The following is a 72,089-nucleotide window of genomic DNA, read 5'->3' as shown; positions in this document are numbered from 1 at the left end:
GGCTCTGCCACGTTCTGGTAGTGAGGGAACCACCTGTGAAGTTAGTGCCCCGACAGGGCTAGGATTTATGTTTATGTTTTCTTTATGTTATTTCTGACATTTGTACAATAAAGACTGGCGCCGACCAGCTTGTACCCGCATCCAGACTGGTGTGCTGCTTCCCTGCTGCTGTGTGTGTGTGTAAGGAAGGAGTCCCCTACCCAGGAGAGGGACCTCCTAATCTGACTGTGTCACTATATATATATATATATATATATTTATATATATTCAGTCATTGCTGTTGTGCACATAAACCGAATATGTTATTTCCATCTTAATCTAAATTCAAGACAATATGAAAGAAAAAGCAAACTTTAAGGTTATTTGGAAACTATCTCTTTTTTTTAAGCGGCATTGCTCAGGTGTCTGGTTGCATTAAAATAGTGGATTACAAGGAAAGAGATGAGTCCTCTATGTTTTATTTATGAGATGTTCTTCAGATAAATAGGGGGGCTTCAATTTCCATCACTGTCATCCTGACATGTTAGCAAGAGCAAAACTCACTGCAAAATAATTATAAGAAATAACTTCAAGAAACATTTAGCTTCCTTGAAGTTTGAAATTTCTGCCAGCGACATTTGAAGCAGAATTTTATTTTAAATGGATGCATTTTATAGCCCTATACGGAATATAAAAAAAAGCAAAAAAAAAAAAAACATTTCTACCGCGTGCTTTAAGACCTGCATGGACATTCGTGGTTTTTTTTCAGATAGCAATCCTTTATGTCACTGTTAACCCCACTGCAAGCAACTTTAAATTTCTCCCTGTAAGAAAAATACATGAATCTATTTAATACATGGCAAACATTATGGGTAATTAAATGTAAATTTGGTGCCTGGGTATGGCGACTGCATCTGTTGCCTTGAGCTTTTTAGGACACTGACAGATAGTTTTATAGTATGGTAACATTTCTCAATGTCTTTTGCCTTTGATTTTCTTTGATATTGTCTTTCTTTTACTTAAATTTGTTTATTATTTTATGATTTTGTTATGAAACTGTTAATTACAATGTTGCATCTAAAGATTTTTAAATCCTGTGCAATAGGGTTCTATCAAGTAAGCAGTGTATGAAATAATGTAATAATAAATAAAACATGTGGTATTGTATGTAGTATTTAGCATAGTTTATAGAGTTTTAGAGTTGCCTGCAACCCTATGCTCTAGTACTGTATATATTTAAATATAACCCGTCATAGTGCTTCAAAAACATAGTGTAAGACTAGAGTATTTCCATAATATATATGAATGAATTTGCTTTTCTTAGTATTTATCTCCTCAACAAATAGTGTCATCATTTTTGTAACATCCCTTTTAAACTAGGGATGTGCGCCGACCCCCATGTTTTGGTTTTGGATCTGTATCTCCTTCAAGGTTTTGGATCTGGATTTGGTTTTGCAAACCACCCTCAAGTGTTTTGGTTTTGGTTTTGGATCTGGATTTTTTAAATAAAAAATAGATAAAAAGTTTTAATAACAGCTAAAATCATCTAATTTATGCAATCCATGACCCGAAATTCAGATTTAAAATGAGAATTCCGAACCACAAAACATCAGAACCGAGACCCGGATTTACCCGGATCTCCTCAGGAGATTAGAACCGCGATTTACCCGGATTCATGAAATTCGTGTGGTTTCGGATTTCTGGAGAACCCGAACCGAACATCTCTATTTTAAACAAACCATGTGTCACATTGTTGAATCTAAATTTGGAGTGCAAGTTAATATGGGTTTATTTCCACAGGAAATTGAAATGTCGATCTAAGAACCCTAGTACAAACATTATACATTGTACAAAGTAATGATTAGGAAAGTAGAAAACTGCTAACAGTTAACTAAACAAAATAAAATCAACTACTCACATATGTAGAACAGAGCTGTCATTCACATGCTACTGTATAGAGCTTATTATCATTACCACATAGCGTAGCAATGTAAGTGTTCATCTTTTGTAGTGGTCTCTTTATTCTAACTGCTCCACTGATTGAACTGACTTAGGTTTAAACAATCCTTTGAAGTTGTGAAAGCGTTTAACACTGGAGTTCCTCTGTTATGGTCATCTATTTGATCTATTGTAAAGGCTCTTCCAGTTATGAACAGTTACATTGAAGTGAAAGACACCTTTGGAGGGAGTGTCTTTACCAGAACTGAAGCTGCTACTGTTAATAGACAGTGGTGTGAATACTGCTCATGTTGCTGTGAGATCTGTCAGTTATGAGAGGGTGGATACCAATTAAACACAGAAATGTCATTGAGGATTTCTAATATATTTTAATGGGAATTGGAATGTAATGCCAGCTGTCGGGATGCCTCCTGTCACAATACCGACAGCGACATCCCGATGGTTGCTATACCGACAGGGGTCGGGTAAGTATACTTAACCTCCCTCCTTCCCCCCTAACCCTAACCCCCGAACCCTAACTCTCCCTTCTTGTAGCCTTACCCTAACCCTCCCCACCACACACCCTAACCCTCCCCGCTAGTGCCTAAACCTAAGTCTACCTCCTTTGTGCCTAAACCTAACTCTCCCCCCTTAGTGCCTAACCTTAATCCCCCAGTGGTGCCCTAACCCTAACCTTCCCCACAAAATCTAACACTAACCCGCTATGTAACTTAAACCTAACCCTCCCCACCCTCTGCTAACACTAAGGATGCCCCGGACTTATCTTGTTCGGGCAGCCATTCTTCTGTGTTCTAGCGCCGGGATTAGGATATGCGTTGGCATTTCAACACCTATCTTAAGTCCCTTATCGGGATTTAGACCAGCGGCCTCACGTCTGCCGGTCTGCTAACTACATCTCAATTTGGTGCTATAGTAATAATGAGGCTATATTAGACAATTCAATCTGCAGAGTTGCCAAAATACAAAGTTTTGGAAATAGTCAATACGTAGCATGATCGAAAGAAAGTTGAATGCGACTAGTTTGCAGAGCATATCTTTAATGTTTGGCCACTGTGCATGCTCTGTAGTCAAGCGTACACAAGCACTGGTGATGCAGTAGTACACAACTCAGTCACCTTTACACTTGCAGCTTAAATAAAGGGTGTTACTGATTGGTAATGGGTGTTCGCATATAGGAAAGAGTTCAGACAGGGGTTGTTAATGGAACTACTCTCATATATATATGTATCAGACGAGGTAAGAAGCACTCACCAACCATGACTGGTGCCCTCTGGAATAATGGACAGCTTGAATGGACTACCAAAAATCCAGTACAGCATCCGGTGGCACTGAGGCCCTGCTTCATATGCTTCTTCACACATCACATACTACTGTCAATTTTTCTGTCAGTAAGAATGTTATAATATAATATAAATACATTTTAATAAACAATAATAAAGGATTAAATGCTCCATATGCAGTTTGGAAATCTACCAATCATCAAATTGCTTATACAGTAGATGGAATATGTTTTTTCTAAAGATATAGTGAGTCCCTGTCACTGGCATGTCAATCTCACCATATGCACACTTATGGCCAGTAGTAAAGATGGAGTACAAAATAGGAACTGTGCTGCTAATTGTAAGCAGCTTAATAATACTGATGAGTGCTGTGTAAAAAAGATGTAGTGTAATAAAACCATATGGCATCATATTATGATTAACTTAATACGATTCAGTTAAGATCAATCAAAAACACTTTAAAGAAAACGTCTGTTCTAACACTTATAGTATTGTTGATGCTCTTTTTGTGCACTTGGTAGTATAGTGTTAGCCTGTTTGATACAGATACCAGGTAATTGTGGGACCAGACAATCTGGGATGAAGAGCCGTTCTAACCCAAATCTTACCCTACAGTGTGCCTCTAGTGTTCGGCGGGGTCTTGCTGCTTCTCACTCTGTGGCTCCCTCTTATTGCTGACAGCTTCGGCTTCTGGGTTATATCACACATCGGCTTTGACCGGCCAGCCAAAAAACGTCCAAAGTTGACCGTTTTTGACTGCAATCAGTGCCTTACACATGCAACGGCTTTTTTAATGTTGAGGTTTGTTTTTTATGTAGTAGGCATGCGCAGCAGCAGATGGAGTTGTGGACGGGTACAAGCTCAGAAAAGCCGGTGTGTGTGAAAGTAAACATTGCAGTGACTTGCAGTGACGGCACGAACACGCGTCCTTGTCAGTTGATATTCTGGGCTGTAAGACGGCGACCGTGCCATGTCCTTGCCGTCTGAAAAGACCCATCTGTTTACATACTTTATTAACATTACTACACCCAGCTGGTGAAAACCAGCATGTGTGAAATAGCCCTCTGTGTTCCATGCTGAACAGGGAACCAGAAGTATCTGAGTGCTGCAGGGGCTTGTGGAATGAGGTGTCCGCAATAGTAGGTCAGGCCCCAATGTGATTCGTACACTTTGTCAGGATACTTTACTGCATTTGGGGCGGTCCTTTTATATTTTTTTATAAATTTTTATTGCTTTTTTTGGAATGGGAATGGGAGAACCATGTGGTTTAATAACTGTGTAGTGTTTTTCCTTTGAAGCTGATGAACTTGTGAAAGGATTGAGATCTGGGGAATTTGAGCTCTTTGGCATACTCCTCAAACCATTTCTGAACAATTTTTGCAGTGTTGCAGGTCACATTATGCTGCTGTAAGAGGCCACTGCCATCAGGGAATATCATTGTCATAAAGGGGTGCACTTGGTCTGCAATAATGTTTAGGCAGGTGGGATGTGTCAAAGTACTGTAGCATCCACATTAACCCTAGGACCCAAGGTTTCCCAGCAGAAAATATTGCCCAGAGCATTACACTGTCTCCACCATCTTGCCTTCTTCCCATAGTTTATACTAGTGCTATCTCTCCCCAAGGTAAACAACGTATATGCACCTGGCAATCCACATGATGTAAAAGAAAATGTTATTCATCAGACCAGGCCACCTTCTTCCATTGCGCCATGGTCCAGTCCTTACTCTGTTGTGCCCATTGCTGGACTTCAGAGAGGTAAATTTTAGATAATATGGGTTCAGGGTGTGCGGTGCGGGCCCCTCCTGAACCCGGGGGCCTGTGTGCACCCATTATAGATACGCCCCTGTTTCTATCATAGCTAACATCAATTTGTGCTGCAGTATCTTTCTTTGAGATAGGACCAGACAGCTCTCCTTCGCTCCTCATGTGCATCAATGACCCTTGGGCCACTTTTTTGTAGGTACTAACCCCTGCACACTGGGAACACCCCACATGACCTGTCGTTTTATAGATGCTCTGATCTAGTTGCTTAACCATCGTTATTTTGCTCTTGTAAAAGTAATTGTTCCTATTTCTAACATATCAATGGGTGTTCACATGCTGCCTAATATATTTCACCCCTCAACAGGGGCCGCTGTAGCAGGCAATCAATGTTATTCACATCATCTGTCAGTGGTTTTATTGTTATGGCTGATCTGTGTATATATACAGTAGTACGCTCACAACTATTTTCACAGAAGAATGGATTCTTGTGTGAAAATACCCATGAGTTCCACCTTTTCTTCACTACTGTATGTAGGTTAGAAACATCAGTAGGGCACCAGGTCAGGATATTATCTTGAAGAAGTGGAGTGCAGGTATTCTATCTCTCTCTCTCTCTCTCTCTCTCTCTCTCTCTCTCTCTTCCTCTCTCTCTCTAAAATCAAAGCATTTTACTGACCTAAAGAATAAAGCTTTTCATATCATAACAAGCAACATTGACATATTATGCATATATCTAACAAATGTATGGCATTGTTATTGATAGTAATTTATATTTTTAGGATATACAAGACTCCTTATTCTGATTTCCGTACCTGTTAATTTGTTTAATTAACCAAGTTGTATGCATACATAGTAGGGGTGTGCACCGGCCACTTTTCGTGTTTTGGTTTTGGATTTGGATCTTTCTTTGTGTTTTGGATCTGGATTGGTTTTGCCAAAACCACCCTTCCGTGTTTTGGGTTCTGGGTTTTGGATCTGTATTTTTTTTAAAAAAAAGCATAAAAACAGCTAAAATCACAGAATTTGTGGGTTTTTCTGCTCCTATGCTATTATTAACCTCAATAACCTTAATTTCCACTCATTTCCAGTCTATTCTGAACACCTCACAATAGTGTTTTTATGTCCAAAAGGTTGCCCCGAGGTAGCTGGATGACTATGCTAAGCGACACGAGTAGGCGACACAAACACGTGGCCCATCTAGGAGTGAAACTGCAGTGGCAGACAGGATGGCAGTTTGAAAAACTAGGCCCCAAACAGTACATAATGCAAAGAAATAAAAGAGGTGCAAGATGGAATTGTCCTTGGGCCCTCCCACCCACCCTTATGTTGTATAAACAGGACATGCACACTTTAACAAACCAATCATTTCAGCGCCAGGGTCTGCCACATGACTGTTGCTGTAATGATTGGTTCGTTTTGGCCCCCACAAAACAAGCTTGCAATTAATCTGTCCCTGCACAAACTGACTCTACGGAGGCAAGATGTTGTCCTCATCCTCCTCATCCACCGATTCCTCACCCTCTTCAGTGTTGTGTACATCCTCATTGTCACAGAGCATTAATTCGTCCCCGCTGGAATCCACCACCACAGGTCCCTCTGTACGTTCTGGAGGCTGGTCTCCCTGGAAGAGTTGATAATTCATTTTTATGAACATCATCTTCTCCACATTTTGTGGAAGCAACCTCCTACGCCTTTCGCTGACAAGGTTCCCGGCTGCACTAAACACTCTTTCGGAGTACACACTGTAGGGGGGGCAACCCATCTGTTTACATACTTTATTAACATTACTACACCCAGCTGGTGAAAAACAGCATGTGTGAAATAGCCCTCTGTGTTCCATGCTGAACAGGGAACCAGAAGTATCTGAGTGCTGCAGGGGCTTGTGGAATGAGGTGTCCGCAATAGTAGGTCAGTCCCCAATGTGATTCGTACACTTTGTCAGGATACTTTACTGCATTTGGGGCGGTCCTTTTATATTTTTTTATAAATTTTTATTGCTTTTTTTGGAATGGGAATGGGAGAACCATGTGGTTTAATAACTGTGTAGTGTTTTTCCTTTGAAGCTGATGAACTTGTGAAAGGATTGAGATCTGGGGAATTTGAGCTCTTTGGAATGTTCCTCAAACCATTTCTGAACATTTTTTGCAGTGTTGCAGGTCACATTATGCTGCTGTAAGAGGCCACTGCCATCAGGGAATATCATTGTCATAAAGGGGTGCACTTGGTCTGCAATAATGTTTAGGCAGGTGGGATGTGTCAAAGTACTGTAGCATCCACATTAACCCTAGGACCCAAGGTTTCCCAGCAGAAAATATTGCCCAGAGCATTACACTGTCTCCACCATCTTGCCTTCTTCCCATAGTTTATACTAGTGCTATCGGTAAACAATGTACATGCACCTGGCCATCCACATGAAGTAAAAGAAAATGTTATTCATCAGACCAGGCCACCTTCTTCCATTGCGCCATGGTCCAGTCCTTACTCTGTTGTGCCCATTGTAGGCACTTTTGGGTGTTGGACAGGGTGCTTTTCATGGACACTCTGACTAGTCTCCGGCTATGCAGCCCCATACACAGCAAACTGTGATGAACTGTGTTCTGACACCTTTCTATCCAGGGGCCTCTTTAGAGAGGAGGGGGCCTGTGTACATCCCCCATTACAGGCCCCCTCCTCTCACCCCTGTGATCGGCCACCGCATAATCAGTAGACTCTGGGCACTAGAATGTGCCCAGAGTCTACTGCGCATGCGCGGCCACCATTTTACTGACAATTTCCTCACAGTGCATGCGCAAAACGCCGGTAAAATGGCCACGGCGGCCATTTTCCAGCATTTTGAGAAGCTCTGAGAGACCTGACATTGGACTTCAGAGAAGTAAATTTTAGATAATATGGGTTCAGGGTGTGCGGTGCGGGCCCCTCCTGAACCCGGGGGCCTGTGTGCACCCATTATAGATACGCAATTCACTTTGGGGGTTACAGCACCTTTTAACGGAAAAGCCATTCGGCCCTTTACTTATGACACAGGCGCACACTTGGAGCTGCTCCTTTGTTGATGCACGTGCACACAATTCACAAACACAGAAAATAATTCCTCCACCATTCTATCAGTTGTAACAGTATCATATGCAGTGACAGTAGACATGTCAGAAATTGACATTGTTGGCACGTCCTTCAGTCCGGACCAGAAGTCCAAACCGGCCCTTGACTTTTTATACAGGCGCACGCTTGGCGCTGCTGCTGTGTTGATGCACGTGTGGCTACTGTGCATACATTTAGCACACAAACACAGAAAAAAAGAATTGTTTACTTTTTGTGGAGTGCCCTTTGGGGGTTACACCACCCTTTAACAGACTTGTGGGACACAGGCGCACGCTTGGCGCTGCTCCTTTGTTGATGCACGTGCAGCCACAGTGCACACAATTCACAAACACAGAACATATTTTTTTATTTTGTTTGGGGTGCACTTTGGGGGTTACACCACCCTTTAACAGATGAGCCAGCCGGCCCTTTTTTTATGACACAGGCGCACGCTTGGTGCTACTTTGTTGATGCACGTGCAGCCACAGTGTACACAATTCACAAACACAGAAAATAATTCCTCCACCATTCTGTCAGTGGTGACAGTATCATATGCAGTGACAGTAGACATGTCAGAAATTGACATTGTTGGCACGTCCTTCAGTCTGGACCAGATGTCCAAACCGGCCCTTGACTTATGACACAGGCGCACGCTTGGCGCTGCTGCTGTGTTGATGCACGTGCGGCTACTGCGCATACATTTCGCACACAAACACAGAAAAAAAAAGAATTGTTTATTTTTTGTGGAGTGCACTTTGGGGGTTACACCACCCTTTAACAGACTTATGGGACACAGGCGCACGCTTGGCGCTGCTGCTTTGTTGGTGCACATGCAGCCACAGTGCACACAATTCACAAACACAGAAAATAATTTTTCATTTTGTTTGGAGTGCACTTTGGGGGTTACACCACCCTTTAACAGATGAGCCAGCCAGCCCTTTACTTATGACACAGACGCACGCTTGGCGCTACTTTGTTGATGTACGTGCGGCCACAGTGCACACAATTCACAAACACAGAAAATAATTTTTTATTTTGTTTGGAGTGCACGTTGAGGGTTACAGCACCCTTTAATGGACAAGCCAGCCGGCCCTTTACTTATGGGACACAGGCGCACGCTTGGCGCTGCTCCTTTATTGATGCACATGCAGCCACAGTGCACACAATTCACAAACACAGAAAATATTTTTTTATTTTGTTTGGAGTGCACTTTGGGGGTTACACAACCCTTTAACAGATGAGCCAGCTGGCCCTTTACTTATGACACAGGCGCACGCTTGGCGTTACTTTGTTGATGCACGCACACAATTCACAAACACAGAAAAAAAAAATGTTTTTTTTGGAGTGCACTTTGGGGGAGCATCCCTGATGCACAGATCACCCCCTGGACAACACTACAGCACCCCTCTAGGACTACAGCCTTTATGGGACACTGCACAACACAGTCCAGCCAGCCCCTATAGACTTTGGAGTGGACACAGCCCCTATGGACAACTGACTGCACAACACAGCCCAGCCAGCCCCTATGACAGCAGCACAACACAGCCCAGCCAGCCCCTATGGACAACAGCAGCACAACACAGCCCAGTCAGCCCCTATGGACTGAGTGGTCACAGCCCCTATGGACAACAGCAGCACAACAAAGCCCAGCCAGCCCTAGCTCCCACCCTCCCTCTTCACTGTCCACAGCCAGAGTGAGAAATGGCGCTGATGCGGGGACCTTTTATAGAATCCAAAACCCGCGAGATCCGGAAGGTGGGATGATGACGTTTTGCCACGATTTCAGTTCCGAGTCAGGCGGGAAAAGTCGAGCCTGACTCGGATATGACTCGGATCGGGGGGGCTCGGGGGGGGTTCGGATTTTAGAAATCCGAACCCGCTCATGCCTAATACATAGTGGTCAATTCAATTAGGAACTGGGATGTGGTCAATATCCCGACTACCGGGATTCCGGCGCTCAGAATGCCAGCACCGGAATACTGACACTTGTCAGAATCCTGGCACTGGCATCCTGACCGCCGGAATCCCAAAGGTAAGTGGCGGGGTTGAGGGGAGAGTTATCGTTATGGTTAGTTTAGGGTTAGGCACTAAGGGGGGAGGGTTATTGTTAGGGTTAGGGGACAGGGTTAGCCACTAAGGTGAGGTTTAGGGTTAGGCACTAAGGGGAGAGGGTTAGGTTTAGGATGCAGGGAGGGGGATGTTAGGTTTAGACACTAGGGGGGAGATTAGGGTCTGTCACCAGGAAGGGAGGGTTAGGTTAGGGAATGAGTGAGGGTTAGAATACTGACCTACAAGTGTCAGTATTCTAACCCTGTTGGGATGCCGGCGTCGGAATTCTGACTTCCGGGATTCAGAGCACCGGCATCCTATACTCATCCCTTAGAAACCAGAGGGGCAAAGTGCCATTGCAATGGTGTGGGAAACTTGGCTACGGGGCAACTGTACTTCAACTCACCCCAGACTCTTGTATATTTTTGTACGCAGCCATATGGGCTGTGAACTAAACTCGTCGGGCTAATTTTCCTCAGACCCTAAATATTTGCATCAGAAAGCAAAGCTTTGTATTATATCAAGTTTGCTAATGATATTACTCAGTGTTATACTTTTTATTTAAGTCATTGGAAATAGATTAATTATCAGATTCAAATGAGTATTCTTGGATTTAGCTTGTTGAGAAAATTTGTGGCTAACTTCCAAATTCTTACCAACAGCTGCCAGATATGTCTGCTGCACATCCTTGCACAGAAACAGTCTGGATCATTTCAGTTATTGAGAAACCAAAAATACAGTCATCACACCAGCACAAATGAAGTCCTTTTGGCACGCTCAGCAAAGTCATGCTGGAAACTTACCATATGGATAAATGTTCATCCAAATCATCATTCTAATGAACTTACACTACAGTATGGAAAGTAACACATGAAGCTCAAACCCTAATTAAACTGTGCAATCCCAGGCTTTCAAAGCTTTCTGAAAAGTTGCTAAACATCATTGTCTTTGTATTGATTATTAATATCCATTCTAGTCTGTTCCAGGAGATGGAAATGAAAAGTCGTCGTTACTGTTAGAGATTATTTGCATGAATGCACTTTACCTTTGAAATTCATATAATTAGGAAATTAAAACAAATTCTTGATTTTAATTATTACATGTAAAAAAAAACAAGTACATGGCAGCTTACAAACAAATGTCTTTGTGCTCAAAGAGTGCAGTTTTACGTATGTAAATAATTCTTGGCTGTACATTGGGGATATTTTTTCATAAATGACCAGTTGAGCACAAGCTCTACAAAGACGGTGTTGTCTCGTCTGATAGCTATATGGCTGGAGCTTTGATAAGGCACTTGGAGGAATGCTTTCCTTTTCCATGCGGTCTAGAACCATTACAGAGAAGACACATTCTGGGTCATTACCCAATGTTAGTGGTAGTTTAAATGTGTTATTTCAAAGGGAAGCAGTGTGCAATGCTAGGAGAAAATAAAGGGCACATAATTCAACTGTTACCTGCAAACAATGTAATTGAAAGATTACAAATTCAAATGCTTGAGCTAAAGCCAGTTGTGTGAATAGTTTGTTCTCCATGGTCACAGGGTTTTAGTAATTGACCCTATTTCCCATCTGCTCTGCATTTTAAAAATAAAGGTTAGGAAGACATTGTGCGTCCCTTAAATTTCACCAAGCTATTCAAACATAAAATCAATTTGGCACAAAGAGGGGTGGTACTGTGCATATAAACAATAAAGATATTGATAGTTACTCTACCATTAGAGTGAATGGCATCGTTCATATATATTGTGTGTACACGGCCAGATACACTAAACAATATATTGTTCACTGGCTGTACCCACCATAAGAGACAGCTTTATTTAATCTGTGGATTTATACATGTTCTTAATTTATTTCTTGTTTTTCATTATTATTTTGAAAAATGTGTTCCTAGTCAGGACATTGGTCCTGTATACTGTTTTATTTATCCACTGTTGTTTATTGTTTACTTAATGAATATTTATGTGCTGCACACATATTTGTGTTTTTCACAAATCACCTGCTGCATCTTTCTGAAGATATCTTCCAAAATATAGTGCTGCCAGCAGATAATATAGAGGGGATCAGCTGCACCGCACACCGTGGGGTCTGTATGTAAGAACAGATATTAGAGGCATTTTAACTATAGGAAAAGATTGATTTCTTTTAGCCTATTTGAAAAAACACAAGTTGTCTGAATTTATTGCATTAGAGGTACAGCATTAGTAAGTAACTACCATTATGCTTCGGAAGAACTTTTACAAGAAACATTCCACTATCTGATAGTATTGTTTATACGCCATGCTTTGATCTTTACTTTCTAGTTCTTTTGATTTTGAGCAATACTTGAAAGTATTGAACGCATGAGCGTTTGTGTTTAGAATTTTGCTGACAATGTTTGAATTTATTTTTTATTATTCTATATAAACTTAATAATTTATTTGATGAAATAGAACGGCATGTTATTTCAATATTCTACACACACTACTTCCTCATAGCGTTTTGTCTTTGCACCACTAAGTATACAGTACATTTGCTTGCATATATACCACATACTCATTTAGGGACTGATAGTTGGTATAAATCTACAGCTATTAATATTAGGTAGTCAATAAACCACATTGGCTTCCACAGAAATATAATAAAAACATTGGACCCCACAGGAAAAAAATAAAACACATAGGGCCTGATTCAGAGCCGGACGCTATTTGCGCTCGCTCGTTCATAAAAAGGTACCGGATATTTAAATAGAGCTCTCACTCTTTGCGGTCTGTTGATGCCTCTATGTCTGAACGAGCGAACGAAACATGCGCTCGCTATTTTTTAAAAAACGCCCCCTGGCCGCTCGCATCATACGTCATCTCCGCTATTTATTCGATTAATCGAGTATATCAAAAGGCATCTGAACTGCTCGCAGTGCTTGTGGTAACATTTTCCTACCGCAATCATGCGAGCAGTTCAGGCTAAAAGACAACCAAGTGACGTTGTCGATGACGCTGCTTTGTTAATTATGCACACCCTTAAAACGCCCGTTTTGACCGTTTGGCATGCCTGCGTTCGGATCTCCACTCCCCGTTTTCAAGCACCTTCCCCTGTTACCACCCACAAACGCCTCATTCTATAACTCAAATTAGCAGGCATTCGCTATTTTGCGAGCACACAATTTCCGACCGCAATGACTGGTTCGCGCATGCGCATTACAACCCATACGCATGCGCAGTTGTGCGAACATCGCTCGGAGCGAATGAGCGGCCGCTTATGAGCGGCTCTGAATCAGGCCCATTGTCCCCTACACGAAAAAAGTAAAACATTGTCCCCCACAAAAATAATAAAACAAATTGTCCCCCACAGAAAAACTAAATGAACACACATTGCTTGCCCGGGAAGCAATCGGGAAGCCGACTGCCTAAATACCGGCAGCCAGCTTCCCGACTGTCATATCCCGGCAAGGGTGAAATGCCGGGCGTCTAGATGTAGACGCCCGCATTTCCCCGACGCCAGGAGACCGGCGCCCGGCATCCCGATCGTAGTGATGCCGGGCGCCGCGAGCGGACAGCCGCGGGGGGGAGGGTTAGGTTTAGGGCTCCCGGGGGGGACTTAGGGTTAGGCACCCCCCCGGGAGGGTTAGGGTAGGGGGAGGGAGGGGTTAGGGTTAGGCACCCCCGGGGGGCACTTAGGGTTAGGCACCCCCCGGGGGACTTAGGTTTAGGCAGCGGGGAAGGGGGTGGTTAGGGTTAGGGTTAGGCACTTAGAGGGGGGATTAGGGTTAGGCACTAGGGGGAGGGAGAGTTAGGGTTAGGCACCCCCGTGGGGGACTTAGGGTTAGGCACCCCCCGGGGGACATAGGTTTAGGCAGCGGGGAAGGGGGTGGTTAGGGTTAGGCACTTAGAGGGGGGATTAGGGTTAGGCACTTGGGGGGGAAGTTAGGGTTAGGCACCCCTAAGGAGGGTTAGGGTTTGGGGGGTTAGGTTAGGTTAGTAGATACTCACCTATCCACGATCGGGATTTCCGCTGCTCGGAACTCTGCTGATGTCGGCCTGCCGCTGACGGGAATGGGTATTTCATACCCATTCCGCTTGCCCCAGCCCCCTACAGGAGACTTATCTGACCTGTAAGACAGGGGAGCTCCCAGTCCCTCCCATGGCTTGCCCTAAGCCGCTGATGGCACCAGCAGTGGCTACAGCATCAGTGCAGACTCCAGAGCATTGTGCAGGCAGGACGATGGGCAGCTATTCCTACACCCACACTATAGATGAAAGGTTTGGAGCCCTTTTATATATGAATGAGCAATCTTGCCTGTCAGAACTATTTCTTTTTTGGTGGAATACTAGCATGTTTCCAATAGTTTCACAAAATTGTCTGCTTGATACATTGCACACCTACATTCTTACAATGTAAAACAAATCGGGACATTGATATCTAATGTGACAGCATAAAAAAACAGCTTTTTTGAGTGCTTTGACCTTCAGTAAATCTGGCAGTTTGTAAAACGGCAAGGAAATTGCTGGAAATCTACATGCAGATGAAGGAAGAATAAGCTAGACCAGTGGTTCTCAAACTCGGTCCTCAGGACCCCACACAGTTCATGTTTTCCAGGTCACCCAGCAGGTACACAGGTGAATGCATTACTCACTGACACATTTTAAAAGATCCACAGGTGGAGCTAATTATTTCACTTATGATTCTGTGAGGAGATCTGGAAAACATGCACTGTTTGGGGTCCAGAGGACCGAGTTTGAGAACCTGTGAGCTAGACATTCTAAAACAATACTTTGATCCGTTATTTTGGATGGCCAAAGGCTAAACGCTCGTAAGCGGATCGATGGCTGGGCAGTGCGCACGCGCGAGCCCTGGAGTGAGCGAACAAGAAATCACTCGCTCCGGCGCTTGCTTCCAAAAGGGGCGGCTGTCGATGTTGATCGACAGCTCGCCCAATTTGGTAGGCGGGTTCGGGGGGTGTCAAACGGAGGTGTTCCCGAAGGAATGCCTGCTGTTTGGGGGCAGCCCCACTGACATCACGAGTGATGTCAGTGGTGATCTTCCGGCTCTATTAGAGCCGGAAGCTCACAGGGACTTGCGGCAGACGAGACCCTACCACAAAGATCTCGTCGCAAGCCCCGAGCTGTGGTCTCCCACAGCTTAACGAACGGCCAGAAGGCCGGTCCAAAAAAAAAAATGCCCTTAAGACCTGCGAGTTGCCTCCTGCGAGCGGGTCTGAATCAGAGCCACAGTGCAAAACATAAATACAATGTTGATGGAGTCCAGCAGTGGTATAGTGAGAGTTGTATTCTTTTCAATGTTTATATGTGTTTATTTTCTAATACAGTAGATGATATGTCAAACCTGTATATAGTAAATTACTTATTGGGGACTCTTTTACTGTGGCTGTATATTAAGCTGTGTAATAATCAGATACACCGAAATACAATAAAAACTGTATGGAACAATTATTAAAACATTGACATTTTCCCATTGGAAAAGAAAACTACTGAATTATCTGTAAGAGTTAAATAAGCGGAGTCTTAAAAATGACCTTACACTTATCTGCTTACAGTATGTTGAAAATGATGTAATTACCATGCAAGGCACCTAATGTGCACACTCAGATGAGATCACAAGTCTATATCAGGAACTACGTGGGCCAAGGTGGATAAAATCCTTCCCAATTAAGATAAAATGTACTTCTGACTTTTTCTCAACGTTTCACATGAAAGGTTAATAGAATAAGTCCTTGTCTCGCCCCCTCAGACTTCGTGACCGAAAAAAAAAAGAAAAACTGGAGGACATGAGGAAACAGCATTCAAAATTGACATTTAGATCGGGCAGATTAGCTTTACATTTACAGTTTAATGCCAATCATTCACAGTCAGGGGCTGAGCAGAGCGTTGCAGGCTCCTGTGTACTGTAAGTATGAGCTAGTGTACTGTGTGTTGAATTATCTGCCAGTTCTATTTTGCAGGTCTTTGTCACAAATCTATTTGAAGCTATACATCCCGCATGCCACTATCGAAAATGTAAAATCAAATGTTTCAAATAAACAAGATTAGAATAATGTGTGTATTGGCAAAATGTCTCAGCTTTGCTTAATCCTCCATCTTATCTAATACTTATTCTGAGCAATTTCTAACATCTGTCTAATTCACACTAATCCTGTTTAACTCTCATATAACATAAATGTATAAGTCATGCTCCCAATACTACTATTAATGCTTAACAGATGTATAGTTGTGACTAGATATGAGTGAAATTTGGCTGAGCATCAGAGACTCATCATCTATGAATTAATTTGTGCATCGATCCCCATTCACTGAATAAATAACGCCCACAGGAGAATCAAGGCAAGCATAGTACAGTGGGATGGAAAGAATCCAATCACCAAGCATAAATAAATGTCATATGTCTGTAGCCTTATAAATGGACCTTACAGCTCCTCTGACACTCATTCTTCCTGGGCTGTACTAGAGGAAAATGTCTCTGCATGCCTGTTCATAGACCAGACTGACATACACTCGCATGACTGTAAGCAGTACCGCAGCTTTGTTTAGTTATCAATTCACAGGCTTTGTTTTGTATTCCTTCACCCTAATTACTTAGTTCTGTTGTCATGATACAATGCACATCTTGAAAACATTAATTGGAATATGCTTATGAAATAAATAACTGTTATTGTTAATAATAATAATAATAATAATAATAATAATAATAATAATAATAATAATAAATAAAAGCCTGTGTAAATTATTGAATGATACCATCTCGACATTGAAAATATAAATATCAAATATAGAAATTTTCATGATGCATCACATAAATTATTTAATATTACCCTCTCAACAGTAATTTTCCTGCAGGTAGCAATATATAGCAATAAGTTAGGACCAGAATAAACTGTAACATTTTGACACGCTATCCCCATTTTTAATTATTGTGATGAAGTTGAAGTTTTTAATCTTTTTCAAATATTTGTGAATGATTTATAATTTTAGTTCTGAAGTTTTTATTTTTGTCATATATCACTTGATATCAGTACAAAAGAGCCTTTGATCCACTTAAGAAATAGATGGATCAGAATAAAATTCTGATGTGAATTGGAAGGTAAAGAAGGCTATTGCTATAACAGGTTAAAGAATATTGTAAACAATTCTGACTTTTTGTCTCAGAATGATTATTTTTGCAGCCCCATAGAGCTCCGAGCAAAATTCAGCGAATTTGGGCTCAGAGTGTCCTGCGAAGGGTGTGAGGTGCCGGTCCGTAGCTGGCATTTTAACGCCGTTGCAATGGCAACTCACACCCTTTGCACTTAATAGGATTGACCCTTATAACTCTTATTTGCTCCTACAATGCTTTTTCATACTGCAGAGACTTCTTTTAGTCAGTGTACATTGTCTTTGGGGGGTACAGTAAGGATGTGTTCACTGAGGAAAACCTGGACACAAATGCATGTACACCTATCAGGAGGCAGATCTCCTTTAGGTCATAGTACTTAATTCGTTACTTGCATTACCTAATTGATATTTCCATTTGGATTGAAAAGAGCATTTTATTTTATAGGAGAAAATAATATTAATGGTAAATGTGAATGACACTTCCTTATGTTAGAAGTGGAGTGCACTACTGCATAGTCTCCAACAATATGGCTCCTCAAGGGATACTTACTTTCCTTTAACAAGATGGCTACCAATACTGTAACTGTGCATGCTGTCCTCCCGTTACCTACTGAGACAAGTACCAACATATGACCGCTGTTCCAGCACTTTCACCATTACTGCCATACCCGTTACCAACTGGTGAGCTGCCTAACCATGCTCCGCTCATCCAGTGTAACAGTGAGTACGACTGTACAAATCTCCTATTTATTAAACCACATAACCTCGTTAAGTTTCACTGGACTAGTGGACTGGATTAATTACATTTCCGCTGGTGTGTACACAACTCTGCTAAACCACCAATTTGTACACACATTTCCAACACATTACATGTGATACTTTAGCTTTTGTTACTAACACTGTGAAGCCACATCCCTAAGCTCTTAGTTCATCAAAATACACAATTTATCTTCCTAACATTAAACTACCACTATACTAGTCTACTGATGTACAGCTGACACTTCTTGAGATGCATCTGACTGAACATGTTTATGTAAATGCTCAGGGTGCAAATGCATCCATCTCTACATGAGCTCCATTAGGCCTCATGTAGAGCTGAATGTATTTATAAACCAGCTAGAAAGTTCAAATTTGCATCATGTTAAAACAATGTTGTGCTGAAGGGTGAAAAAAATGGAGAGTGAAAATATAAAGCTGCCAGTAATTATGTTCTTCAAACAAAAGCAGGCAATAGTTCTCTACATGCAGAAAAATAACATTTATACTCCTTGCATCAAATGATTTGTCTAGATGCAAGTTTGTACCCCTTAGCCGCACTTGCTCCAAACTGTAAATGAGGCTAGTTTTTTGTATTACTAATCATGAGGTAATCTGTACACCTTCTATTAAAGGCAATTCACATGGTGAAATTACAATATACAATTTGCTTCTATTGACTTTCAGTTACTTTCAAACTTGCCTGCTCGCTGCGCCACACAATTGAGAAATGATTAACAGCAAACTCTGAAACAAAATCCAGGTAGGCCAAATTGTGAATCACAAAACTCAAACCGATAAATTGGAGTAATAGAAACTACATCAAAGTCCAACAATGAAAATGAAATTATTACTATTATTATTACTTTTATTAGTATTATTATAGTTGGACTATTATTGGTCCAACATAGATGTTAATATTATATAATCTATGATTCTTTAAGTGTGCCTACAGAAGAGTCCAGAAGTGTGAACAGAAAAATTATCCAGCTGACGGTTATTAAAATTACTATTAGCCTTTATTTATAAAGTACAACAAATTAAGTAATGATTTACATTGAGGTGATCCATTTAGTAGGAGTGGGGAACAAATGATACCTAAAGTAGCAGAATAACAATTGTAAAATTGTGTAGGAAAATTATATATGTGCCACAAATATTAAAGCAACCGTGTTAATTAGGGGTGTGCACCTGCCACTTTTCGTGTTTTGTGTTTTGGTTTTGGATCTGGATCTTTCTTCGTGTTTTGGATCTGGATTGGTTTTGCCAAAACCACCCTTCCGTGTTTTGGGTTCTGGGTTTTGTGTTTTGGATCTGTATTTTTTTTTAAAAAAGCATAAAAACAGCTAAAATCACAGAATTTGTAGGTTTTTCTGCTGCTATGCTATTATTAGCCTCAATAACCTTAATTTCCACTCATTTCCAGTCTATTCTGAACACCTCACACCTCACAATAGTGTTTTTATGTCCAAAAGGTTGCACCGAGGTAGCTGGATGACTATGCTAAGCGACACGAGTGGGCGACACAAACACGTGACCCATCTAGGCGTGAAACTGCAGTGGCAGACAGGATGGCAGTTTGAAAAACTAGGCCCCAAACTGTACATAATGCAAAGAAAAAAAAGAGGTGCAAGATGGAATTGTCCTTGGGCCCTCCCACCCACCCTTATGTTGTATAAACAGGACATGCACACTTTAACAAACCAATCATATCAGCGCCAGGGTCTGCCACACAACTGTGGCTGAAATGATTGGTTCGTTTGGGCCCCCACAAAACAAGCTGGCAATTAATCTGTCCCTGCACAAACTGGCTCTATGGAGGCAAGATGTCATCCTCATCCTCCTCATCCACCGATTCCTCACCCTCTTCAGTGTGTACATCCTCATCCTCACAGAGTATTAATTCGTCCCTGCTGGAACCACAGGTCCCTCTGTACGTTCTGGAGGCTGGTCTCCCTGGAAGAGTTGATAATTCATTTTATGAACATCATCTTCTCCACATTTTGTGGAAGCAACCTCCTACGCCTTTCGCTGACAAGGTTCCCGGCTGCACTAAACACTCTTTCGGAGTACACACTGGAGGGGGGGCAACTCAGGTAAAATAGAGCCAGTTTGTACAGGGACCTCCAAATTGCTTCTTTTTCCTGCCAGTACAGGTACGGACTGTCTGACATGCCTACTTGGATGCTGTCACCGATGTAATCCTTTAACAGACAGACGCACGCTTGTCGCTGCTGCTTTAAGGATGCAGGTGCGGCTACAGCCCACACATTTCACAAAGACCGGAAAAAAAAGAACAATATTTTAATTGTTTGTGTAGCACACTTTGAGGGTGTCACCACCCTTTAACAGACAGACGCACGCTTGTCGCTGCTGCTTTAAGGATGCAGGTGCGGCTACAGCCCACACAATTCACAAAGACAGAAAAAAGAAGAATATTTTTATTGTTTGTGTAGCACACTTTGAGGGTGTCACCACCCTTTAACAGACAGACGCACGCTTGTCACTGCTGCTTTGAGGATGCAAGTGCGGCTACATCGCACACAAGTCACAAACACATTAAAAAAATAGTTTTTTCTTTTTTGGAGCACTTTGAGAGTTACACCACCCTTTAACAGACAGACGCACGCTTGTCGCTGCTGCTTTAAGGATGCAGGTGCGGCTACAGCCCACACATTTCACAAAGACCGAAAAAAAAGAACAATATTTTAATTGTTTGTGTAGCACACTTTGAGGGTGTCACCACCCTTTAACAGACAGACGCACGCTTGTCGCTGCTGCTTTAAGGATGCAGGTGCGGCTACAGCCCACACAATTCACAAAGACAGAAAAAAAAAGAACAATATTTTAATTGTTTGTGTAGCACACTTTGAGGGTGTCACCTCCCTTTAACAGACAGACGCACGCTTGTCGCTGCTGCTTTAAGGATGCAGGTGCGGCTACAGCCCACACATTTCACAAAGACCGAAAAAAAAAGAACAATATTTTAATTGTTTGTGTAGCACACTTTGAGGGTGTCACCACCCTTTAACAGACAGACGCACGCTTGTCGCTGCTGCTTTAAGGATGCAGGTGGAATCTAGATGGGATTTGGAACCGAGGACACACTACCTCCATCAATTGTCTAAATCCCACTACACTAATGGCGGATACCGGACGCACGTCTAACACCAACATAGCAGTCAAGGCCTCAGTTATACGTTTTGCTTCAGGATGACTGCTGTCGTACTTCATCCTCATCGCTAGGGACTGTTGGAGGGTCAATTGTTTAGTAAAAGTAGTGATGTTCCTACTTCCTCTCTGGGATGATGAACAACTCCCAGCAGCAGCAACAGCACTAGGAGGAAGTGGTTCTTGATCTTTCCCTATTTTATTTTTATCGGAGAAAGTTTGGTCCTCCATTTATGTTATATTGATATATACGTGCGGCTAAAGCGCACACAAACACAGAAAATATTTTTTTATTTTTGCTGGAGAGTAGTGCACTTTGTGGGTTACACCACCCTTTAAGAAATGAGCCAGCCGGCTCTTTACATATGGGACACAGGCGCACGCTTGGCGCTGCTCCTTTGTTGATGCACGCGCAGCCACAGTGCACACAAGTCACAAACACAGAAAATATATATTTTTTTGTTTTGGAGTGTACTTTGGGGGTTACAGAACCCTTTAACGGTCAAGCCAGCCGGCCCTTTACTTATGACACAGGCGCACGCTTGGCACTACTTTGTTGATGCACGTGCGGCTACTGCGCACACAATTCACAAACACAGAAAATAATTTTTTTTTTGGTTTGGACTGGAGTGTACTTTGGGGGTTACAGCACCCTTTAACGGTCAAGCCAGCCGGCCCTTTACTTATGACACAGGCGCACGCTTGGCACTACTTTGTTGATGCACGTGCGGCTACTGCGCACACAATTCTCAAACACAGAAAATATATAATTTTTTTAGCACTTGGGGGGAGCACCCCTGATGGACAGAGCACCCCCTGGACAACACTACAGCACCCCTTTAGGACTGGGAAACTGCACAGGACTTTGGAGTGGACACAGCCCCTATGGAGAACTGACTGCACAACACAGTCCAGCCAGCCCCTATGGACTTTGAAGTAGTGGACACAGCCCCTATTAACAACAGCAGCACAGCACAACACAGCCAGCCCCTATGGACTTTGAAGTAGTGGACAACAGCAGCACTACACTACACTACACTACACAGCCCTAACTCCCACCCTCCCTCTTCACTGTCCACAGCCGAGTGAGAAAATGGCACCGACGCGGGTACCTTATATAGGATCCAAAACCCGCGAGACTCGGAAGGCGGGATGATGACGTTTTGCCTCGATTTCAGATCCGAGTCAGGCGGTAAAAGTCGAGCCTGACTCGGATCGGACTCGGATCGGGGGGGCTCGGATTTCAGAAATCCGAACCCGCTCACCCCTAGTGTTAATATAAATGACCTGTGTTAGCTAAATATGGCTAGTTTATAAGGAGAATGTTTTTATATGCAACTCCACGTCCTCTTACTATAGGACAGAGCTACTACACCTAGATATAAATGTGAGTGTTCCCCATGTCTACTTTGTTTGTGTTGTGGTTTGTTATGCGATAAATTAAGTTGCTAGTGGTGTATTCTGTAATAAATTAGGGTGCTAGTTAACTAAAAGGGAATCTGTAGTTCTAAAAAGTCTTTTGTCTGGAGATGGTGTCTCAAGCTTTTCCTAATTTTAATTAATGTGAAAGTGATATGCAATTTATTATTCAGTATTCATAATCAACTACCTAATGAAGGCATGTGTCCAAGCTGAACAATGAGTTTATTAACTTATTATATATGCATTTTAGTATATTCTCAGTAGAGCTAGAAAACCTACTGTATACAACGTGATTTTGCTTACTAAATTTGTGTGAGCACTGTTACATTTTCCCTTTGATTACCAGCCTCACAAATGTCAACTCTCTTCCTGCCAGAAAATAGACAAAATGGACCCTAAGGATTAAATGAAATCTATTATATTGAAAATATGCCTTATATAGCTGGTAACAGAATTTGCTTTTGTTTACTAATGGTTTATCCTGCACTGGTTTGTAAATGTCCTACATCTTGACACATACTTTTTATATTCACATGCAAACTACTTGTGTTAATGAACTGGGCTAAACTAAGTGAGTTAAATCTTAAGCTGCATACACACACAACGATGTTAGTAACCAACGATTTTAGTGAACGATTTTCGTTCCGATTTTCCCTTGAAGAAGTGAGCAAAATCGTTCACTAAAAATCGATGGTTACTAAAATAATGAACGATTTTTAAAAGCAATGAACGATTTTTTAATCATGCATACAGTGAATGGAAATCATTTATCGTTCATTCTGCACAACATGAACGATTTTCTAAATGAAAATAGTTTGTTGGACAGTCAGACTGGACGATGAACTACAAACTACAAACGTGAACGCGCATATATGATTATCGTTCATCTTAAAAAGATGAACGATTTTACAAACGATTTAACGATAACGACGTCGTTATAGTTAAAGCATTCAAAAAATCGTTAGGTGTGTACACACCTTAACACATACATAATTAATTGTAACATTGGTGATGTTATTGAGAGCTCACTGCCAGTGACTCTCATAGAAACTAGGGGTGAGCGGGTTCGGATTTCTGAAATCCGAACCCCCCCGAGCCCCCCCGATCCGAGTCCGATCCGAGTCAGGCTCGACTTTTCCCGCCTGACTCGGATCTGAAATCGAGGCAAAACGTCATCATCCCGCCTTCCGAGTCTCGCGGGTTTTGGATCCTATATAAGGTACCCGCGTCGGCGCCATTTTCTCACTCGGCTGTGGACAGTGAAGAGGGAGGGTGGGAGTTAGGGCTGTGTAGTGTAGTGTAGTGTAGTGCTGCTGTTGTCCACTACTTCAAAGTCCATAGGGGCTGGCTGTGTTGTGCTGTGCTGCTGTTGTTAATAGGGGCTGTGTCCACTACTTCAAAGTCCATAGGGGCTGGCTGGACTGTGTTGTGCAGTCAGTTCTCCATAGGGGCTGTGTCCACTCCAAAGTCCTGTGCAGTGTCCCAGTCCTAAAGGAGTGCTGTAGTGTTGTCCAGGGGGTGCTCTGTCCATCAGGGGTGCTCCCCCCAAGTGCTAAAAAAATAATATATTTTCTGTGTTTGTGAATTGTGTGCGCAGTAGCCGCACGTGCATCAACAAAGTAGTGCCAAGCGTGCGCCTGTGTCATAAGTAAAGGGCCGGCTGGCTTGACCGTTAAAGGGTGCTGTAACCCCCGAAAGTACACTCCAGTCCAAACCAAAAAAAAATTATTTTCAGTGTTTGTGAATTGTGTGCGCAGTAGCCGCACGTGCATCAACAAAGTAGTGCCAAGCGTGCGCCTGTGTCATAAGTAAAGGGCCGGCTGGCTTGACCGTTAAGGGTGCTGTAACCCCCAAAAGTACACTCCAGTCCAAACCAAAAAAAAAATTATTTTCTGTGTTTGTGAATTGTGTGCGCAGTAGCCGCACGTGCATCAACAAAGTAGTGCCAAGCGTGCGCCTGTGTCATAAGTAAAGGGCCAGCTGGCTTGACCGTTAAGGGTGCTGTAACCCCCGAAAGTACACTCCAGTCCAAACCAAAAAAAAAATTATTTTCTGTGTTTGTGAATTGTGTGCGCAGTAGCCGCACATGCATCAACAAAGTAGTGCCAAGCGTGCACCTGTGTCATAAGTAATTGGCCGGCTGGCTTGACTGTTAAGGGTGCTGTAACCCCCGAAAGTACACTCCAGTCCAAACCAAAAAAAAAAATATTTTCTGTGTTTGTGAATTGTGTGCGCAGTAGCCGCACGTGCATCAACAAAGTAGTGCCAAGCGTGCGCCTGTGTCATAAGTAAAGGGCCGGCTGGCTTGACCGTTAAAGGGTGCTGTAACCCCCAAAGTACACTCCAGTCCAAACCAAAAAAAAAATTATTTTCTGTGTTTGTGAATTGTGTGCGCAGTAGCCGCACGTGCATCAACAAAGTAGTGCCAAGCGTGCGCCTGTGTCATAAGTAAAGGGCCGGCTGGCTTGACCGTTAAGGGTGCTGTAACCCCCGAAAGTACACTCCAGTCCAAACCAAAAAAAAAATTATTTTCTGTGTTTGTGAATTGTGTGCGCAGTAGCCGCACGTGCATCAACAAAGTAGTGCCAAGCGTGCACCTGTGTCATAAGTAAAGGGCCGGCTGGCTTGACCGTTAAGGGTGCTGTAACCCCCGAAAGTACACTCCAGTCCAAACCAAAAAAAAAATAATTTTCTGTGTTTGTGAATTGTGTGCGCAGTAGCCGCACGTGCATCAACAAAGTAGTGCCAAGCGTGCGCCTGTGTCATAAGTAAAGGGCCGGCTGGCTTGACCGTTAAAGGGTGCTGTAACCCCCAAAGAACACTCCAGTCCAAACCAAAAAAAATATATATTTTCTGTGTTTGTGAATTGTGTGCGCAGTAGCCGCACGTGCATCAACAAAGTAGTGCCAAGAGTGCGCCTGTGTCATAAGTAAAGGGCCGGCTGGCTTGACCGTTAAAGGGTGCTGTAACCCACAAAGTACACTCCAGTCCAAACCAAAAATAAAATTATTTTCTGTGTTTAGCCGCACGTATATATCAAATCGATATAACATAAATGGAGGACCAAACTTTCTCTGATAAAAATAAAATAGGGAAAGATCAAGAACCACTTCCTCCTAGTGCTGAAGCAGCTGCCACTAGTCATGACATAGACGATAACATGCCATCAACGTCGTCTGCCAAGGCCGATGCCCAATGTCATAGTAGAGGGCACATACAATCCCAAATGGCAAAGTTCAGGAAAATGACCTTGAAAAAGACATTTAAATCAGCTGAAGAGAAACGTAAACTTGCCAATATGCCATTTACGACACGGAGTGGCAAGGAACGGCTAAGGTCGATCCCTAGTATGTTCATGACTAGTGGTTCAGCTTCACATGACGATGGAAGCCCTCCTCCCACTAAAAAAATCAAAAGAGTTAAGCTGGCAAAAGCACAGCGAAGAACTGTGCTTTCTAAGAAGATATCACAAATCCCCAAGGAGAGTCCAAGTGTGGTGGTGGTTGCGATGCCTGACCTTCCCAGCACTGGACGGGAAGAGGTGGCTCTTTCCACCATTTGCACGCCCCCTGCAAGTGCTGAAAGGAGCACCCACAGTCCACTTGCTGATATGCAAATTGAAGATGTCACTGTTGAAGTACAACAGGATGAGGATACTGGTGTAGCTGGCGCTGAGGAGGAAGTTGGCGAGGAGGATTCTGATGGTGATGTGGTTTGTTTAAATCAGGCTCCGGGGGTAGACAGTTGTTGTCTGTGGGATGAAAAAGCCCATCACGGTCATGCCTGGGCAGAAGACCAAACATTCCACCTCTTTGGTCTGGCAATATTTCTATCCAAATCCGGACAACAACTGTCTTGCCATATGTACCATATGTAAAGGTGAAATAAGTAGGGGTAGGGACGTCAACCACCTAGGAACATCCTCCCTTATACGGCACCTGCAGCGCGTTCATAAAAAGTTACTGTCAAGTTCAGAAACTTTGGCTAAGACCGTAAGCAGTCCAGGGACACCTAAATCCCGTTGTCCTGTTGTATCCAAGCGCCTGCAAACCACACCGTCAACTCCCTCCTCGTCAATTTCCTCCTTAGTCAGGATCGGAAGTAGTCCTGCAGGCCATGTCACTGGCATGACTGACTCTCCTATCCGGGATTCCTCTGGAGGATCCTGCATTGCTACGCCTACTGCTGCCGCTGCTGCTGTTGCTGCTGCTGGGAGTCGTTCATCATCCCAGAGAGGAAGTAGGAACACCACTACTTTTACTAAACAATTGACCCTCCAACAGTCCTTAGCGAGGAGGATGAAGTACGACAGCAGTCATCCTGAAGCAAAACGTATAACTGAGGCCTTGACTGCTATGTTGGTGTTAGACGTGCGTCCGGTATCCGCCATTAGTGCAGTGGGATTTAGACAATTGATGGAGGTAGTGTGTCCCCGGTTCCAAATCCCGTCTAGATTCCACTTCACTAGGCAGGCGATACCGAGACTGTACAGAAACGTCAGAAAAAGTGTCCTCAGTGTCCTGAAAAATGCCGTTGTACACAATGTCCACTTAACCACGGACATGTGGACAAGTGGAACAGGGCAGACTAAGGACTATATGACTGTGACAGCCCACTGGGTAGATGTATCACCTTACGCAGCAACAGCAGCAGCGTCACCAGTAGCAGCATCTCAGAAACGCCAGCTCGTTACAAGGCAGGCTACGCTGTGTATCACCGGTTTCAGTAAGAGGCACACCGCCGACAACCTCTTAGAGAAACTGAGGGAAATCATCGCCCAGTGGCTTACCCCACTTAGACTCTCCTGGGGATTTGTGATATCTGACAACGCCACCAATATTGTGCGGGCATTACATCTGGGCAAATTCCAGCACGTCCCATGTTTTGCTCACACAATAAACTTGGTGGTGCAGAATTTTCAGAAAAGCGACAGGGGCGTGCAGGAGACGCTTTGGGTGGCCCGAAAAATTTCTGGCCACTTTCGCCATTCAGCGACTGCGTGCCGAAGACTGGAGCGCCAGCAAACACTCTTGAACCTGCCCCGCCATCACCTGAAGCAAGAGGTTGTGACGCAGTGGAACTCAACCCTCTATATGCTTCAGAGGATGGAGGAGCAGCAAAAGGCCATACAAGCCTATACATCCACCTATGACATAGGCAAAGGAGGGGGTATGCACCTGACTCAAGCGCAGTGGAGAATGATTTCCGTGTTGTGCAAGGTTCTCCAGCCCTTCGAACTTGCCACACGTGAAGTCAGTTCAGACACAGCCAGCTTGAGTCAGGTCATTCCCCTCATCAGGCTTTTGCAGAAGCAGCTGGAGAAAGTGAAGGAGGAGCTAAGACGGAGCGATTCCGCTCGGCATGTGGGACTTGTGGATGAAGCCCTTCATTCGCTTTGCCAGGATTCCAGGGTGGTCAATCTGTTGAAATCAGACCACTACATTTTGGCCACCGTGCTTGATCCTAGGTTTAAAGCCTATGTGGTGTCTCTCTTTCCGGCCGACACAAGCCTGCAGAGGTGCAAAGACCTGCTGGTGAACACACTGTCAGCTGAAGCGGAACGTGACACGTCAACGGCTCCTTCTTCATTTTCTCCCGCAACTGGGGCTGCCAGGAAAAAACTTAGGTATCCTAAGCAACCCGCTGGCGGTGATGCAGGGCAGGCAGGACCAAGTTTGGACATCTGGTCCGGACTGAAGGACCTGGCAACAATTTCTGACATGTCTACTGTCACTGCATATGATACTGTCACCATTGACAGAATGGTGGAGGATTACATCGGTGACAGCATCCAAGTAGGCATGTCAGACAGTCCATACCTGTACTGGCAGGAAAAAGAGGCAATTTGGAGGCCCCTGTACAAGCTGGCTCTATTTTACCTGAGTTGCCCCCCCTCCAGTGTGTACTCCGAAAGAGTGTTTAGTGCAGCCGGGAACCTTGTCAGCGAAAGGCGTAGGAGGTTGCTTCCACAGAATGTGGAGAAGATGATGTTCATCAAAATGAATTATCAGCTCTTCCAGAGAGACCAGCCTCCAGAAGGTACAGAGGGACCTGTGGTGGTGGATTCAAGTGGGGACGAGTTAATACTTTGTGAGGATGAGGATGTACACACTGAAGAGGGTGAGGAATCGGTGGATGAGGAGGATGAGGATGACATCTTGCCTCCGTAGAGCCAGTTTGTGCAGGGACACATTAATTGCCAGCTTGTTTTGTGGGGGCCCAAACGAACCAATCATTTCAGCCACAGTTGTGTGGCAGACCCTGGCGCTGAAATGATTGATTTGTTAAAGTGTGCATGTCCTGTTTATACAACATAAGGGTGGGTGGGAGGGCCCAAGGACAATTCCATCTTGCACTTCTTTTTTTTCTTTGCATTATGTACAGTTTGGGGCCTAGTTTTTCTAACTGCCATCCTGTCTGCCACTGCAGTGTCACTCCTAGATGGGTCACGTGTTTGTGCCGCCCACTCGTGTCGCTTAGCATAGTCATCCAGCTACCTCGGTGCAACCTTTTGGACATGAAAACACTATTGTGAGGTGTGAGGTGTTCAGAATAGACTGGAAATGAGTGGAAATTAAGGTTATTGAGGTTAATAATAGCATAGGAGCAGAGAAACCAACAAATTCTGTGATTTTAGCTGTTTTTATGCTTTTTAAAAAAAAAATACAGATCCAAAACACAAAACCCAGAACCCAAAACACGGAAGGGTGGTTTTGGCAAAACCAATCCAGATACAAAACATGAAGAAAGATCCAGATCCAAAACCAAAACACAAAACACGAAAAGTGGCCGGTGCACACCCCTAATAGAAACCAATCAGAGTGTGTCAGCTCCCACGCTTTGACCAATCTGTCTGCCAGGGCATTCTGGCACTAATCAGTAGCAGTGGAATTGTACACTGTTGGGACTGTCCTGGATGAATTCGTGCACCTGTGTGACCTGAGTTCATGCATGCAGACTGCCGCAGGGGATGGAGGGCTGACGTGGTGGAGGAATCCCTCATTGCATCCTGGACCTATTTCGCAAATGGAGGAGTGTGGCTCTAGCATCATCTAAATATGGCATAGGATCCTACAAGCAAAATCTGAAAATGGAGAGTTTTCAAAGCTGTTGAATATAGGACGGACTCATCAGGCCCCTAATAATGAATGGGTCCGGTAATAAAAACACTCATTAACATGTAGTAAGATGTGTAACAGGCTCATTAAAGATCATGAATAAGCCTGCTGCTGAGAATCAAGAGCCATGCTCATGAGACAGGTACAATACAGTAGTTGTTAGCGTCCAGTAGCAAGTTCTTATCACAGCTCTGGATAGGGACAACACTCTGTGGACCTGCTTATTACTTCATTCCACGCCCTGTCTTATGGAGAGGTTTTGTTGACTTTGAGATTTATTGCATTTTACAAGAAATTGACCCAGAGTTCTGGATAAGATCTAAATGTTGTTGTTATTTGCTATACTACAATAAATGTTTGTATTGCTCTATGTGCCAGCATAGCCTGCGATAAGTTCCATTTACCTTGGATATTCTCTCACAAATCGCAGTTGCTAAACTATGCTCAATTCAGCAAAGGGACACCGACTGCTGCCTTATCATATCCGCCAGACAACGTACAACAGCGTAAACATCATTAACATCAACGCACATGGGGCCGTCATGCAGCACGTAAGTCAAGTCTGACCAGCCGGAAACACTGCAGCTCTCTTGACATGTAAAGAGCTTTCATGCTGTGAAGGAGATTGCAATGGCTAATTTACGCATGCCCATGAAACGGCATATAAACAGTCGACACCTGCGTTTTCCTAACTACCCCCCATTACCACCCCCAAACACCGACTACCTGTCACACTTTGCAACCAATCAGTTTTCAAGTAGCATTTATCAGGTACAGTCAAAAAATAATAGGTAGGAGGTGATTGGTTGCTCCACACTTTTCACTGCTTGATAAATAGATCCCTATGTCAGAGACATGACTGCTTGTGGCTGGCTCTGTCAGATGACAGACAAAGTTGAAAGATACAATGGAATTATAGAAAAATATTTGACTAGAATGCCCCAATGGACTGGTTTGAAAAGACCTGAGGCCTTACCACTCATGTTACATGCCTTCAGAACAAGAACCAAGAGGAGCTCTTTTGTTCAGGACGTGAATATCTGAGGCTTGAGAGACACAGGGGCCATGAGGCTTGAGGATGCTTGAGAGACACTGGGGGCATGAGCTAGAGAGCTTGCACTCTTCTCAACTTCAGCCAGTTTGTGTTTTGAGATTTCCCTATAAGGTAGCATGAGGGCATAGTTCATAGTTAATTTTTTTTGTCTACCTGGCCCTACCCAAAGTGGCATATTGCCCTGAATCACGGCACCATGCAGAGGGATTAGGCCTTGATGGCATGATTCACTTACCATCTCATCACTACCTCTGTCCTGCCCATTTCACTTGGAAGTGAATAGGTTGCAAAAGGGTGACCTGCTCTCCCATGAATCTGGAGTAGAATGTCCCAAAATTTTGGAATCTCTCATATTGTAATGTGTCAGCAAATGTGTGATGGATGTCAGTCCACAAAGTAGATGTCATAACCAAGAACAATTGTTTATTGGTTTATTAACCAACTGGAACATGCATGGGTAACAGGAAATACAGATATGTAGAGTATGCACAGTGTATTGATATATGCAGTGTTCATGCACTGAAGTATCAGTGACAGTGTCTGTATTTCTGCAATGTCTGAAGCACACACTCACTCCTCTCTATAGCAAAGAAGAGCACTGGACTCGATTCAGATGCACTAGCTAGATGCGTACGCTTGCTCCCAGCATATGCAAATTCAGCTAAGTGACGGCATGGCAGGTGATCGCACGGCAAAGCATAAGCACACCCACTATGTCCTGGCGTGCGATCGCTTTGTGTATGTAGACACCCACCAGCCTGTCATAAGATGCCCACTTGCACACGTCATCTCCAGGAAGTGTATGCAACCGTCGGTACATCGGGTACCATCAGAAGCAGCGCTTTAGGTTGACTATACCCTACCACAAGCACTGCGAGTACTTCAGTGTAAATACAACCAGGTGACATGTACTATGACACTGCCTCTTAATTATGCACGCCCCTGAAATGGCATTAAGACGCTCAGGCACGCCTGCGTTCGCACCTTCACTCCCCCCTCTCTAGCGGTCTGCCCCTGTTACCACCCACAAACGGCCTCTCTTGTCACTCACTCTGCTGGGCTGTCTATGCGCAGCGAGTGAACGCTTCCCCATCTTTCGCACTGGTTTGCGCATTCGCACTGCAGTGCATACACATGCGCAGAATGCTTCTTAGCAACCGGGTCTGAATCAGGTCCACAGACTCTTCGAATGGCACAAAAGGTCTCACCCATGAGCAGAAGAAGTCTGGAGTTGTACTGATTATACAGATACCTCTGCGGCTGTGGTACCTGTGTACGAAGGGCAGAAGATACATTGTGCAGGAGCGCTCTCCTCTCCAACATCTTAGACATTCTGGAAGAGTAGGCAAGTGTTCATTAGGGATTACTGACTTAGGGCCTGGGTCAGCAAGGAACAAAGATGCTAAAACGCACGCAATTGGACGATGTTTGTGTGCTGTGCATGCATTGCAGTGCATGTGCGCGAACTAGCAATTGCAATCAGAATTGCGTTTGCAGAGGCTACGCAGACCCAGAGCAGAGTGATTGACAGGAAGTGCCATTTGTGGGTGGTGACGGGGGGTTTAGGGTGAACGCAGGCGTGCCAGTGTGTTTCAACGCCTTTGCAGGGGCGTTCATAAATAAGCCACTGTGTGGCCATAATCAGCCATAGCACTGATAGTGTGCGTGGATGTTACCATTTTCTGAGTAAGGTCAGGGTTTGTGCAAGTGTGCTTATGGGTCCGATGTTACTCGATGTTACCTATTGTTTAGCTATGTTCCCCTAGTATATGGATGTGAGTAAGGGGAAGTGAGTGTCCTTATGTCAGGCTGCATTCGCAATGTGAATGCAAACATTTAAATAGCACCGCTGATATTAGCAACTGCGGTGCGTATGTATAAACAGAATTGCGAACCATAGTGAATCAGGCCCTTAATCACATTAAATTATTTATGCGTGGTAATGGTATTGAGGGTACTGCCCTTTCTGCTCCACGGGAGGTTTCTGTCCTCCCTGAGCTCGCCTTAGGACACCTGTGTTACGGTTTGACAGGTGTACCGCCCCCACCTGCCACTGTCCCTAGAGCGGGTTAAGAAGGTTCAGAGGGTTCAGAGTTAAGAAGGGGTACTTCAACTATAATAATGGACATACAAAGTATTTACTTCTGTAACTGTATGTTCCATTTAAATTTGATTATTATTGATTTACTTTTTAATTTAGAGACATTTCATTTGGTGAATTGTGAATTAAGGGTCTGAATCAGAGGTGCATGCTATTGCAGCATTGACTGCGTCTTTTGCCGCAACAGGACTGTGGCTTTATGCTAATGCTACATCTGATAGGATTCAAACAGAGACGCCCACCGTCTGTGGCGCTAATCCACCTGCAGCAAAAGACGAGGTCGCTGATGGCATGAAGCAGTGTCTGGCTAGCCACCCACCAACCAGAAACGCCCACTGAATGCCTCTCTCTGCATCCGGTGGTAACCGTATGGATGCATGAGCAGTGTGGCTTGGACGCATGTGCAAACTGAAAACATTGTCCTCTAGTGTACGGAATCGACATTGCATGCACCACTGAATCAGACCCTAATAATTATAATTTCCTATTACTGTAATAAAAGATTATTTATCACCCAGATGTATAAAAAAAATAACTGCTAATGCGATCCCTTCACTTCTCCTTCAGCACTACTGCGCAGATCGTGCATGCGTGAGCAGAGAGTGCAGAGGAGGGAAACCTATGGGGGCTGCTTCTGTGAGCAAAAACTGGGGACTGCAGCAGTTATCTCCGATATCCCCCCTACTTACATTATATTATAAATTTGCAAATATCCCCCCAAAATGGGTGTTTTCAGGGCAAAACTCCACTTACCATAGCGAAAGGACAGGATTTTAATCTGTTGAAGCCAAGTCTCTGGGGACAAGCATCTGGTCAACTCACAGCTAAGGTGGTCGCAGCAGTACTTGAATATCCATTACTTGCATGATGTGTGAGCAATACACTGGCTACTGGCGGTAAACCGTATACGGCTTGTTTATAATGATAATTACAACTATCAGCTGGTCGGCTGCACTGCAACCGCTGGTACATTGATATACAGTCCTAATATCACTCACTATATCTGGTTGAGACAATTTACATCAGATACTGAGTTGACCATAACAGCAGCAGCTTATCTACTACCTGCTACATTGTAACCACCTGCACAGACATATAAAACTTTATTAACTCTGCAGTGCATGCGACTGGCATAACCAAAGGAAGATGTTTGAGACAGATAGAGGATGGTTCACTAAAAAGACATCTGTCAGATATCCATTACCACCTGGCAATCTGCGTTCCACCTCAGATAACAATGACCATCAGAGAATTGTCCTAAATTACTTAATTGATGCAAATAAAACAAAAAACTAATTTTCTCCCCATTTATAGAGCCTGACATCTATATATGATATCGCATTGATACTAATATCAATTTTTGTACTACATGGATTCTGTTTTGATAGCTACTGTTTTTGCAACCTTGTATGTTAATTTGATAACGAACAGTTTTTTTGCCGGATATATACAACATCAAATAGGAAGAGAGATACCTTCTGCAGAGTATAAGTTATTAGTTGCAGGCTTTGATTATAATTATTAGTGTGTAGTCTACTATATGTGTTTTATATATATATATTTTTAAAAACTGATTGTCATTATACTATGATTATATGGTTATTATTATTTTAGTGCTCTTTGTTGGATAATTGGAGTACTGTATAATCGCGGAAATCGCGGCTTTAAACTAGGGATGTGCAGGCTCGGATGTTGCATGGACGAACATCATCATTCCTGGACTTTTGTCCAGGAATGATGATGTTTGTCCATGCAAGATGACGTTTTGCCTCTTTCTGAGTTCCGTTTTTTTGGAGGGAAAAATCCGAACTCAGCGTGCAAACTCGAACCTATCCGAGCCTGCACATCCCTACTTTAAACACAGTGGTGCAGTGGTGTCGGTATACGGCAAGTGGTTCCTCTGGAACAGTTTCTAAAATGAAGCATGCAACAATGTTCACTGGTTTGATATGAGCAGTGGCTGGATTCAATCCCGGCTGGAGGCTAAAGCCAAAGGTCAATAGGGACGAAACATTTGACCTTTGACTTTAGCCTCCAGCCTATATTGAATCCAGCCACTGCTCATATCAAGCCATCGGACATTGCTGCATGTTTCATTTGAGAAGCTGTTCCGGAGGGACCACTTGCCGTATACACCACTGCACCACTGTGTTTAAAGCCATGATTTCCGCGATTATACTCCAACCATCCCCATAGGACACTATCCTTCTGTTGTGGGTTAAGCTGCAATTCCATTGAATATTATCCAGCCTTTCCCCGCAGTGTCAGGGAGAAATACCAGCCAAATCACACCAGCCAGCGGATAACATCAGACTGGGTGAACGGAGACCAGCTGAGCGGCAGTTGGTTGGGACTGAGGTAATTACATCACATAGTGTGCACTGGGACGCCAGTACACACGGATATCATTATTTTTAACCTCACACAGAAAGTGTGTCTATTTTTAACAAGAACTGCTACATAGTTACGAATCTAAAAGACTATGGCCCTCATTCAGAGCCGCACGCTATTTGCGGTCGTTCGTTTAAAATCAAGGGGTGGCTATTTAAATGATCCGTACGCACATTGCAGTGTGTTCACACCTCTAAGTCTGAACGAACGAGCAAAACATACGCTCGTTTATTTGTTAAAAACGCCCCCTGGCCGCACGCATCCTACGTCATGTCCGCTATTTATTAGATTAATCGAGTACATCGACCAGCGTATGAACTGCTCGCTATTCTTGTGGTTGGTGTTTGCTACCACAAATTTGCGTGCAGTTCTGGCTATAAAATAACCCAGTAACGTGGTCAATGACGCTGCTGTTTTAAATATACACACCCATAAAACGCCCGTTTTGACCTTTAAGCACGCCTGCGTTCGGATCTCCACTCCCCATTTTCAAGCACCTTCCCCTGTTACCACCCACATACGCCTCATTCTGTCACTCAAAATAGCAGGCACTCGCTATATAGCGTACAAAGGATTTTCGGCCGCACTGACTGGTTCGCGCATGCGTACTAAAAAGCGTACGCATGCGCAGATGTGCAAACATCGCTCGGAACGAGCGTACTGCCGCTAACGAGCGGCTCTGAATGAGGGCCTATAGACATAGTTACAAACACAAGTGACACATGATAACGAGCTTGCATTTATATCAACTGTGGCTTAGATCCCTTATAGAGCACGGCTCTGATTCTCGGTGCTATTTTAGCTCAATTGATTTATATATTTTACTTTTTAATTTATGTTTACTGTTTACTTGTATTTTTGTGTATGTGGATATATGCTGCTTAACATTTTTTCAGTATTGTGAGTCAAAATAAAACCTATTATAGAGTTATTAAAACAGACCTCATATTCATTAATGGAGAGCGTATTTATTACCAAGAGACTTTATTAATGCAATTTATTCACCACCTAGTGCAGTAATCAATTTGTTATTGACTTGTTTGTGAGAGTTTTTTTCTTTCGTGGTCTGAACATAACCATTATTACTTGCAGCAGGTGTTGAAAGGTGTTTCGATATTCTCAACAGCGCCCGGGTGCAGGCACTTGTTGCTTGTTTTATAGCTGTGTACTGTATGTAGCATTTAAAGTTACTAGATAATCGTTGGTCCAATTTAAGATTTTTTTTACATTTTATCTTAGGCCTTTGATATTTCTCTGGTGATTACTGGGTTATACGCTCCTTGGCCTAATCAACGCCTGTTTCACTTACTTTTCCCAGGTTCTTTTCCTGGCAGCTTCATTTAGAGTTTCAGAAAATACTGTTGCTACTATTACTGGAATCTAAGGGACCTGGCAGGAACTAGTGTGGCAAGCTATTCAGCTAGTTCACATGCAGGGAAAACATGTGCACAACCCACTGGGCTCTAGCAGACAAATTGACAGGCTCAGTAAATTATATCATTACAGATTCTATTGCTAAGGCGCTTTGGCAGATTTTACTCTTACAGGCATAATGTTATGTACCAGTACACTACAGGGCATAGGACAGCTATAGGCCATGATCTGTATTCTCAATTGTCCCTTTGTCAAGTGCTTTTAGTTAACCATTTCAAATTATGTGAATGTATTGTCGTGGCAGAAAATTGCAAAATTATGACTCACACACATACAATTAAAACTCCTTTCTCATATGTATGCAAACTAGACATTTGAAATGCAATTTACTGAAATAATTTTTCCATTGCCAAACATTCATCTTGGTCTGTTTTAACTTTATATTTTAGCTTTCTATGCCAGAGAACCAGAGGACTTCGGAGGATCTACACATCCCTTTGGACATGGTCAGAGTATACACCATCCGTGATGGCCTCTTTTGTTCATGCTCTAACAACACGCCAAAGTATCTTTTTGGTTATAGACAAAATCTATGTTCTGTGACAGCTGAATAAAAAACTGCAGTAATCTGCATGTAAAAACTGCAGTGTGATTGTGTGTTTAGACGAGAAGAGGATTTGCTGCTTTGGAATAGCTGTTTTCTGAAGGGTTTCCAGCAGTTTGGCCTTTAATGAATCAGTCAGTTCCTGAACAAGACAAAACATCGCTATAGGATAAAGGTTTTACAAAACCACCCTCTAGTACATTTAGCCCAAAATGAGAAATCTTTATTTAATAATACTGCCCAGAATAGTCTAAAATAATCTGCTTGCCTTAATGTGTCATGCTTAGGAGCTTCTATTGCCTGCCAACATAGGCAGCCTTCAGAAATAGCTGTAAATCTTAGCTGCTTGCACAATTCTAGCTTTAACATGTACATACATTCTGTTTCCCTTATTGCATTTTGTTCAAAAGTCTGCTAGCCTACTGTATCATATCACAAAAACACATACACTATGCTGTGAATACCGTGCCAATCAAAAGTGAAAAAAGTTGGAATTTTCATATTAAAAATAATAAAAATAAGAAATAATCAATGACATATAGCTCTTCCCCAAATTCTCTAAGGTTAACAAATTAATACACATTCTGTAATTTATATCTAGTTGAGAAAAATATACTCTTCAAAGATGTAAACAAAACTATACTAATCATTACTCTCCCAAAGCAACCTTAACAAAGTCTTCCCCACTCCAAGTTTCCTAATCTAATCCCAGGAACCAAAATATTTTTGATAGATATTACCTGCTACCCACTATATCGCTTCCAGTTGTATATGGAGGGGCAGGCATTAGAACCATTGATGTAAAAGCAGACCGGATTAAGCTCTGTGGGGCCCCATGGCAATAAACTGGTGGGGGCCCCATCAATTACATTATCAAATATAAAAAAGTGACAAGTGATTTTCCAATATTTCTAAAGTTAACTAAAAACAATTAAAATCACACAGACATCTTTCTGTACCCCAAAATAATCTTTAGTTAGGTAGAAATATCTCTCTCTCTCTCTCTCTTTTTATATATATATATATATATATCTATCTATCTATAGATATATATATACACGTACATATAGATATGTATATACACACACATATACATATATACACATGTATCTACATATCAACATATATTTATACATATATACATACACATACATATAGATACACACACACACACACACACATATATATATATATATATATATATATATGCACACATATTTCATATATATATGTGTATAACCTTGATTGGATTTGACCTGTAATGTTTACAAATTGACCTGTAATGTGTGCCTATTATATGTGTAGAATTGTGTGTTACCTGCTTGTCAGCTGTCTAGCTCAGCTCACAACCACACACGGGGAATTGGCTTCATCAGTCTCCCCTGCAGTGCTCTGTGAGTTGGTTACATCGGTTAGTTACAGCCCCAGCTCAGGTCCTAAGTGAGCAGTCAAAGTCTCGCGAGATGTGACGTCATCATCTCACGAGACTTTGACTGCTGCTCACTCAGGACCACTGCAGTACAGTGAAGCTTCCTAGCTGTACTGCTGTATTACAATGCCAGTCCTCGTCGGCGGCTGCTGTTAGGAAGCAGCTGAGCAGCCGCCGAGGAGGACCTGAGTGCACACAGTTAAATGCTCTGTTTTTTTTTTTCTGGTTATGGGGGCCCTGTGTGTGTGGGGGCCCCTTGGACGACCGCCCCTGCCACCCTGCCTATAATCTGGCCCTGTATAAAAGCATGGGATATTGGGATTTAAATTAATGTCCAATGTGCATAACCTACCACCAAAGTGTGAGTACCATCCACAGAGACATTGATTGTGAATTCTCATCTGTAACACAGTAGACACTATGGGCCTGATTCAGAGCCGCTCGTAAGCGGCTGCTCGTTCATTCCGAGCGATGTTTGCACAACTGCGCATGCGTACGGATCGTAATACGCATGCGCAAACCAGTCAGTGCGGCCGAAAATCGTTTGTTCGCTAAATAGCGAATGCCTGCTATTTTGAGTGACATGAGGAGGCGTATGTGGGTGGTAACAGGTTAAGGTGCTTAAAAACGGGGAGTGGAGATCAGACCGCAGGCGTGCTTAAAGGTCAAAACGGGCATTTTATGGGTGTGCATAATTAATACAGCAGCGTCATTGACCACGTCACTGGGTTATTTTATAGTCAGAATTGCTCGCAAGATTGTGGTAGGAAAAACCATCCACAAGAATAGCGAGCAGTTCATACGCTGGTCGATGTACTCGATTAATCTAATAAATAGCGGACATGACGTAGGATGCGAGCGGCAAGGGGGGCGTAGTTTTCCAAAAAACGACCGCAAGTTTTGTTCGCTCGTTCAGACCTAGAGGCGTGAACAGACCGCAAAGAGCGAACGGTTCATTTGAATAGCCACCCCTTTTTTCTGAACGAGCGAGCGCAAATAGCGTCCGGCTCTGAATCAGGCCCTATGTTCTCCCATTCTGGCCTTAATGACTACTGAGATGAAGGTCTCCACCGCACCAACTGCCGTAACGGTATGAGATGCAGTGGAGGAGATATTCGAACTGAGTGCCATGTACAATGGAAGAGACTGCAGGTGGTGTTGGATGTGCAGACTGTGCAGTATAGAAGCAGATTACTATTAATATGCTGTGAAGCAATACTGGAGCAGGTTTTCTGGATAGCACTAAACAGAATGCTGAGAAGCAATGTAGATAGTATTGAAGCTGAATACCAAGAAGCAATTACTGGAGCAGGTGTGCAGGTACACACTGTAGCAGAATGCTTATGAAGCAAATAGTTGAGCCTTGTAACTAATAATATAAGCACAGAATGCTGTTAGAAATATTGAATACTGATTAATAAATCATGTGACCAGAGTTGCTGGAGACTTTTGTCAGAGCGAATCATATGATACTGTACAAGATGGCAGCACCCATGATGAAAAACAGGAGGAATTGCACATTACACATGAGTGACTACAAGTCTCAGTGATGCTGCAAATGGCAGTATGGTGAAACCACCGAACCTGGTAACAGGGACTTGGACCCTGGTGTACTACAATATATTTTCATGTCAATGGCTGACAGAAAAAAAATATTTAAAGAAATATTGGCTATATAAAAGAAATGGAAGTAATGGGTCCATCCACTAGGAACAGCATCCAGAAGTGTAATATCTGGCTGTATATGTTTTTTCAAATGCAAAAAATATGAGTACTTATTGTCAAATTAGCATGTTTTAAATTTCAGTAGAACTGTCTGAAATACTGTAGCTTCAGCTGTAATAATTTAGCAGAGCTATGGATCACATAGTACAAAGGGGATGTAGTCAGGAAGCCGGCGGTCGGAATGCCGACCACCGGCTTCCCAACAGTGAAATCCCGGCATGGGACTAATGATACGCGTCTAAATACTGACACCTATCATAAGCCGCACGCCAAAATCCCGCTGCCTGGCATACCGAACATAGGTAAGTCGGGCATTGGGAGCTGATAGCCGCTGGGGGGAGCGAGGTTAGGTTTAGGGACTCTTGGTGGGACCCTCGGAGGGTTTGGGTTAGGCTAGGGTAAGGTGGGGAAAGCGTCAGGCACCACCAGCGGAGGTTAGTTACAGGCACCCCCCCGGGGAGGGTTAAGTTTAGGGTGCGGGAGGGGAGTTAGGTTTAGGTACCCCGGGGGGAAGTTAGGGTTAGGCACTAGGGAGGGAGGTTAGGGTTAGGCACCCCTAAAGGAGGGTTAGGGTTAGGGGGGTAGAGGGGAGGATTAGGGGTCTTACTTACCTCAGTTGGGCTCTTCATGTGCTGGCCTTCCGGCATCTGTATTTTCATCCGCCAGGCTTAGGTCCGGCGGTAATTCATACCGATTCCATACAATGAATAACTGATAAGATTATCTTGCCGATATTATTATTTGAGAAAGGCACAAGCCTGAATACAACATTGTAACAGTACTGCATTCACCAATAATGCAATCCACAGCGCTGTAGATAATGAACATTAGTTTGTTGTTTCAAAAGACTTCCAGAGAGTCTTGAAAAATAATGTCATAAAGTAGTTCACTTCAATACTATACCATAGAGCCATCAATAGATGTACTGAAATGTTTGTTCAGACATTGAAAAAGACTATGAAGGCCATGAGTCATGAATAAATTACTTTACAATACAAAATCATACATTTCTTATTTGTTTAGCAAAATGTGGAACATGCTACTACAGTGCAAACACTAACAATAATATTCCTCAGTAGGAAACTACTATAGATATACATAGAGTAGACCACATCAAACAATTCAAAAATATGTATAAAATACTAACTAGACATTTCAATGTTGATTAGGAAGTGTTAGGACAAGATTATTGAGATGACAAATGGCAAACAGGATAAATCATTTCAAGGTCTGGTCCCTTAATATATTCTGTCAATGATGGAAAAGGCTTATGCTATCATAAATGTAGATCAAATCCTTAATGCAGAAGGAAGGGAGGTCACAAACTCATGTGTTGAATCAGGGGGTCATTCAGACCCGCTCGCGAGCGCAGGACACTCGCAAGTGGGTCGATGGTGCTGAATTGCGCATGCGCACGACGGAGGGAGCTCCGTCGTGCGCATGCGCGAGACCCGAATAACAACGGCGAAGCCGTCGTTATGGGTCTCGCACCAAAGGGGGCATGCTGTCGATGGTGAGTGACAGCACGCCCCCTTTGGTGGGCGTGCCGGGGGCGTGGCTGCCAGACGGAGGCGTTCCCATGGGAACGCCTACCGTCTGAGTCTGGCCCCACTGACATCAGTAGTGATGTCAGTGGGAGTGATTTTGGCTCTGATAGAGCCAAAATCACTCCAGGGCTTGCAGTCACCGAAACCATACAACAGGGTCTCATCGCAAGCCCGATGGTCGCGATGGTCTTGACCATCATGACCATCATCATGGACGCTCGCTATAGCTGTGGGTGGTAACCCACAGCTATGCGAACGTCCATGAGGCCACTCCAAGTTGAGGGAGGAGGGCCCTGATTCAGAGCGAGCGCTCTGGTCAGAGCGTCCGGCTCTGAATCAGGCCCTCAGTTCAGGATACAGATGTGTCCTCATACACTTAACGTATGGCTCGAGACATCTGACGTGTCTGAGTCACTCTGAGAGGTGTAGCGTCTTTTCTTTAAATTTTGCATCACCGATGCATCGAAACACCACTCAAAGAGCCGCTTATTGCATGTTTGTGTGCTCCCGTTTACCATGCTATCCTTTTGCAAAACCGGAGATAACCAATTCGCACAATAATTGTTGCTTGGATGACAGGCAATAAGTACAGGTGAAAATGGGGAAATTAGCATGTACCCCCAAAAAGGGTAAACTTAGATAGGGTAATGGTATAATGTCCATAATCCAAGGGTTTGAGGTTTAAATTGTGTCAAATGGCTGTTATATGCATTTTTCTCTAACAGGGAAAAAATGTTAGAAAGTAATATTTTTTGGGCAAAATAAATGCTGTAGTTAAATTAGGAGTAGATAAAAATGGGTGTAAGTATATTGATATATCATTATAGGGCATTTTTAAAAATTGTTAAAAACACACCTGTCATTTGCACCTGCAATGTTTAAAACACCTTTCCCATCCATATAGCACCCCCATATACCTGTCCCACTACTTTTAACCCATTTTCCAACACTTTTTAATTTTTCACCCCACTAGAGATGTGCGCCGACCCTCGTGTTTTGGTTTTGTTTTTGGATCTGGATCTCCCCTAGTTTTGGATCTGGATTGGTTTTGCCAAAACCTCACCTCCATGTTTTGTTTTCGTGTTTTTGTTTTGGATCTGGATTTTTTATTAAAAAATCATAAAAACAGCTAAAATCACACAAAATGGGCCTATTTTTGTTCCTACAGTTTAATTAACCTCAATAACATTTATTTCCAGTAATTTCCAATCAATTTTGACCACCTCACAATATTATTTGCTTCATCTACTTAAGGCCAAAAGGTTGCATCCAGCTAGCTGGCTGACTAAGCTTTGTGATACAGTGGGCGGCACTAACATGTGGCAGTTCAGTTTCTAATTTCCAACACGGATACAGTGTGTTATACAGTGTGGGTTGGATACACCAATAGTGCACTTACTGTGACAGCAGTGTCGGCAGAGCGTGGTTGCTGACGGTGTCCTCAGTACATGGAATGGCAGTGCTGCGGTGCTGGCAGTGTCCTTAGTGAAGGGTACCAGTGATGTCGGCAGTGCGGGGGTGCCAGCGGTGTCTTTATTGCAGGTTTGCTGGCTGTGTTGGCAGTGCGGGGGTGCTAGCGGTGTCTTAGTGCAGGTTTGCTGGCTGTGTCGGTAGTGCAGGGGTGCCAGCGGTGTCTTTAGTGCAGGTTTGCTGGCTGTGTCGGCAGTGCAGGGGTGCCAGCGGTGTCCTCAATGCAGGTTTGCTGACTGTGTGGGCAGTGCAGGGGTGTTCCCAATGCAGGGTGCCAGCGGCATTGGCAGAGCGGGGGTGCCAGCAATGTCCTCAGTTCAGGTTTGCTGACTGTGTTGGCAGTGCAGGGGTGCTGGTGGTGTCCTCACTGTGGGAGTGTCGACAGTGTGGGGGCTGCCGACGTTGTCCTCAGTACGTTGGACAACAGTGCAGGAGTGTCAGTAGCGAAGGTGTCGGCAGTGGGGGATGCTGCCAGTGGGGTGCCGGTGGTATCGGCAGTGGGGGTGCTGGTGGGGTCAGGCAGCGGGGGATGGCGGGCTCCATCTTTTTTCCCTCCCTTGTAGTGTTTTCAATGCGCTTAAAGCTGATTGGCTGAGAGCCGTGACAGACGGCTCTCTCAGCCAATCAGCATTAAGCCCACTGAAAACAAAACCTCTTGACTCGACAGAGGGGTCGCAAGGTTTTGTCTCGGGTCAGGGATCCGGGGCAGGCAGGGAAATCCGAGCTGTGCTCCGATCGCCCCGGATCCCCGGAATTCGGGTGGGTCCGGTTCTCAGGGAACTGGACCCGCTCATCTCTAAAAATTACGTAATTATTGGCCAAATCAAGCTAATTCAAAAATTATTTTTGTCAATGGTGGCTGTCCTAGTGGTTCTACATCACATTTTTTAGCTAAAAAATGGGGGTTTGCACCACTTATTACATGCTCAGAGTTGGTGAAAAAAATTGCAGATAAAGCCAGCCCAAACCCCCCAAAAATTTTTGCTTGATTGTAATTGGATAGCTTTTCCAGCAAAAAGGCAGTTTTACTATGGAGAAGTGGTTTCTTGAGAAAACAAACATTGGAGAAAAGTTCTCTCGAGAAAAATGACCTATTTTTCGTGAAAAACATAATAGGATGGGGAGAAAAGTTATCTCACGAAAATTGTACCATGTCACCGTGGGTTTACGGGAGAAAACGGATTATCGCATCTAATTGGATACCCCTAAAAGTGTACTACAGATACAGGGCTGTGACTTTAACCACACATGAATTTGTTTTAAACATGTACAAAGTCGCAGATGAATCACAACAGATAATTTTCACATAGTTCTACAAATGTCACACATGAAAATGATCAGTGTAATCTAGCAAAGTAGTTTTGTCGCTTACAGTTGTTTTATTTGTGCGAATAAGATGCACAGTTTGAGCAAGAAGGACACTCGGAGTGGCCAAGTTTCTCATGACTTGGTGCACTGAGGTGGGCTGTTTGGCAGGCATGACTGAAGCCACAGCGTATGAGGACACATATATTTAACCAATTCAAGAGCCATACTGTGTGTGATTTTGCTTGAATAGCTTAAAGGTGCTTCTACAGAGATATCTATTCAATAGAATGTGACTTGAGAGACTTTACTGTAGTTATGGCATTAGTTGAATGTGGGTCTTCAACTGTTTTTAAGAAAGTCCCCCAGTCCCCAAAGGAAGTACAATTTAAGGGACCTATCCATTAGGGGACCTGAAGGACTGAACGACTAGTGTTCAGTCCTTCAGGTCGCCTAGGTGCAGTGCCCAAACTGAACGGCGTTCACTGAAAGTCAATTCAGAGCAGGAGACCGACCTCCTATCTGTTAACATGTGGAACCTGACGATCGTCATCAGGTTGACCAGCATGTTCAACAGATATTCGGTGTCGGCAAGGACCCAGCGTGCACGCGCATCACTGGTCCTTGCCGGCTATCCATTAGATGACTTTCTGAACGATGCAACCAAAACCTCCTGGTTTTGGTCGGATCTATCAAAAAATCGTCTAATGGATAGGAACATTTACAGAGCCCAGTGCCTCCGGTTTTCATAACCGTTATTCTGAAAGGCAACATAGACTTCCTCATACTCAATTTACAGTCTAAAAACAGGGCCAATTCTGGGCCTGGGTACTGTAGCCTGGGGGCCTTGGCCTAATCGCGCAGGTGTGGCCACACACACCAAAAATTATGAACAATATTAATTGCGTCACCACTCATCCAGAGGGTTCCACGATCAGTGAAATCACCCCCCCACACTCAACGGGCAAATCAGCTGCTGACAGAGGAGATTGCTGCTAAGCTCAGTGGAAACAGACTCCCTGGACCCACAGCTTGGCAAAGAGACTGCAGCCACTGACAGGTAAAAGGGGGCAGTGGACACGGGTCCCTGCCGGGCCCCTCCAACAAGCTTGTGCCTGAGTCATCAGTACTCCCCCCCTCTCAGTGCCACTGTCTAAAAGTATTCATACATTGAAGATTTCTGTGTATAATTGTTCATCGCATTGTGTTTCTTTTCAATGTTGTATAAATGTATATACCGTACAGTATATTAGAACACAATTTTATAGTTTCATGGAGGTAGATATTAGGAGCATATTTAATTTGATGTGTTTATGCTCAGAAGTTTGTATTTAATCTAAACTACATACAGTACATCACATCCTTAATTTGTTATCAATTCAAATTGAAATCTTGTTGTGTAAAACAATGGCATCGACAGTCTCGCAGGAGTCCCCAACTTCAAATGCAGTTTTAATTTTTTGTAATTTTGGATTGAGATTATTAATCTGTTGCTTTGTATCTCCAACATCAACAAATATATTGTGGTACATTGAACAGAGACTTTGCTCTATACAGTGCAGTAAAATGATCTGACTTTATAGTCCATGTTACTCATTGATTACTAAACATGTAACATATTGGGGTAGATGTATTATAGCGGCACTTAACGTGCCACTATAACGCTTCCCGCTTCGCCTCTTTACCGAGGCGAAGCAGGAAGCACTACCGATGAGATGTATAAACATCTCATCGGCCGGAGAGGGGGAGCGTTAACTCCCCCCTCCGGCGCTACCCGCTAGAGATGGCAGCGCATCAGCCTAGTGCTGATGCGCTGTGTCTCTTCCCGGCCGGCTCCACTGAGCATGCGCGGGATCTCGCAAGTATCGCGAGATCCCCGCGTGGAGCCCTGGAGCCGGTAGCCGCCGCAGCAGGGACAGCGCTGTCCCTGCTGTGGGGATAGGCTAGCGCCAGGCTGTGGCTGTCGGTAACGACAGCTGCAGCCGGCCGAACGGTCAGACGATCTGACCGTTCGTACATAGCCCAGGCTATCAGCGCTGCTATCTTGTAGATAGCAGCGCCGATAATTACAGGGGCACATAGTGCCCCTGTTATTTACCGTCCAGACCCCCGTTCATACATCGGGGAGAAGCGGTATCAGCGCACATAACGTGCGCTTATACCGCTTCTGGGCTTCATACATCTACCCCATTGTAGGCCATGGAATTTATTAGATAAGGTGGGGATTTTGCCTCTCCACTTTACTACTACAGACGGATGGTTCTGCAAACACAAGGCAAATCATTGTGAGCCAGCTGGGAATAGGTAGGGTCACAGTATACTCTATTACTTTCACACAGGTATAATTATTATAATAAAATATTTACGGTAAACAAATTAGTAAAATAATTTGCAATGACACTTACTGCACAGTATGTTATGAGCTTGTACAGTGCAACCCACTGCAATTTCAAGACAGGTTTGGGCCAGTACTGTGTAAAGGACAACTGACAATTATACTAGTGAAAAAATTCATGGAGGCTTTAAAAAAATGAAAAATTAAAACCCCCCAAAAAACTTAAATTTTACTACACCATTTAGAAGTACAGAACAACAGATGTAGAGTAAGGATGTTTGCACCAGAGAATACTGCAATTTGCATTGTCTGAGAGCAAGTAATTGCCATATTACATTCCAAATGCCGTAGTAGTTACAAAAAATATATTTAATTAGTTTAAAAAATCTAAAAATACATTTGCAAAATCACTTTTATTAAACCTTAAAATTAATTCTGAAGTCATAAAACCAGTAGCCACGATTGCTGTCAATATTGACTATATTATTATATCTGCTGTCATTATTGACTGTTCTGCATTTGAATCTACAGTATATACACATTTTAACTTTTAAAGTGAGCTGAATAATTGGCTGAGACAAGTTCAGTTTAAAATTTACTTGCGACGACGCCATCTTGCGACTGGCCGCAAGACGCCATCTTGAAAATGAGATCGCAAGACGCCATTTTGCGAATGGCCGCCTAAGCGCCATTTTAGATAGACTCACATTTTAGTACATGTGGCGATGACACTATTAGCACCATGCGATTACATTTTTCACCATTTCTCATACACACATTAATACGCACAATTGTGCTGTTAACTAGTCGCATATTAGCGAATGCATAGGACTTTGTATGAAACCGCTGTTTTATTAGCTTTATGCGCACGCATCTGCCCCAAGTTAACTAGCATCCTTATATCAAACCCTCAATACCCACACATTACATATTCACACATAAGGTTCAATAAGCTTTAAAGTGTATGATTTAAGTTGGTTCAGTTAGTTTAAATGCTGAGAAATAAAGGTATTTGATAACTAAGGTATTATACATGCTAAACAAGTCATGTTTGGTCTTGTACTGATGCGTACTCTTTTTACAGTATTCCGGTGTTATCGGTGGGGAGGTCGCATCATGCAAACTCAAGTTATGGATCGCAGAGCCTACAAGCAACAAAATGTATATTTCATGAACAACTGTTAGAATGTTGCACGGGGCATGAAGAGGAAGATCCCCAGCTGTTAGAGGCAGGGAGAGTCTATTTGAACCAGCCTGTTAAATGTGCTGTAACAGATGCTTCTCCCCTGGGAACCAATGACATAAGCAACTAACTTCCCTATTGTCCTGTTTATTCTGGGGGGTATAAATATGTGTGCATGAATGCTGGTTCTCAGTCTTCATGCTGAATGCTGTATGACTAGGGGTCTCTTGCTGATGCCTATCTCCGGGTCTGCGTATGTATACTGTACTTGGGTCTGTATAATTTTCATTTTGCGCCTAAATTGTGTCTAGATCAATTGCGTGTAACTGTCTGAACTTTTACCTGAATAACACTTGTGCTTTGGAACCACAAATTCCACGTCTAAAGCTGGCCACACATCTAAAGATTATCTGTCCAACCAGCCAACTAGTTGATTGGTTGGAATGAAAATCTGGTAAGGTATACAGTCAGCAATTTTCTCCCAAATGCTGGAAAATGGACCAAAACTGTTGTTTGAACAAATAGTTTAGATCAAACATTTAACAAACTTGTCTGAATGACCATTTTCATCTGTTTTCTGGCATTTAGGAGCAAATTGCTGATCATCATTTACTCCCATTCCTTACCAGATTTTCATTCCAACCAATCAACAAGTTGGCTGGTTGGATGCAAGTTGGTCTAGTGTGTGGCCAGCTTTAGTCTTTATTTATGGTATGACTGCGTATGCAAATTAGCGTCATCCTTAGAAGGTATAGGCAGGACATTAGAAGGTATAGGAAGGTGTGTATAGAGGTTCTGATCCAGTATCGTTACTTCTTTTGGTGTTTATCTTATTTATATCTGTCTAACAGCCATAAAGAGAAAGGTGCAGCCATTTATTGTTTACCCTGCATTATTTTGTATTTCTATTGTTATTTCTAAAGAACTAGCACAAAATAAGGGCATTTGTTTGTCAATAAAATATTTACAGTAAACAAATTAGTAAAATAATTTGCAATGACATTTACTGCACAGTATGTTATAAGCTTGTACAGTGCAACCCACTGAAATTTCAAGACAGGTTTGGGCCAGTACTGTGTAAAGGACGACTGACAATTATACTAGTGAAAAAATTCATGGAGGCTTTAAAAAAATTAAAAATAAAAGACTCCCCCAAAAATTACATTATACTTTACCATTTAGAGGTACAGAACAACAGATGTAGAGTAAGAGTAAGGATGTTTGCACCAGAGAATACTGCAATTTACAAGTAATTGCCATATTACATTCCAAATGCTGTAGTAATTAAAATAAATATATTTCATTAGTTTAAAAAAATATAAAAATACATTTGTAAAATCACTTTCATTAAACCTTAAAATTAATTCTGAATTCATAAAACCAGTAGCCACATAGCCAATATCATATAACATTCATTGTATCCCAGAGACTGACAAAGATAAGCAAAATTCAGAAATTTGTGTACAGTATATGAAAAAGACGCTAGTATCATTACTACATTGTTCAGATAGATTTAATACTTCAACATTTGTTGTTCTTAACAATTAACACTGTGCATCATTTATTAAATAAGGTTATGCAAGGCAGTGCACCAAAAGCAATATAAATAGTTTGTCTTAATTGGCTATTAGAAAACATTGAGTGCTTTATAGCACACATTTTGGTTGCAGTCTGCTGTAATTGATTTTCAAAGCCATCTATAAGTAAATAGGTACAACAAAATAATTTCCTAAGAGAAAAATACAGTTGTGACAGCCAATGAAGCATGCCAACCTGTAATGTGAATGTATCTTTTTATATTTTGTGTTTTAATTCTAATTTAAAACTGCCTGTAGCTGTAAAAGTATGTAAGAGAAAGCTTTTTTTCAAAACTGAGACTTTGTAACACTTTCAGAAAGCCATGAACAAGCTTGTTTTCATTTATTTTGTACGGACCGTGTTTTAGGCTTGCTGTAAATTTTTTTCTATTTATAATAGAAAACTAAAAATGTTTCTTATTTAAATGCACAGTCATTTATTCCCAAAGGTGTATAGTTTCCTCGCATATTCCGTTGCACCATCGAACTTGCACCAGCCCTGTGGCAGGTGCAGTTTCAACCTCTGACCATGGCCTCCTGTGCCTATGTCTGTGGGGTTGGGCACAGGATGTTGGCACTATGGATTCTGGCAGTCAGAATCAGGTCCTAAATCTCCAGAAGTTTAGTCTATGCCATTGGCAGTTTAGTGAAAGCCACCCCTATTCTAGGGGCTAAGGAATAAACTTAGGTGCCTAAGGATGTCTGGGCCAATGCTAAGTAGCATATGCCCCATCCTGGTACCACAGTCCAGTGGGTACTTGTGTTACTAAATAAAATTTCTGTTCTATATATAGAAATAAATAAAATATATAGTACCTCTTTTAATAATATAAAAGTACTGCCCCCATTATCTAAGATTATTGTATACTGTCTGAGTTATATAAATATTATTTTATACTGCCCTGTTATATAATGAATCTAATGCAGATTAAAGCAAAATGTATACAAAGGGGGCAGTATATAATATTTTACAAGTACAGTTTATACTGATATATATACAGTATATATGTATATATATCTGTATACTATATACTGTATACTGAATATACAATGAATATACAATGAAGACAGTGTATAATAATAGTTATGCAAGGAGAGCAGTACTTATTTGTATATTATTCAAAGTGGCACTACCAGGAAAGGCCCATTGTGCTGAACATGCCTTGGTGTTGCAGCCTAACCATTTGTCTGTGCACTCCCTTCCCCATAATACTGGGACGGATCCTCATTAGCATGGCCTATTATTTAATAGAAAGTGGAGTGAATTTTTTTACTATAATACCAATAATGATGGTTTCCCTTAAACTACATGCTGTTTGGGCTAAAACGCATGTGACATAGGGAAGATTTTGTATGGGTTTCAAACCCACCAAGAACTTGCTGTATGATAAACATAACCCTTGTTTTTAACTTGGTGAAGTTTCCACAACTTCTTACTATTCTCGGAATACCATGGCTGTCCCTTTGCAAATCCAGTATTAATTAGAAAGGAAAACACTAACTTTTCCTTCACAACATTACATGTGAGATTGTCTCCTTCCTGATCCCAGTCTACTTCTGCTTCTGCTGCCATCAACTCTGCTACACTGTGCTGACAACCATTTCTTTGTTCACATTTTCATTAAACTAATTCATTAAAGAAAGCAGATACCATCCAAATGTCAAAAATATTGCCCCATTAAACTACTACCTGGGGCCCAAATTCTGTCATTATCAGAATACAGACTGAAAATATTTTGAGAATATCTGTATGATTATCTTACACAGTAGTTCATATAACATTCTTCACCCCGTCTAATGACCCCCATTTGCTGTGTTTAAAAAGAAGACAGGTCTTTATATCCATGCATGACTACAAAGCTTAAATTTGATCATATAGAACTGTTATCTTATCTGCTTCCTCTAATTCCTGAATTCTTAGAACAACTTTGAGCAGCCATTCTTTTTACTATATTAGGCCTTAGGTTCCTATGATCTGATTCAAGGTGACAAATGAAAGAACTACTTTTGTACCATATAGTCACAAGACTCAGAAATAAAATTTAACAGTGAGTTACAAGATAGGTTCCATTTGCAGGTGCTGCTGCAGGCAAGGCAGAGATGAGTTGGTGTAACACTAGCAACATCCTGACTTAAGCTCTGTCCCATGGTGACATTATCAGCCAATCGCTAGGATGTGATAAAGAGAGGCACAGTCCACAGGGTTAGTGCAGTGATGTGGACTAGCCATGTCACTGATGGTGGGTAAAGGCAATGGACAGGTGCAAACTCATCCCTTCCGCTTCTGTATAGAGATTCTAGTTTCCTGCATTAGGTAGAGTCGGCCATCTTTTGATGGGCCCCGGACACAGGCGTGAAGAGTATCCTTGGTCCTGATGCTTGCAGGATATTTAATTGCACAACCTCAATAGCACCAGAAGTATAAGGTAAAGCCTCTTGTAATATAGGGGACCCTCTATGAAGTGCATCATTATATTAAACTAAAGGAGTAAGCCCATTGTACAAGAGGGGCCTTCTTAAAATAGCCCCCCATAAGAGAAGGGGAAGACCCTGTACATTAAGAAGCCAACATTCATGTACATGGGAGAAATATAATCCTTCCCAGTGCAGCTATGATGAACAGATGTTGATGAGTGACTGCATCCGCAGCAAGAGAGAGAGAACCCCTGTCAAGGACAAGATGGGGAGAGCTGCTTGGAAGTGGTGTGTCTGCGATGAGGAGGGAGTGTGCAGTGGATAAATTTCCTGTACAGTGGGAGCCTTGCAAAAGAACAATGGAGAAACGCTGGTTATATAGTGGAAGGTCAATGAGGGATCTCCTATGATGGTGGGAGGCACTTGTGTAATGTGCTGATGAATCTCTGTTTAATGTAGCCCCATGACACATAATCCAATAGTGAGAGAGGAATGTTGCAAGATGGCAGCGTGGCTAGAGGGATCTCCTGTAAAAGATTCTGAGTAATTAAATCCTTAAGCAAATGAGTCCAGCAGTGATAGTGTTAAAAGTCTCCATAAACTTGCCAGATACAAAGTCCCAAATAGTGGGATAGTTAGAGTGGCAGAGTCCCTGGATATTGGGTTGTCCATATGTCTGCCTGAAAAAAATTGTATGCAGTGTGATATAAGGATAAAGGATCCCCGAGCCGTATGCATCAAGCATCGCATTTTGGATACAATGCATCCCGCCAATGATCGCATGCATACCGGGGTTTAGTAATATAATAATAGCTGTCCTTTGTGGTGTGGGGACTTCTGGGTTTATGGCATTATCTTTAAACTTTAACCTCTATGCACTTTGGTGTATTTAACACACTGGAATAAGTAAAATCACACATTTAGTGGCCAACAGTCTGACAGACCATGCAGCAGTACACCTCTACCATCTCCACCTGTGCTTTAACTAAGATTCTACACATCTCTTCCATTTCTATTGTCTTAATGAGAATTTTCATTTCCTTACAGTTATAATGCCATATTTGTAATTGTAGGTAGATTAACTAATCAAAGCTATTTGTTATCCTTAAGGGCCTTCCATTAGCTCCTTTGACAGCCCAGGTCTTCAGTAATGAAATCTACTGCCTACATTGGAGTCCAAAGAACATTATATCCAATAAAAGCAATCAGCACACTGCATGATTTTGGAAAGCCTTCTTTGACATGTTCATAATAAAAGATCACCTTGTCGTCTCCTACCAACCACAATGAAATGGATAAATTGAGTGAGTAAATCAAACTTTGAGACAATTTCTAGGAGAATATATCTAGTTTTCAGCAAGATAATTTGTGCCATTTACTGCCAATAATCAAGTTTGTTTATAGCAATGTTTGAATCAATTCATTGGTCCATCATCATTCTTCATCAATTAATCATATCACCCAGAGGATCACCCTGTTTTCTGGAATGGGTGTTCATTTGCAGTGTTTCACGTTCGATTTTCTAGAGCATATCAGCAACAAGCTAACCTTCCTCTCTGTTAATGGTACTGTTAAGCCAACAGCTTGTCTCAAGTGCATTGAGCTTCTAAACCAACTTCTTGATATCCAATTTTGGACTGATTGTTTTTGTTTGGTCCGAGCATTGGCTGACTATTCTTCTATTTCTTATCCCCTAACATTGGCAAACATTGTTTTTGGTTCTTATTCCCTGGCATTGCCTTATGATTTTTCTGGTTCTTAATCCTGACTACATTCTGGATTATTCTTGTGTCCGACATTACAACCCATCAGTCCTAGAAAGTACCCCTGCTAAGATAGTTACTGAGAACTTACTGTTAATTAAAGTTTTGTTCAAGATTTTTAATATATACTTCTACTGAAAGCAACTGAGCAATATTATTGTCAGAATAATACAGTACAAGCTCTTCAATGCCATACACATTCCTTTTATCTAAGCCTCAAAATATATATTAGTTATCAAAGATCATAATGAAACTCTTCATCTATTGGCTGACATTAATTCTCATTCCATCAAAAAGGAAGTATAGGAGAAATCCTATAGTTTACAATTAGAGTATTCTGTACAACACTGCTCAATTTATCAATCTAACCCAAAAAATAGAAATTTTTATATAAATTATAATCTATAGTGGTGCAAACCCTCTCTAGCGCTGTGTCAACTGAGTAATTAGAATGGGTGCTTAGTATATAGGACCTAATAGATTGGACATGTGGGCAACACTCATGTTGGGCATCAAGCCATGTCATGGGGAATCAATAATCCAACTTTATTGACTATTCTCTTTCTAGCACAATATCCTTAAAAGTTTTAACCACTATTTTGTCATCTTCCTCCTGAACAATACTTTCAATAGCTAGAATTGCAATAACTCCTCTTACTTCACCTGCACATTACTCATGATGGTTGCAAAACACATTCAGTTACAAATTTGCAATCCTTATACCAACACTTCAAACTCAGTCTTAGGAATAAATGAGTGAATGGCACATACCTGGTGTTACTAGGTGCAATGGTTCCACAGCATGACAATTCACTCCAAATGCATGCACACACAGGAGACTTAGGATTGGAAGTTCTTGCACCACATCAGAGACTCCATTATATTTGGTACAACCATTTCCAGGAGGCACTTCTTCTCTATTCACCCCACTGCATAGACATTCTCTAGATAGGTAGAGCAATATCCAGTGACCTTCCCTTCTGTACATGCTAGTAGCTCCTGCAGACATTTAACCTTTGCTGGGCTCTTCTCGCATAATTTTTGAGGGACTGTACAAACAGGAAACCTCTTATATTAATTTTGCACTCCTACTCCCAGTTACATGGAGGTACTCACCCTCATTTATTTTTTATTAATTTATTACCAGTTATTTATATAGCGCACACATATTCCGCAGCGCTTTACAGAGACTATTTCACATCAGTCCCTGCCCCAGGGGAGCTTACAATCTATGTTGCCTATCACATACACACACACCAGGGTTAATTTGTGTTGGGAGCTAAATAACCTACCAGTATATTTTTGGAGTGTGGGAGGAAACCAGAGAACCCGGAGGAAACCCCCACAAGCACATGGAGAATATACAAACTCTGCACAGGGAGGGCCGTGGTGGGAATCGAACCCTTGACTGTGAGGCAGTAATGCTAACCATTACAACGTCTGTGCTGCCCATATATCGGTGTCTCTACCAGGATGGCCTCTCAGTAGTTAGTATTTGTTATCACTTTCTGAGATGACTATAATCACCATAATCACCATAGTCATCCATCAAGTAAAGTGTGATAATTAAAAAGTGTATAATACTCCATGATTTCTGAACATTTTTATTTTCACTTCTTTCTTTCTTTGTATACTTCTACTTTTAAACATTTTGCTATATACTAGACTTATTAAATGTATATTTGTATTAATGTTATGAAAAATTAAGTAAGATTATAGGTTAAGTTTAAACAAAATTTTAACATTGACAAGATCATTATAATCTACTCTTTTTCACTGTGGTTTGTTAAGGAATTCAAACTATATCAGATTTAGGGGCCTATTCATTAAACCTAAAAATTCTCTGGAGATAATTAGCTTTAGAACTCTCATGGAGTTCTAGCTAATTATAGGTGGAATTCATCATTCCACCTCTCCATAAGTATCTATTCCGAAAAGCTGTCATTTTTGCGATGACAGCTTTTCGGGAAATAGATACTTTTCCCTGCCCTATACTACCTTATCGCGTCTGGAAACAGTGCTGTGCATGCGCTGTTACATTTGTAAAACCAACGCATGCGCAGCACTGCCTACAGACAGATGCGTTAAGTACTAATGTATGGGGAGTGTGGAAATTAACGCAGGGGAACTTAGCAAGGAGATATCTGTGATATCTCCTGTGCTAAGTGGCTACATGAATACCAAAATAACGTTATTTAAGGAAAATGTCCTTAAAAACGTTATTTTAGTGTTGATGAATAGGCCCCTTAATGTTAAAACAACTAAAAATAAGTTAGCTCTCAATTTCAAATGTATTTCCAACATCAACTACATTTTTTCCCAGTCTCATAATTGCTCTCTGTAACTGGACTTTATTGTAACTTGCAATTTATTAGACAGCTTGAACTGCAAAGTTCATATACTTATAATCAAGTAACTGAAAGTTTGGAAATATGTGTAATTGCATTATGGAATAGCTCATTTATTCAGCAGTTGTGTAAATTGGTATCGATTGCCAAGAAAAGAAATGTTCCATTTTAACAAGACTTCCAATTTTTTGGTTTTTAGACCGATTCATCAACGGGAGAAAATGCTATGGTGAACTGTAAAGAATTACCTACCAAATTTGCAGAGGGTGCAGCTACTATGGCACAAACAGCTGTGGGAAAAGGTGCCTCCCTCTCAAAGTCCTCATGTCTATGGGTTTTTTTTCCCTTGGGCGGAACATGGGCTCCCTTATAATATCTTGCTATGGTGCTCACAACTTTCTAGTTACAGTACATCACTGTTTCTAAGGGGTAAAATTTACTAAAGGTCAAGATTTGGGGGGGGGGGGGGCAATTTGTAACGGTTTTGCAATCCACCCATTTACTAAAAGCAAAGCGACTAAAAAAAATACCAACTTTTGGACACTTTAGAACATCAGCTCATTATTAATGTTTTTTTTTTTTAGTTGAAAGAATAGAAGCCCTGGATTTACTAAGCATCGGTTTAGAATCCACCGCAACAATGGCAGCAAAGCCCCTCAAACAATAGACCTGCCTGTGTGCCTTCAAAAAATGGGGTACCTCCCTCCCCAATGACAACTAGGGCTCTTCTCTGCACCCCCTGGTCTTTGAGTGCAGAGGTAATAGTAATATTATATAGTTAAATAATAATTTTTTTTCAGGTGGACTACAGGTCCCAACAAGCCTGCCCCAGTATAATTGCACTTGTTGAACCACAAATGCAAGCTTGCCCAAACATTAAGGGTCCGCTGGCACCTGTCGTACACCAGTGAAAAAAAATATTTAAATAAACACAGGACACACACCAAATGCGAAAATGTTTTATTAAATAAAAACACCCTGGCACATCCCTCGGTCACAAATTTATGCCTCATCATAAGAGGAGGCTCTCTCCTCTTCTGTCTTTATTCTTGGCAAAATAAAAAAATGTCACTACTCCTCCTGTCACCCCATCGCAATGAGAAGTCATTTCGGGACACTTTCCAAAGGAATGAATGGGGACACACTGATTGGTCAGAGTGTAGAAGTCAGAGTCCTTGGGGAGGGGACCCCATTTTTGTGTGGGGTTCCCACTTCCCAATGGATTACATGACTAGGCTGACCAGTTTAATTGTGGCAGGGAGACCCCAACGCTGTGTGTCCCTCTGCTATGGCGCCAGCTGACCTGGCTGGTTCAGCCTGGCGCTGGTTGTTGGGAAATAGAGGGACCCTGTGCTGTTTTTCCTCCTATTTTCAATACCAGCCTATGGTAGCCGCTTGTGGATCTACACATGTGGCATTGTGACCCTTCACTCACCAATGCGTTTCACACCTGAAAGATGCTGGGGTATTTCCAAGACGTGATTAAACAAATGAATACTGGCGGAATGTCCTTCCTTCCCTTCTCTTTCTACCTTCCCTCCCAGAGGCGCAATTCCGGTTATGCTGGTATTTTTAATGCAACAATAATATAAAAGAATAAAACAACCTGGTTTTGCCCTTTAAAATATTGCTGCTTTAAAAATACAGAGCAATACCCATGCCTGCATCTCGCAGGCTTTTACATAAGGCCCAATATGCATGTAGTAACAGCATAAGGTATTTGTTTTTTCAAGTTGCCGCCTTTATAATACATATGAGGAAAAGCAGCTGTGGCAGTCAGATCTTTTGCAACAGATTTAGCTTCTGGGGGTTTTTTTTACTTTGAAAGAAATATTACATTTTATTTGGGTTTCAGTGATTTTCTGTGTGAAGGTATTTCACTACAATATATTAAATTGTGTATATCACATAGTAAGATAAGGATGTCAGGGAAGCCCAGGGGAGATGAACCTTATAGCTCCATCAAATTGTAGTGTATGAACTACAGTATCTGGAATTAAGAGCCTGCAGCAGTAACAGTCAGTGCTGGAATATCCAGATACGTTAAGCATTGTTAATGCCACTGTATTGAAATAGATTAAGTCCTTAAAGTAGAGAGGGGGTTGAAAAATACTGAGATATGGATATTTCTTAAGGAGCACATAAAATCCTACCCAAATTAATACAAATTTCTACTGTGTGAGTGTGTTATGGATATTAATTATCAGTTATTTATATAATTAACACATATTTGTCACCGTGGCCCTATCCCCTGCTGCACAATGCTGGTAATCTCAGCATTGTGTGATGGGGGCTTGGCCACAATGACACATTCATGCAGGCACGCCCCTGCTCCACCCCCAAATGAGCAGTACGACCCCTCGCCACCCCCCCCGCTGTGCTGACCTGGCTGCCAGATTGTCGCCAACTATTATTTTGTTGAAGATGATGAAGTCTCTGTGACAAAACTTGTTTGGGGTGTGGCCTGGTGATGTAATGTCACTGTGACATGATTCACCAATCAGGAAGTGAGACCTGCAGCTGGGGACTGGATGGAGGAGGCAGCTGTTTAAACATAAAGGCAAAGTATTGTTCAAGGGATGGCGCACTCACTTTAAAAAGATAAAAATTTACTTTTATTTAAATATACATTATAAAAATCGGCAAAACTTAATTTGTGTACAAGACCAGTGAAATATGTTAAAAATATAGAAAATGTCAAGATAAGAATACAGAGTGTTTAAATAGAAAACTTGTGAAAATATAATTAATTGTCCCTCTGTATGTCTCCGTTTAATTGTGTTGTGTTAGTTAATATATCTCATAAACATTTATTGGTATATTAATACTAGGGGTGTGCACCGGCCACTTTTCGTGTTTTGTGTTTTGGTTTTGGATCTGGATCTTTCTCCGTGTTTTGGATCTTGATTGGTTTTGCCAAAACCACCCTTCCATGTTTTGGGTTCTGGGTTTTGTGTTTTAAATCTGTATTTTTTTTTAAACAGCTAAAATCACAGAATTTGTGGGTTTTTCTGCTCCTATGCTATTATTAAACTCAATAACATTAATTTCCACTCATTTCCAGTCTATTCTGAGCACCTCACAATATTGTTTTTAGGCCAAAAGGTTGCACCGAGGTAGCTGGATGACTATGCTAAGCAACACGAATGGGCGGCACAAACACGTGGCCCATCTAGGAGTGACACTGTAGTGGCAGACAGAATGGCAGTTTGATAAACTAGGCCCCAAACAGTACATAATGCAAAGAACAAAAAGAGATTCCAGATGGAATTGACTTTGGGCCCTCCCACCAACCCTTATATTGTATAAACAGGACATGCACAATTTAACAAAGCAATCATTTCAGCGCCAGGGTCTGCCACACGACTGTGGCTGAAATGATTGGTTCGTTTGGGCCCCCACAAAACAAGCTGGCAATTAATCTGTCCCTGCACAAACTGGCTCTACGGAGGCAAGTTGTCATCCTCATCCTCCTCATCCACCGATTCCTCACCCTCTTCAGTGTTGTGTACATCCTCATCCTCACAGAGTATTAATTCGTCCCCGCTGGAATCCACCACCACAGGTCCCTCTGTACGTTCAGGAGGCTGGTCTCCCTGGAAGAGTTGATAATTAATTTTGATGATCATCATCTTCTCCACAATTTGTGGAAGCAACCTCCTATGCCTTTCGCTGACAAGGTTCCTGGCTGCACTAAACACTCTTTCGGAGTACACACTGGAGGGGGGCAACTCAGGTAAAATAGAGCCAGTTTGTACAGGGGCCTCCAAATTGGCTCTTTTTCCTGCCAGTACAGCTATGGACTGTCTGATATGCCTACTTGGATGCTGTCACCGATGTAATCCTCCACCATTCTGTCAATGGTGACAGTATCATATGCAGTGACGGTAGATATGTCAGAAATTGTTGCCAGGTCCTTCAGTCCAGACCAGATGTTCAAACTTGGTCCTGCCTGCCCTGCAACACCGCCAGTGGGTTGTTTAGGATACCTAAGTTGTTTCCTGGCCCCAGTTGTGGGAGAAAATGAAGAAGGAGCTGTTGACATGTCACGTTCCGCTTCAGCTGACAGTGTTTTCACCAGCAGGTCTTTGCACCTCTGCAGGCTTGTGTTGGCTGAAAAGAGAGACACCACGTAGGCTTTAAACCTAGGATCGAACACGGTGGCCAAAATGTAGTGGTCTGATTTCAACAGATTGACCACCCTGGACTCCTGGCAAAGCGAATGAAGGGCTTCATCCACAAGTCCCACATGCCGAGCGGAATTGCTCCGTCTTAGCTCCTCCTTCACTTTCTCCAGCTTCTTCTGCAAAAGTCTGATGAGGGGAATGACCTGACTCAAGCTGGTAGTGTCTGAACTGACTTCACGTGTGGCAAGCTCGAAGGGCTGGAGAACCTTGCACAACACAGAAATCATTCTCCACTGCGCTTGAGTCAGGTACATACCCTCTCCTTTGCCTATGTCATAGATGGATGTATAGGCTTGAATGGCCTTTTGCTGCTCCTCTATCCTCTGAAGCATATAGAGGGTTGAGTTCCACCGCCTCACAACCTCTTGCTTCAGGTGATGGTGGGTCAGGTTCAAGGGTGTTTGCTGGTGCTCCAGTCTTCGGCACGCAGTCGCTGAATGACGAAAGTGGCCAGAAATTTTTCGGGCCACCAAAAGCATCTCCTGCACGCACCTGTAATTTTTCAGAAAATTCTGCACCACCAAATTTATCGTGTGAGCAAAACTTGGGACGTGCTGGAATTTGCCCAGATGTAATGCCCGCACAATATTGGTGGAGTTGTCAGATATCACAAATCCCCAGGTGAGTCTTAGGGCCTGATTCAGACCCACTCGCGAGCGGCTGTCCGCTCGCTAGTGGGTCGATGGTCTGCACTGAGCATGCGCATGACGGAGGGAGCTCTGTCGTGCGCATGCGCCAGACACGACGAGCGAAGGACTTTCCTTCGCTCGTTGTGTCCGATCAAAGGGGGCGTGCTGTCAATGTTGATTGACAGCACGCCCCCTTTGGTGGGCGTGCCGGGGGCGTGCCTCCCTGACGGGGGCGTTCCCACGGGAACGCCTCCCGTCAGAAGCCGGCCCACTGACATCACTAGTGATGTCAGTGGGAGTGATTTTGGCTCTGATAGAGCCAAAATCACTCCGGAGCTTGCGGTTGAAAACCTCAACCGCAGGCTCCGGCTCGCAAATTCGATGGTCGCGATGGTCACGACCATCGCGGCCATCAAAATGCACGCTCGTATAGCCTGTGGGTGGTGACCCACAGCTATACAAGCGTCCAGGAGGACGCTCCATGAAAATGGAGCCCGGCCCTCATGCAGAGCGTGCGCTCTGCTCAGAGCGTACGGCTCTGAATGAGGGCCTTAGTGGGTTAAGCCACTGGGCAATGATTTCCCTCAGTTTCTCTTAAGAGGTTGTCGGTGGTGTGCCTCTTACTGAAACCGGTGATACACAGCATAGCCTGCCTTGTAACGAGCTGGCGTTTCTAAGCTGCTGCTACTGTTGATGCTGCTGTTGTTGCTGTGTAAGGTGATATATCTACCCAGTGGGCTGTCACAGTCATATAGTCCTTAGTCTGTCCTGTTCCACTTGTCCACATGTCCGTGGTTAAGTGGACATTGGGTACAACTGCATTTTTTAGGACACTGAGGACACTTTTTCTGACGTTTCTTTACAGTCTCGGTATTGCCTGCCTAGTGAAGTGGAATCTAGACGGGATTTGGTACCGGGGACACACTACCTCCATCAATTGTCTAAATCCCACTGCACTAATGGCGGATACCGGATGCACGTCTAACACCAACATAGCAGTCAAGGCCTCAGTTGTCCGTTTTGCTTCAGTATGACTGCTGTCGTACTTCATCTTCCTCACTAAGGACTGTTGGAGTGTCAATTGTTTAGTAAAAGTAGTGGTGTTCCTACTTACTCTCTGGAATGATGAACGACTCCCAGCAGCAACAGCAGCGGCAGCAGTAGGTGTAGCAATGCAGGATCCTCTGGAGGAATCCCGGATAGGAGAGTCAGTCATGCCAGTGACATGGCCTGCAGGACTACTTCCAATCCTGGGATTTAGGTGTCCCTGTACTGCTTACGGTCTTAGCCAAAGTTTCTGAACTTGACAGTAACTTTTTATGAATGCGTTGCAGGTGACATATAAGGGAGGATGTTCCTAGGTGATTAACGTCCCTACCCCTACATATTTCACCTTTACATATGGTACATATGGCAAGACAGTTGTTGTCCGTATTTGGATAGAAATATTGCCAGACCAAAGAGGTGGAATGTTGGTCTTCTGCCCAGGCATGACCGTGATGGGCTTTTTCATCCCACGGACAACAACTGTCTCCCCCGGAGCCTGATTTAAACAAACCACATAACCATCAGAATCCTCCTCACCAACTTCCTCCTCAGCACCAGCTACACCAGTATCCTCCTCCTGTTGTACTTCAACAGTGACATCTTCAATTTGCATATCAGCAAGTGGATTGTGGGTGCTACTTCCAGCACTTTCAGAGGACATGCAAATGGTAGAAAGAGCCACCTCTTCCTGTCCAGTGTTGGGAAGGTCAGGCATCTCAACCACCACCACACTTGGACTCTCCTTGGGGATTTGTGATATCTTCTTAGAACGCACAGTTCTTCGCTGTGCTTTTGCCAGCTTAACTCTTTTGATTTTTGTAGCGGGAGGAGGGCTTCCATCATCATGTGAAGCTGAACCACTAGTCATGAACATAGGGAAAGGCCTTAGCCGTTCCTTACCACTCCAAGTCATAAATGGCATATTGGAAAGTTTACGTTTCTCCTCAGATGATTTAAATGTTTTTTTAAGGTCATTTTCCTGAACTTTGTCATTTGGGATTTTATATGCCCTCCTACTATGACATTGGGCATCGACCTTGGCAGACGACATTGATGGCATTTTGTCGTCTATGTCATGACTAGTGGCAGCAGCTTCAGCACTAGGAGGAAGTGGTTCTTGATCTTTCCCTATTTTATTTTTATCGGACAAAGTTTTGTCCTCCATTTATGTTATATTGATGTATACTTGCGGCTAAGGCGCACACAAACACAGAATAGAAGAATTTTTTTTTTTTTGTAGTGCACTTTTGGGGTTACACCACCCTTTAACAGTCGAGCCAGACAGCCCTTTACTTATGACACAGGCGCACGTTTGGCGCTGCTCCTTTGTTGATGCACGTGCGGCTACAGCGCACACAATTCACAACACAGAAAAGAAGAATTTTTTATTTTTTTTGAAGCGCACTTTGGGGGTTACACCACCCTTTAACAGATGAGCCAGCCGGCCCTTTACTTATGACACATGCGCACGCTTGGCGCTGCTCCTTTGTTGATGCACGTGCGACTACTGCGCATACATTTCACACACAAACACAGAAAAAAAGAATTATTTTTTGTGGAGCGCACTTTGGGGGTTACACCACCCTTTAACAGACGAGCCAGCTGGCCCTATACTTATGATACAGGCGCACGCTTGGCGCTGCTCCTTTGTTGATGCACATGCGGCTACAGCGCACACAATTCACAACATAGAAAAGAAGAATTTTTTTTTTTTAAGTGCACTTTGGGGGTTACACCACCCTTTAACAGACGAGCTAGCTGGCCCTTTACTTATGACACAGGCACATGCTTGGCGCTGCTCCTTTGTTGATGCATGTGCAGCTACAGTGCACACAATTCACAACACAGAAAAAAAGAATTGTTTATTTTTTGTGGAGCGCACTTTGGGGTTACACTACCCTTTACCAGACTTATGACACAGGTGCACGCTTGGTGCTGCTCCTTTGTTGATGCACTTGTGGCTACTGCGCATACATTTCACACACAAACACAGAAAAAAATAATTGTTTATTTTTTGTGGAGTGCACTTTGGGGGTTACACCACTCTTTAACAGATGAGCTAGCCGGCCCTTTACTTGTGACACAGGCGCACGCTTGGCGCTGCTCCTTTGTTGATGCACATGCGGCTACAGCGCACACAATTCACAACACAGAAAAGAAGAATTTTTTATTTTTTTTGAAGTGCACTTTGGGGGTTATACCACCCTTTAACAGACCAGCCAGCTGGCCCTTTACTTATGACACAGGCACACGCTTGACACTGCTCCTTTGTTGATGCACGTGCGGCTACTGCGCATGCATTTCACACACAAACACAGAAAAAAAGAATAATTGTTTATTTTTTGTGGAGCGCACTATGTGGGTTACACCACCCTTTAACAGACTTATGACACAGGCGCACGCTTGGCGCTGCTCCTTTGTTGATGCACATGCGGCTACTGCGCATGCATTTCACACACAAACACAGAAAGAAAGAATTGTTTTTTTTGTGGAGCGCACTTAGGGGGTCACACCACCCTTTAACAGATGAGCCAGCCGGCCCTTTACTTATGACATGGCGCACGCTTGGCGCTGCTCCTTTGTTGATGCATGTGCGGCTACAGCGCACACAATTCACAACACAGAAAAGAAGATTTTTTTATTTTTTTTGAAGTGCACTTTGGGGGTTACACCACCCTTTAACAGATGAGCCAGCCGGCCCTTTACTTATGACACAGTCGCATGCTTGGCACTGCTCCTTTGTTGTTGCACGTGCGGCTACAGTGCACACAATTCACAAACACAGAAATAAATGTTTTTTTTGCACTTGGGGGGAGCACCCCTGATGGACAGATCACCCCCTGGACAACACTACAGCACCGCTTTAGGGCTACAGCTTTTATGTGACTCTGCACAACACACCCCAGCCAGCCCCTATAGACTTTTGGAGTCGACACAGCCCCTATGGACAACTGACTGCACAACACAGCCCAGCCAGCCCCTATTGACAGCAGCAGCACAACACAGCCCAGCCAGCCCCTATAAACTTTGGAGGCATGGACAATATGGACAACAGCAGCACAGCACAACACAACACAGCCCAGCCACCCCTAGCTCCCACCCTCCCTCTTCACTGTCCACAGCCAGAGTGAGAAATGGCTCCGACACGGGGACCTTTTATAGAATCCAAAACCCATGAGATCCGAAAGGCGGGATGATGACGTTTTGCTCAATTTCAGTTCTGAGTCAGGCGGGAAAACCCGAGCCGGACTCGGTTCCCGGCTTGGATCGGGTGGGTTCGGATTTCAGAAATCCGAACCCGCTCATCCCTAATTAATACTAAGTTTGTCCTAATTAATTAAAGGTCGATGTAGAATAGGGGGAGTATTTGGTAATTTATTCCATATCAAACTGAGAGAAGCTTAGGACATAAACTAGCCAGCTCTAGGATTTATATATAATGGAGTTTATCCCTTTAACTTAGGATCAGTATTACATGGGTAAACTAATATGGGTCTCCATTGCTTCTGAATTAGCCTCTAGTATTGATAGTTATATTTTAGCAGTTCCTTAGAAAGAGTAGTGTTCTGGATTATTAGGGTCTGCACAATTGTCTATCTTAAAACAGAAAATGTTATTATGTAAGTTCTCCCTTAATTAGCCCCTAATGTTATATTATGAGAGTGTACCCTCAATAGACCCAAATATATGCCAGACTTCAAGTGTGTTATATAATATTTATATGAATCCCTGAATTATTAATTTGGACTTTGTATCAATCATTCAAGAGATTGATGAAATACTCCAATATATTAGGTAGGTAGAAAAATATTTTATTTCGGCTATGTCCTCAGTGTAAATAATATTTCCTTTCTTCCTATCACTGCCGCAGCTTAAGTTCTGGAGGTAAATTCATATATTTTCCTCTTTCTCTCTTTGATCCAGTTAACTTAGGTATTCTCCAAAGAGGATGTAATGGTTATAAGTATTATGCTGATAGTTTTGACAGTGGAGTCAGTATATACAGTATATGCAATTTTCCATCTCTGTATAGGCTTGCAGTCTTGGCTTAAATAAATAGAAGCACAGCAATTAAATATTAAATACTGAATAGCTCCTAAAGCATCATATACACACAGGTTTATGTGAAAACTGTTAACAGCATAGCATGTTTATCCAAATTCAGCTACAGTACCATATATGTATATTTTTATGTTATATAATTTTTGTACAATGTTTTTCCTGTTCTGAATAGCAGCGCCTTGCAATTATTCTGGTTGCCTTAGTCATTCACATTAGTCTTTCCTTAACGGAATTTACAATCTATAATCCCTATCGCATGGTCAGACACACTATAGTTTATTTTTTTTTGTCAGAATCCAATTACATATCAGTATTGTAGGAGGAATTTGGAGTACCCAGAGGAAACCCACACACACATGGGGAAAGAATGCAAACTATACACAGCTAGGGCCCTGGTTGGAATTGAACCCATAGCCCCACTGCTGTAAGGCAGCCCTGCCACATAGTGTATTTATAGTGGATATAGTGTATTTATTCTTACAAAAGTGAGTCCCTTATACTTAGATGATCTGTAGTGATACAAAACATATATGTAAAAATTTGGTTATACTGTACTGTAGTTCAAAACGAAAAACTTTGTTTTTTTATTTGCTCTTGTAGATGTATTTTCCCAAACACTGTAATATAAGGGTCCTGTTGAAGCTTCCACATATGTAAAAACATGGTGGGTCCAAGCAATTGGTCTTTGCCCAGGCAGAGGCATCACCAGTTGTGGTGACACCCGATGCCCCACTTACCATACGCACGCAAAAAGGGATGTGGCCTAGTGTCTGCAAGGTCACGCCCCCTGATGGGTAACGTATAGGGGGCATGACCGTGTGCCATGACTCCCTCCTTGTCAAATGGGGGGCTTGCTCACAGCTCTCTGGGAGCTGCTTGGATGCCCCCAGGCTCTCCCAGTACAGTGTGCATGACGCGCGTCATCCATCACAAGATGCTCTGCTCAGTGACACCATCCAAGGGGGTGACAGTAAAATGGCTGTGTCACCCCCTCGTATGGTGTAACATGGTGTGGCCCGCACCCCCCATCCCCCACTAGTGATGCCACTGTGCCCAGGGACCATAAGATCCATTAAGTGACTATATATTTCAGTCAATGCAAAAATCAAAGGTATATAGAAATATAGTTATTTTTTCACTGTGAATGCTATCTGCCACCCAATCAATTACCTAGAAGTAATTAGACAGCTTCAGGCTGCGGAACATTATCAGTCACTGCAGTAAGAAGGGAATTAATATGCCTCCTCCAGTAGCAAACGCAGAATTTTGAAAGGGGGGGTTCCAAATAATCGGGTGCCGTCAAAAAGGGTGTGTGGCCTCACTGTAAGGCGTGTGGTCTCATAATAAGACACGTGGCCTCAAGCGGAAAGACTACCTTATGACTAAATTACATTAACATAACCATAGGTTCCAGATTTCCTAGTTGGTGCCCAGGTGGTGCCCAGGTGCATTTATTACTGGCTGACACATGTTAAAGTATCCACAGATGGTGATAATTATTTAATTTGTGATACTGAGAAGAACATGCAGCACTAGAACATTCTATTATATTACTATTTCTATTGTTGTCATGGCGTGGGCCGGGGAGAGGAAGAGCTTTAATTTGATTTCTCTTACTGTATTTTCCATGCAAGCCCAACTCACAAAATAGCCTGGTTAATTCTTCCTAGTTTCAAGCCAATAATAAAATATATGATTTAATTAATTTTAATTAATTTTATTAATTCATCAAAGTATTAAATGACTCATATTGAAGGAAAGCCAGACAGTGCTGGAGCATTATCTATGTTCTGCGCATGTGCCATTTTTCTGTCAACTTATTTTTCTTGCTAATATATTGAAATATGGAGACCCCCTGGTCGGACTTCATCTTGGTATACAATGTGAGCTCTCCATGAATTAGGTGCCCATGTTCACCACACTCCCTGCCTGCATTCTGGCTATGCCACTGCAGCTAGTCCTTCGGCCTATTAACTGTTTTCGACTACACAAAATTAACTGTGTAGCATGATGACTGCACACACACAGTCAGATGCAATTATTGTTTAACTTAATTTGGCATTGGCAGTCTCAATGTACACTTTGACACTATGGGCCTGATGCTGTGTTGTCATGGTCTGATCCTATTGGATCTCTCTTGGGGAAGTCTCTGTAAAGAAGACCATAGGCTTCTATTAGGCAACACCATCGAGGTGCAGGCCTCATAGGCAGTGATGAGATCTATGGCCGCTATGTGGATATATTGGGGAATAGACTGTCCTGCCACTATGCTGGCAGTTTCAGGTGCATGATCAGAAGATAGCATCATCTCTGAAATGCAGAATTTTGAATCATATAATGGGAGGCATTGGATGAATTGGCAGCAGCAATGAAACAATAGCAGCCACATGATAAAAGGCAAGCCTAATGGAATATGGACACATAGGCCGGTATCCAAGAAGCCCCGAACATTATCAGGGTGCTAATGAATCCCCCAGGGCTATCCAATTACCTCTGAAAGCCGGCACGTATCGGGGATTGTGTTTCACCTGCTTCAGGCAGACAAAACAAAATCCCCGAAAACAGCCTCGTTTTTGTGTCGGCGATAGTAAAAACACACAGGTTTCATGGACCCTGTGAGCTTTCTCATGAAACCAGGACATTTTTCTCACAAAAAAATGGGCTCAAATTGGATAGCCCGATAATGACTGTCGGCACTGGCGTAACTATAGAGGGTGCAAAGAGTGTGCTTGCTATGGGCATAGGCATGCGCACAGGGGGGTGTCTGATTTGCACAGGCACACCCTAATGTCAGGCACCCCCTCACACATGCCTGCAGTGATCACCACCCATTAATATCCCCCCCACAGTGCCCAGCGCCCGGTCAGGACTGATTACTGACCGGGCTAAACATTGCTTCACCTCCCAGTGCCTTCTCACTCTGAGTATGTGTGCTATGTGACGTGATGACGTCAATCTGCATGCATGCCCGCCCATCAGCCTGCTTTGTCTCTCCTCCTGTGCAAGGCAATGAGGAGGTGGAGGAGCATTCTGTTACTCTTAGGAGGAATACACATCCTTCAATTGCAGTGCTCTGGCACTTACTTGGCACTGGTAGGTGACAGGCATTGACTCAGGCAGCAGCTGTCAGCCTGTCTGAAGTACTGTGCACTGTCTCAGGCTCTCAGTGTGTGTGAGTGACTTCTGTAGGTAGACTGCTGCAGCCTGCAGGAGAAAGCGCTCTACAAACACCACAATACATTGGCTTGATTGGCTAAAGAACTCACATTGGTTTTCCATATTCCCGGCCTTTTATAAAGCTATTCAATACTTTGTTGTCCTACCGGTTACTAGCTGTTAATGTGAAAGGGCATTTTCTAAACTTGGACATTTAGAAAACAAACTAAAAAGTACTATGTACCACCAGCGCCTTGATTCAATTATGTTGTTGTACATTGAGCAAGAATTGGCTTTGTCAGTAAATTACAATGATGTGATTGAGGAACTTAAGTCATTGACAGCTGGTGAGCGACATCACATTCTTTAGAACAAGGAAGATGAACTTATGCGCTCCTTTCCCCTTCCTGATCTATTCTGGCTGCCCTCTTCTGAAATCTACTTCAGACCGGGATTCTGTAAAGCAGTCCAGACTACAATAGTATGTTGGCATGCCTGTGTTTCCTTAGATGAAGAGATTTCCCTGCCTTCTCCTAATCTGTCTCTCTGATCAATAGCCAATTTGATCCCTGATATGCACTTAGGTTCCTGGGCGAAGGCGGGCCTCTCTTCTTTGGGGGATGTATTCGCGGGGGAGGATTTGGCTTCTTTTGTGTCCCTTCAAACGCAATTTGGTTTAACGAGGCAGGACTTTCATAAATATTTGCAGCTAGACATTGGTTGCACAGTCACCTCCCTTCTCCACTTAAAAAACCTGCCTTCCCATCGCTGCTGCTGACTCGCCTACGATCCTCTAATCACAAAGGTGGTATATCTTGGTGGTATCAGTATCAGATAATGTTAAAAAAAAGGGAAACTTCCGTATCAGCTTAAATGGGAGAGGGATATGGCTGTGAACCTTTCTGATGAGGACTGGAATATTATTTTTCGTTCCAGTTTTACTATATCCAAATGTATCAACCATTCAGAAATGTATTACAAATTACTTCAGAGAGCATATTTTACTCCTGAAAGGCTGCATAAGATCTGGCCCTCTGTCTCGCAATATTGCTGGAGAGGTTGTGGTTTGGTGGGAGACATCTTTCATGTCTTTTGGTCCTGCCCTCTACTTCGCCCCTTGTGGAATGCGGTATTTTTTATGATTAGTAAAATAGTTGGTGTAACTATTCAGGCGGAGCCTCTAGTTGCCTTATTCCACGTTTATCCTGGGGAATTATCACATGGCGAGAGATATATTATGGGTCATGTGCTGATTGCTACAAAAGCTACAATTGCTCAGGGGTGGAAGACAGCCTCTCTCCCCAACATTAGATTCATAGAAAACAAGATCCATAAGCATTTTGTTTTTGAAACAATGGGTGAGAAATACTCCTCCTCCGTCAATTCCATCCATATGAAATGGTTTAAATGGGGAGAATATAGGGAAAAACAAGGCCATTCCACCATTTATAATGTTCCGGTTGATCTCGGTGTTCTCTGTTCACCTCACGCAGATCCGGGGTAGTTCCATTAACTGATTATTTTGTATTTTGTCTATATGTGTTGTGAAGTGTTTTCTAAAACATTTTTCTTGTCCTAAAATGTTTAAGTATCAATTATATGTACAAGGACCAAGATCGATTGATTTATATTGTGATATGCAATATGTCTGGCTTACCCTTTTTCCCTTCTTTTTCCTTCTGTATCCCCATTTCTTTGTATTAAACTTTCAATAAAAACTATTATTAAAAAAAAAAAAGAACAAGGAAGATGAAAAAACAAGAAATAAAAGGACTACAATAACTGCAGTGGTTCTCAACTGAACTGCAATCCTCAAGTTTGTATGTTAAAGATCAGCAAAGCCTACTTCACAGACTTCAGCATTACTACACATTCAGTTTGTAATTTCAACAAAGTTTAAGAAACCACCTGAGATGAAGATGCAAAGCGTACACATCTGTTGCAGTAGAAGAGAGCAATAGCCGCTTGCAACGTCATGGGTAAGCAAGGTGTGGAGTAATGTGGGACTATTGTGTGGAACATGATATTTGAATGATTGGGTTTAATTATGACAATAAGTGAATTGATGACTTTAAGGTAATGCTAGACTTGCACCCTGACAGGTTCTAGACACCCCCATAAGCAGAGCTAGAAATGTTATTTCCGGTGGTGCACACCCTAATGTAATATGCTGCGCGTGCCTATGGCCAGCGGGCCTGCTGGCCTAGCAATCAACCCACTGCACCATGCAGACTTCTTTTTTGTTTAAATTTCACTGTTATACTTTATTAAAACTTGGCGGCTTCCGGGCAGTGGTGGGCGGATGACTGGGGGAAGGATTTATGTGTTATATACACCTTATACACACAGCCTGACGGTAATTTTATACAATATTTGTAATAAGTTTGTGCATCAAAAATAGTTTGTGTACATTGAACCATCAGAAAGCAAAGGCTTCATTATCTCAGTCATGCTAAATATATTCTGTATTTCGGAATACTCCGAATTTTGGAATATTTGGATATGGGAGACTGAACCTGTGTGTGTGTATATATATATATATATATATATATATATTGAATTTCTGCCACTCAAACTCTAAAAAGCAATAAAATTATGATCATTAATGCTGATGCCTTAATGGACATGTTCCTTGCGTAATACAGATATGGTGTGCCATGACACCATGTGGTTAATTGTATATTCAGCACTCTCACAGAGAGAGATTGCTGTCAATCACAAAATGGTG

Source organism: Taudactylus pleione, unplaced genomic scaffold, assembly GCF_031769625.1.
Source record: "Taudactylus pleione unplaced genomic scaffold, aTauple2 ptg000391l, whole genome shotgun sequence".
Classification (NCBI taxonomy): domain Eukaryota; kingdom Metazoa; phylum Chordata; class Amphibia; order Anura; family Myobatrachidae; genus Taudactylus; species Taudactylus pleione.
This window is presented reverse-complemented; position numbering follows the sequence as displayed.